At 36.6% G+C, this 72,089-nt stretch overlaps 1 protein-coding gene across 1 annotated transcript; it reads right to left on the bottom strand.

Annotated features, from left to right (window-relative positions):
• Positions 1-41,440: 41,440 nt before the first annotated feature.
• Positions 41,441-71,015, bottom strand: LOC128641670 (membrane primary amine oxidase-like). Its single transcript, XM_053694205.1, has 4 exons — positions 69,372-71,015; positions 44,572-44,857; positions 43,797-43,926; positions 41,441-41,903 (listed from the first exon to the last, which is right to left on the bottom strand). Exons 1-4 carry the CDS (start codon positions 70,951-70,953, stop codon positions 41,616-41,618), a joined length of 2,286 nt encoding a protein of 761 aa, XP_053550180.1. The 5' UTR covers positions 70,954-71,015; the 3' UTR covers positions 41,441-41,615.
• Between the last annotated feature and the right edge of the window lie 1,074 nt (positions 71,016-72,089).

Genomic DNA, 72,089 nt, shown 5'->3' with positions numbered 1-72,089 from the left:
CTGGATACGCTATCAGTAGGAGGCTATAAGGAAAAGCTTAAAAATTAAATAGCTTTCGCTATATTTAATTTTCCCCTCAGCTACAGTTAAAGAAATTAGGCTCAAAAACATAATTTATGTAAGAACTTACCTGATAAATTAATTTCTTTCATATTAGCAAGAGTTCATGAGCTAGTGACGTATGGGATATACATTACTACCAGGAGGGGCAAAGTTTCCCAAACCTTAAAAATGCCTATAAATACACCCCTCACCACACCCACAATTCAGTTTAACGAATAGCCAAGAAGTGGGGTGATAAGAAAAGAGCGAAAGCATCAAAAAAATAAGGAATTGGAATAATTGTGCTTTATACAAAAAAATCATAACCACCACAAAAAAGGGTGGGCCTCATGGACTCTTGCTAATATGAAAGAAATGAATTTATCAGGTAAGTTCTTACATAAATTATGTTTTCTTTCATGTAATTAGCAAGAGTCCATGAGCTAGTGACGTATGGGATATAAATACCCAAGATGTGGAACTTCCACGCAAGAGTCACTAGAGAGGGAGGGAAAAAATAAAGACAGCCAATTCCGCTGAAAAATTAATCCACTACCCAAATCAAAAGTTTCAATTTTAATAATGAAAAAAACTGAAATTATAAGCAGAAGAATCAAACTGAAACAGCTGCCTGAAGTACTATTCTACCAAAAACTGCTTCTAAAGAAGAGAGAACATCAAAATGGTAGAAATTAGTAAAAGTATGCAAAGAAGACCAAGGGGCCTAGTTATCAAGCCGTCAACCTCAAATACGCTGGAATTCCGCATCGTATTTGTGGCGAGGCTGATACGCCTTAGTTATCAAAGGCTCGAGACCGGCAAAAGTAGAATTTTGTGACGTAAGCATCGATCCGCCGGACTCAGTCCGACACAGATCGATTCTTACGTCACTCCAGATGTTCCGCACACAAGTGCGGCACATTCTCACTACTTTTGCTAGTTATCAAAAAACTAGCAGGTACGCTCGGCACTTTTACGGCCCAACGTACCTGGTTTTCAATCCGCCACCCCTGGAGCAGCGGATCCCATAGGAATCAATGGGAGTCTGACCATAGCGAAAGTACAAGTTCGCTGCTGACAGACATCCCATTGATTTCTATGGGAGCTGTCTACACCTAACACCCTAATATGTACCCCGAGTCTAAACACCACTAATCTGTCCCCCCTACACCGCCGCAACTAAATAAAGTTATTACCCCCTAAACCACCGCTCCCGGAGCCCACCGCAAGCTACTCTATACATATTAACCCCTAAACCGCCGCTCCCGGAGCCCACCGCAACTATAATAAATGTATTAACCCCTAAACCGCCGCTCCCTGAACCCGCCGCAACCTATATTAAATGTATTAACCCCTATCCTGCCCCCCTACACCGTCGACACCTATAATAAATTTATTAACCCCTAATCTGCCCCCCCCTACACCGTCGCCACCTATAATAAATTTATTAACCCCTATCCTGCCCCCCACTACGCCGCCGCCACTGTAATAAAATTATTAACCCCTAAACCTAAGTCTAACACTAACCCTAACGCCCCCCTAACTTAAATATTAATTAAATAAATCTAAATAAATTAACTCTTATTAACTAAATGAATCCTATTTAAAACTAAATACTTACCTTTAAAATAAACCCTAATATAGCTACAATATAAATAATAATTATATTCTAGCTATTTTAGGATTTATATTTATTTTACAGGTACCTTTCAATTTATTTTAACTAGGTACAATAGCTATTAAATAGTTATTAACTATTTAATAGCTTACCTAGCTAAAATAAAGAGAAATTTACCTGTAAAATAAATCCTAACCTAAGTTACAATTACACCTAACACTACACTATACTTTAATAAATTATTCCTATTTAAAAATAAATACTTACCTGTAAAATGAACCCGAAGATAGCTACAATATAATTAATAATTATATTCTAGCTATCTTAGGATTTATATTTATTTTACAGGTACCTTTCAATTTATTTTAACTAGGTACAATAGCTATTAAATAGTTATTAACTATTTAATAGCTTACCTAGCTAAAATAAAGAGAAATTTACCTGTAAAATAAATCCTAACCTAAGTTACAATTACACCTAACACTACACTATACTTTAATAAATTATTCCTATTTAAAAATAAATACTTACCTGTAAAATAAACCCGAAGATAGCTACAATATAATTAATAATTATATTATAGCTATCTTAGGATTTATATTTATTTTACAGGTAACTTTGAATTTATTTTAGCTAGTTAGAATAGTTATTAAATAGTTATTAACTATTTAATAACTACCTAGCTAAAAGAAATACAAAATTACCTGTAAAATAAATCCTAACTTAAGTTACAATTAAACCTAATACTACACTATCATTAAATTAATTAAATAAACAACCTACAAATAACTACAATTAAATACAATTACATAAACTAACTAAAGTACAAAAAATAAAAAAAGCTAAGTTACAAAAAATAAAGAATCCTATCAGCCAATCGGAATTGAGGGGACGCCATCTTGGATGACGTCCCTTAAAGGAGCCGTCATTCGTCGTAGTCCGTCGGTGAAGAAGGTGGTTCCGCGTCGGCGGAAGGAAGATTCAAGACCCGGCTTGGAAGATGACTTCGCCCGGATAGAAGACCTCTTCAGCGCCTCTTTGAAGATGACATCGGCCGGATCGAAGACTTTTCTTCAGCGCCGCCTGGATGATGACTTCATCGGATGGAAGATTTCTTCAGCGCCGCTTGGAGGATTAACTTCTTCCGCTCCGGATGTCCTCTTCAGTTCCATCGGTGGCTCGGCTGAGTGAAGACAACTAAAGGTAGGATGATCTTCAGGGGATTAGTGTTAGGTTTTTGTAAGGGGGGTTTGGGTTAGATTAGGGGTATGTGGGTGGTGGGTTTTAATGTTGGGGGGGGTTGTATTTTTCTTTTACAGGCAAAAGAGCTGTTTTCTTTGGGGCATGCCCCCACAAATGGCCCTTTTAAGGGCTGGTAAGGTAAAAGAGCTTTGAAATTTATTTAATTTAGAATAGGGTAGGGCATTTTTTTTATTTTGGGGGGGTTTGTTATTTTATTAGGGGGCTTAGATTAGGTGTAAGTAGCTTAAAATTGTTGTAATATTTTTAACATGTTTGTAACTTATTTTTTTATTTTTTGTAACTTAGCTTTTTTTATTTTTTGTACTTTAGTTAGTTTATGTAATTGTATTTAATTGTAGTTATTTGTAGGTAGTTTATTTAATTAATTTAATGATAGTGTAGTATTAGGTTTAATTGTAACTTAAGTTAGGATTTATTTTACAGGTAATTTTGTATTTCTTTTAGCTAGGTAGTTATTAAATAGTTAATAACTATTTAATAACTATTCTAACTAGCTAAAATAAATACAAAGTTACCTGTAAAATAAATATAAATCCTAAGATAGCTACAATATAATTATTACTTATATTGTAGCTATCTTCGGGTTTATTTTACAGGTAAGTATTTATTTTTAAATAGGAATAATTTATTAAAGTATAGTGTAGTGTTAGGTGTAATTGTAACTTAGGTTAGGATTTATTTAACAGGTAAATTTCTCTTTATTTTAGCTAGGTAAGCTATTAAATAGTTAATAACTATTTAATAGCTATTGTACCTGGTTAAAATAAATTGAAAGGTACCTGTAAAATAAAAATAAATCCTAAGATAGCTAGAATATAATTATTATTTATATTGTAGCTATATTAGGGTTTATTTTAAAGGTAAGTATTTAGTTTTAAATAGGATTCATTTAGTTAATAAGAGTTAATTTATTTAGATTTATTTAATTAACATTTAAGTTAGGGGGGCGTTAGGGTTAGGGTTAGACTTAGGTTTAGGGGTTAATAATTTTATTACAGTGGCGGCGGTGTAGTGGGGGGCATGTTAGGGGTTAATAAATTTATTATAGGTGGCGACGGTGTAGGGGGGCAGGATAGGGGTTAATAGGTTTAATATAGGTTGCGGCGGGTTCAGGGAGCGGCGGTTTAGGGGTTAAACTATTTATTTGGTTGGGGAGAGGTGCGGGATCAGCAGGATAGGGGTTAATAATTTTATAATAGAGGGCGACGGTGTAGGGGGGGCAGGATAGGGGTTACTAGGTATACTGTAGGTGGCAGCGGTGTCCGGGAGCGGCGGTTTAGGGGTTAATACATTTATAAGAGTTGCGGCAGGGTCTAGGAGCGGCGGTTTAGGGGTTAATACATTTATAAGAGTTGCGGCAGGGTCTAGGAGCGGCGGTTTAGGGGTTAGTAACTTTATTGAGTTGCGGGAGGCTCCGGGGGCGCCGGTATAGGGGGTAGAACAGTGTAGTTTAGTGTGAGTGCTTAGTGACAGGCTAGCAATAAAGCTGGGAAAAAGCAGAAGGGCAGCGATATCGGATGAGTGATAACTGTCACAGTCCGCTGCTCATCGCCCCGCGGCTTTTTGACAGCTTTATTTGATAACTTAGGCGTATTTTTTCAGGTCCGCGGCGGCGATGTGAGGCGAGCTTAGGCGGGCGTATTGGGCCGGCGAAGCCAGAAAAGTAGACGGCTTGATAACTACCCCCCCAAGTCATTGCTTTGCAAATTTGATCAACAGAAGCTTCATTCTTAAAAAACCCAGGAAGTAGAAACTGACCTAGTAGAATGAGCCTTAATCCTCTGAGACAGGGAATAATCCGACTCCAAATAAGCATAATGAATCAAAAGCTTAACCAAGATGCCAAAGAAATGGCAGAAGCCTTCTGACCTTCCTAAAACCAGAAAAGATAACAAATAGACTAGAAGTCTGTCTGAAATCTGAGTAGCTTCAACATAATATTTCAAAACTCTTACCACATCCTAAAGAATGTAAGAATCTTACCAAAGAATTCTTAGGATTAGGACACAAGGAAAAGACAATAATTCCTCCACTAATGTTGTTAGAATTCACAACTTAGGTGAAAATTGAAATGAGGACAGCAAAAAAACACCTTATCCTGATGAAAAATCAGAACAAGGAGATTCACAAGAAAAAACAGATAATTCAAAAACTGTTCTAGCTGAAGAGATGTCCAAAAAGAACAATACTTTCCATGAAAGTAATGAATGTCCAGAGCAAGCATATGCTCAAAATAGAAGAGCCTGAAAAACCTTCAGAATCCAATTAAGACTCCGAGGAGAAATTGGCTTAATGACAGGTTTGATACAAATCAAAACCTGAAAAAAATGATGAATATCAGGAAGTAACACTGCCTTATCCTGATGAAAAATCAGAAAAGGATATTCACAAAAAAGAGCAGATAACTCAAAAAACTCTTCTAGTAGAAGAAATAACCAAAAGGAACAATACTTTTCCAAGAAAGTAATTTAATCTTCAGAAAAAGCATAGTTTCAAACGGAGGAGCCTGTAAAGCCCTCAGCACCAAATTGAGACTCCAAAGAGGAGAGATTGAATTAATGACAGGCTTGATATGGACCAAAACCTGTACAACACAATGAATATCAGGATGATTAGCAATCTTTCTGTGAAAAAAGAACAGAAAGAGTAGAGATTTGTCCTAACAAAGAACTGAAGACAAAACCTTATCCAAACCAACCTGAAAAAATAATAAAATTCTATGAATTTTAAAAGAATGCCAAGAAAAGTAAGTCTTCCAGACTCAATATAAATCTTTCTAGAGACAGATTTATGAGCCTGAAACATAGTATTAATCAATGAGTCAGCAAAACCTCTATGACTAAAACCAAGCGTTCAATCTCCATCCCTTCAAATTTAATGATTTGAGATCCTGATGGAAAAAATGGCCTTGAGAAAGAAAAAGGTCTGGTTTAAACGGAGGTGTCCAACGTTGGCAACTGGCCATCTGAATGAGATTTGTATACCAAAACCTGAGAGGCCATGCTGGAGCTACCAGCATAACAAACAAATACTCCATAAGAATTTTGGAAGAAGAACTAGAGGCGGAAAGAAATAGGCAAAAAGATAATTCCAAAGAAATGTCAATGCATACACTCCTTCCGCCTGAAGATTCCCGGACCTTAATAGGCCCCTGGGAAGTTCTTTATTCAGATGAGATGAAAAACATATCTGGGTAAGAGAGACCATTCTCCAGAAGAAAAGCTTGATTAACAGAGATAATCCGCTTCCCAAATATCTATACCTGGGAGAAAAAAAACACAGAATTTAGATAGGAGCTGGATTTAGCCCAAGCTAATATCCGAGACACTTCTGTCACAACCTAAGGACTGATAGTCCTACTCTGATGATTGACATACACCATAGTAGAGATATTGTCTGAAAAACATTAAACGTCTCTTCTTCAAAAAGAAACTAACTGAAAAACTCTGAGAAAGCACGGAGTTCTAAAATATCAAATGGTAATCTCGCCTCCTGAGATTTCCAAATCCCTTGTGCTGACAGAGATTCTCAGACAGCCTCCCAACCAAAAAGACTCACATCTGTAGAGATCATGGTCCAGGTTGAAAGAAACGAAGAGACCTGTAGAACTAAATGATGGTGATCTTAACCACCAAAACAAGAGAGATAAATATTAGGATTCGAAGATTTAAAATGCGAAATCCTAGAATCCCTGCACCATAATTCAACATAAAAGACTGGAAAGGTTCTTTCTATTGAAAATGAGCAAAGGGAATTAAATCCAATGCTGTGGCCATAAGACCTAAAACTTCTATGCATAAATAGCAACTGAAGGAAATAATAGAGACTAAAGGTACCGACAAATGGAACACAATAAAATTGTCCCTTGTCTGATAGAGACAAAGACAGTGACACAAACTATCTGGAAACCTAAAAAAAAAGGTGACCCTTGTGTGAGGAATCAAGAGCTTTTTGAAAAAAAGATCCTCTTACTATGTCCTGAAGAGCAAAGTGAATCATATGAGATTCCGCATCCTCAGAAAATAATCTGAATGAAAACAGAAAAATGAAAATATGCATTTATTGTATCTAATGAAAACAAATAATGCTATCACTGACCAAAAAAAGGCAGAATAGTTTGAATAAAACTCCAGAATCCAGTTCCTAAAAATGGAACTGGAAGAAATACCCCAGAAGATTCCAGGTCTGAGCAGCGCTTGAACCCCACGGGTGATCAGCCATGCTTCAACAGTACCCAAAATATATAGGACCGAAACACACTTAAAGAAATTGTTAGCCTTACTGGAATAAAATCAAAGAAATTTGGACCGAATAGAACCAAATAAATTTCAAAGAAGTCTTAACCTGCCCCTTGCCAGCCAAGCTGGAATACGGCACGTACATCGCAATTTTAGGGAGCTGATTTCGAACTTAAAAATTTCCAATTAAAAACATGTTACTTGGGAAAGAATTCAGGAAATCGTTCCTTAATAAGAACAACCAAACTAGTATAAGCTTAAAGTTTTAGTCTTAGAACTCAATCTTGAAGCCCAGAGTAACAGTTAAAAATTGAATCCAATTATAAAACAAATAATTGATTATCTTAGAACAAAAGAAATATGGATTTTTAAAAATCACAAAATTCTTCTAGCTAAAATAGCTAAAGACATAGATTAACCCTCATTTGCGAAAATATTCAATAAAATGAAATTATTAGCATGATAGTCCAGTTAAAGGACCAATCAATACAGTGGACTTGCATAATCAATAAATGCAAAACAACAAGATAAATGCAATAGCATCTAGTCTAGTAAATGTTGTCCCTTAACAATGCTAAAATAAATCATAATCTGATACTTGATCTTAAAGTAAACAGAACAAAAATGAAGCAATTGCAACATCCAAATAAATCACAGGACCAAGAAAAGTACCTGAAACTAAATAATTTTCCATAAATAAAATACAACCATCTAAAGGAAAATAAATACTATTTTGCTATAGAAACAATAGTAGTAGTAGTAGTAGTAGGAGTAGAGATAGCCCCAATAAATTGGAGAACCCTCCAAATTGAATTTAATTGCTGGCAAAGAATATAGTTTAAAACCTTTGAAGAAGGAATAAAAGAAAATTCTCAGCCTATTCCATTCCCTATTATGAGGAATTGGAAAGAAAACCTCTGAAAACACAGAAGAATAAATAAGCAGAAATAGTGTCAGCTAGTCTTGAAAAAGAACTAGTTACCTTAATATCCAAAATAATCAACACCTTTTCAACAAAGAACAAATGTACTTTAATAAAAAAATAATAAAAAAAGTAGATTTGTTAGTGTCAATATCTGATGAAGAAAATTCTGAATGAGAAAAAACATCATCAGAGAAGGATAAAGTATGTTGTTGGTCATTTGAAACTTCAATAATTAAAAAAGAAATGAAAAAGACCTAAAAATTTTATTAGAAGGCACAATGTCAGACAAAGCCTTGAAAATAGAATCAGAAAAATATTTCTTATAAATCTTCTAAATATTTCTTATAAATCTTCTAAATATTTCTTGTACATAAGATGTAAAAAGAATGGCAATATATAAAGCATAAATACTAATGGATTCTGCATGTAAAAGTTTATCATAATAACTTATTACAAACCATAGCTAAAGATAAACATTCATAACATTTAAAATAAATGAACTTAGCTTTGGTAGGACTGAACTCAGTCAAGCGTTTTTCCAGAAGTAGCTTTTGATCCAGGGTCAATCTGAGACATTTTGCAATATGTAATAGAAAAAACAACATATAAAGCAAAATCTATCAAATTCCTTAAATGAAAGTTTCAGGAATGGGAAACAATGCCAATGAACAAGCTTCTAGCAACTAGAAGCAAATAAACAATGAGACTTAAATAATGTGGAGACAATAATGATGCCCATATTTTTTAGCGCCAAAAAAGACGCCTACACTATTTGGCGCCTAAATGCTTTGGCGCCAAAAATGACGCAGCATCCGGAAACGCTGACATCTTTGGTGCAAAAAAACGTCAAAAAAATGACGCACATACAAACAACTTCCGGTGACAAGTATGACGCCGGAAATGACTAAGAAATTTTTTGCGCCAAAAAAGTCTGCGCCAAAAATGACGCAATAAAATGAAGCATTTTCAGCCCCCGCGAGCCTAACAGCCCACAGGAAAAAAAGTCAAATTTTAAAGGTAAGAAAAATTTAATATTCAAATGCATTATCCCAAATAATGAAACTGACTGTCTGAAATAAGGAATATTGAACATCCTGAATCAAGGCAAATAAATGTTTAAACACATATATTTAGAACTTTATATAAAAGTGCCCAACCATAGCTTAGAGTGTCACAGAAAATAAGACTTACTTACCCCAGGACACTCATCTACATATAGTAGAAAGCCAAACCAGTATTGAAACGAGAATCAGTAGAGGTAATGGTATATAAAAGAGTATATTGTCAATCTGAAAAGGGAGGTAAGAGATAAATCTCTACGCCCGATAACAGAGAACCTATGAAATAGACCCCGTAGAAGGAGATCATTGAATTCAAATAGGCAATACTCTCTTTACATCTCTCTGACATTCACTGCACGCTGAGAGGAAAACCGGGCTCCAGCCTGCTGCGGAGCGCATATCAACGAAGAATCTAGCACAAACTTACTTCACCACCTCCACGGGAGGCAAAGTTTGTAAAACTGAATTGTGGGTGTGGTGAGGGGTGTATTTATAGGCATTTTTAAGGTTTGGGAAACTTTACCCCTCCTGGTAGGAATGTATATCCCATACGTCACTAGCTCATGGACTCTTGCTAATTACATGAAAGAAATGGCCTCTAAGAAATCTGCTAAACATGACAAAGGGGGTAAAACTAACACATCTCAAGCCCCAAAGGTAGATGCCTATTTTAAAGCGGCAGACTCCTCAATACTGAATCAATCATCAGATACCATGTCACCCAATAAACAAGTGTCAAACACCCTTGAACCCAAACTATCTCCATTACCTAAAGATGATTTAAAATCTCTACCTAGCAAAGCTGATATAGATTAAAAAAGAAATAGTGGAGATAGGGAATAGGGAATAGGGTGGCACAATTAGAAGAGGAAAAAGAAATAGCTACTATTTCCTTTGAATCCTTATCCCAACAAGTCTGTCAGCAAGGAGAGGCTTTAATAATCTTACAAAATCAAGTGGAAGATTTGGAGAATAGGCAGAGAAGGTCAAATTTAAGGATTAGAGGGAACCCAGAGAATATCTTATACACAAACCTGGAGCAGTACCTTTTACACTTTTTTGCCACATTGACAGGAGATGATACATATACCGCCAAGACACTAGAGCGCTGTCATAGAGCAATAAAACCTAGGCAAAAAAATGGAGATCCCCCTAGAGATGTAATTATTAAATTTGCTCACTTTAAAGATAAAGAAGCGATAATACAAGTTGCAAGAAAACAACAAAACATCAGGTATGAAGGCCATCTTATTCAGATATATACAGACCTTTGCCCAAGGACATTACAAAAAAGAAGAGAGCTCAGATTTCTTACACTACACCTAAGCCAACTGAATATCCCTTATAGGTGGGGCCTTTTGATCTAAAAGCCACACTGAATGGTAAGACGGCCACCTTATATACCCTGGAAGAACTTAAATCTTTCTGCAACACTCTAGGGATCAACCCTCCGGAAAGTGATACACTAAAGGGCCGAGAGAAGGAAAAGAAATAATCTCTCACAAAATAAAACTGCTCCATATGGGACAATGTACAAACATTGGACTAAAGTTTCTGGTGGTAAAAAACAACAAGAAAAGACATTGTCCCAAGATGAGATCAATTCTTCCTCAATATCTGAATAACCCCTCATTTAAATCATAAATACCATTTTTTTCTTCTCTCCCCCCCCACTTTTCTTTTTCTTTTTTTTGTTAATATCAATCAATCTATCAATAATGCATAGATGTATAATAATAGGGTAGAAATTGCAACTGATGACACATGGTTTATTTTTTATTTTTTTGTAGTTATTAATTTATAGGATATTATAAGGTATAGAAGTTTAAATATGGAAGTAGTATGATAATATAGGATTCACGGTCAGGTTTTTTTTTTGTCACAGTGGGTAATATAATTAATAGGACACAGAGGCAATTTATAGTATAATAATGGAGTTTATATTGAAATTTGCGACACTTGTTTTTTGTTTTTGTTTTTTTGTTTTTCACAGTGGGTAATATAATTAATAGGACACAGAGGTATAATAATGGAGTTTATACCCAAATTGGCGACACTTGGTTTACTTTTTTTTTTTTTCTTCACACTGGGTAATTTAATTAATAGGACACAGAGGTATAATTATGGAGTTTATACTGTAATTGATGACACGGTTATTTATTTTATAAATGTATTTTGCTAGTAATATTTATGACATCGTAAGGTGTAGAAGTTTAATGTTATAATAATGTAGTTTTTTGGCGACACTGGTTTTTTTTTGTTGGTTTTTTTTTCACAGTGGGTAATATAATTAAAGGGACACTCAGGTTAAATTAAATTTTCATGATTCAGATTCAGCATGTAATTTTAAACAACTTTCCAATTTACTTCCATTAAAAAAAATGTGCACAGTCTTTTATATTTACAATTTTTGAGTCACCAGATCCTACTGAGCATGTGCAAGAATTCACAGACTATACATATATGCATTTGCGATTGGCTGATTGCTATCACATGGTACAAGGGGAGTGGAAATATACATAACTTTGAAATTTGTTATAAAAAAATCTACTACTCATTTGAAGTTCAGACTAAGTGCTATTGCATTGTCTTGTTATCTTGCATTTGTTGATTATGCAAATCTAATGTGTTGACTGGTCCTTTGATAGGACACAGAGGTATAATACTGGAGTTTATACCAAAATTGGCGACATTTGATTTACTTTTTTTTTTTCTTCTTCACACTGGATAATATAATTAATAGAACACAGAGGTATAATTATGGAGTTCATACTGAAATTGGCGACACTTGGTTTACTTTTTTTTTTTTCTCTCACAGTGGGTAATATAATTAATAGGATACAGAGGTATAATAATGGAGTTTACATTGAAATCGGCGACACTTGTTTTTTTTTTTTCTCTTCACACTGGGTAATATAATTAATAGGACACAGAGGTATAATTATGGAGTTTATACTGTAATTGATGACACTTGGTTATTTATTTTATAAATGTATTTTGCTAGTAATATTTATGACATCGTAAGGTGTAGAAGTTTAATTTTATAATAATGTAGTTTTTACTGTAACTGAGGATACTTGGGTTTATTTTATTTTTATTTTTTTATTTTTTTCACACTGGGTAATATAATTAATAGGTCACAGAAGTATAATTATGGATTATATATTGTAATTGATGACACTTGTTAATTTTTTTTTTTTTAAATGAATGTATCTTGCTAGTAATATATACAATATCTAAAGGTGTAGAAGTTTAATGATGGAATTTGAATGTTACTATATTGTAGTTTTTAAGTAAATTTCATTAAAAGGGTTTTATATGGGAAGGGGAAGGAATTAGTAAAGTTGCATAAGGAAATCAATTATTAACATATAAGATATTCTTGGATATAGAGGCCTAATAAAGGAAATGGCACCGTAAATGGTGATAAATTGGCTTCTTGAGATTATCAGGAATTAACTTATAGTTATGGAGAGATAACACAGTTTCTTGGGTAACGGTTAAGGTATAATGAATTAGCTTTATTGTGTAATATTAAATAGCACTGGACATAGAGTTACACAGAAAGGGAAAGAAAAAAAAAAGTTGCCATAGGAGGAGATCCACCTTTTCGGATTAATTTCCCCTATTTATTGTTTATATGTGGTTTATATGTTGTGGGGTGTTCTGTGATGGAGTTTGTTTTTTTTTCTCCTGCCTCACTATCCATTCTTATTAAAATGTGCTCCTTATGTGCTATGTACTTCTGAAATAACAAAAGATGGCTAAAAGATAAATACGTTTGTTATCCCAAAATGTAAAGGGACTCAATATACCACAGAAGCGTAATTTCGCCTTAAATAGTTTCCATAAAGAGAAAAAGGACATCATATTTATTCAAGAATCCCATTTTTCCAGAAATAAGACACCTAATTTCACAAATAATTATTATCCGACCATATATCAGAGTACGAGTCATCTAAAGAAAAATAGGGTATGTATTCTGATACATAGGGATATACCCTTTCAACTCATTCAGGAAGAAAAGGATGACGAAGGGAGATTTATATGCTTAGTAGGCATGCTTTATAATAGACCAGTTACATTATTGAATATTTACGCACCGAACAGAGGCCAGAAGTTATTCTTTAAGAAAATGTATAACCTAATAATATATTTGCAAAAAGGTACTTTAATTATAGGGGGAGATTTTAATATACCATTAGAACCTAAAGAAGATTGTTCTAAATTTAAAAGTAACATCTCGAAATATATTATTAAATCGGTCAAAGCAAACCTTTTATCTCTATCTTTATTAGATGCCTGGAGGATCCTTCATCCATCTTCAAGAGATTTTACCTTTTACTCTGCACCTCAAAAATCATATTCGCGTATTGATTATTTTTTGATAGATCAAAATAGTGACATGTTAGTCCAAGACGCTAAAATCCATAATATCACATGGTCGGACCATTCATTGATATCATTGGTTTTGAGCTGTCCGGATAAACCAATAACATCATATCAATGGCAATTAGATGATAACCTTCTAAAGGATATACAAATAAGACAATCCATATTAAACTCTATTGAAACATACTTTAGGATGAATAGTAGTGAAGACACCTCGTGAAGTATATGGTGGGAAGCACATAAAGCAGTAATTAGGGGTGAATTTATTAAATATAAATCTAGAATAAATAAAAGATTAAGAGAACATTATAATAATCTTTTAGATTCACTTTCTAAAATAGAACATAAACATATAAAGACCCCTACAACAGACAATTAATTGAAAACCTTAAAGAGGCCAGAGAAAAGATAAATGATTACATGATCAGGGGTGCTCAACATAGAGCTCTACAACTTAAAAAAGTGTTTTTCAATGGAGGTAATAAAGCGGGGAGATTATTAGCAAGATCTATAAAAAAAAGGACATTACAAACATATCTCTCTAAAATAATAGATAAACAAGGTAAATACAAAGTAGGAAGTCAGGATATCGCGAAAGAATTTCAGAGATATTATCAACAGTTATATAATTTAGACAGTCAAAACAAATCAAAAAGTTTTTCAAAAGACAAAATCAATTATATTGAAGAGATAAAAATACCGGTTATCTCTGAATCTCAGAGGAAAATGTTAGAAGAGTCTTTTTCACTACAGGAGATAACGCAGACGATTCAAAACCTTGTTACAGGGAAAAGTCCAGGCCCAGACGGTTTTAGCTCAAATTATTAAAAAAATAAATTCTGAGATCTCGGCCCCTAAACGTTGTTTGTTTTTCAACTCCCTTAGCTCAGAATCTTCCTTTTCAAAAGATATGTTAGAAGCAAGGATTATAGTATTACCCAAACCAGACAAGGATCCTAGTGTGTTAGCAAATTACAGACCAATCTCGTTGTTAAATAATGATGTGAAAATATACGCTAATATCTAATAGAATAAATAAAATACTACCTGATATTGTAAATATTGACCAAGTAGGATTTGTTCCAAGAAGAGAAGCCAGAGATAATACCATCAAAGCATTGCACTTAATAAAATACGCTAAATTACAAAAATACCTTTAGTGATATTATCACTAGATGCCAAAAAGGCATTCGACCGGCTAGATTGGTCTTTTTACAGTTAACACTTAAAAAATTTGGTTTTGGGGAAAATATTAGACAATACATATCTTATTTATATAAGTCACCTTCTGCTAAAGTGAAAATTAATGGGGTAATATCGGAATCATTCGAAATCTAAAACGACACAAGACAAGGGTGCCCTTGTTATTTGTGTTAACTATGGAAATATTAGCGGCAAAGATACGCTTAGATAGAAATATCAAAGGTATAAAAATAGGGAATCAAGAATACAAAGTGTCCCTATATGCAGATGATGTATTATTAACAATAACTGAGGCGGTTAGGTCTATCCCAAATTTAGAACATTTACTCCAGGAATACGGGAAATATTAAAATTTCCTAATTAATAATAATAAATCAGAGGCAATCAAGATTTCGTTAACGATGAGGGAGTACAACTAACGGCAAGTGCTACCCAACTCTTTTCTGAAAATTACTCCAAATCTTCAAACGGATCTTAAAACATGGTCAACAAAAACTCTTTCATGGTTAGGACGTATACATACGGTAAAAATGAATATTCTCCCATGTATTTTGTATATATTTCAGAAAATACCTATAAATATCCCCCATACATATTGCACTAGCCTCCAGAAAACCATAAACTCATTAATTTGGAAACAAACAAAACCTAGAATTAAAGCCTCCATATTATATAAGGCTAGGAAACTAGGAGGCTTAGGAGTACCAAATATTAAGAATTATCATAGGGCAATAACATTGCAAAGAATATTAGACTGGCATATTAATGATAAGAATAAGCCATGGATAAGGTTAGAAAATAATCTAGTATCACAACAACCACTGAAAAAAATTATATGGACTTCAGCAGAAGGGAAAACATTAAGTATTAAGCAATTTCCAATGATTAATCATACTTTTAAAAACTGGGAAAAAATATTAAAAGACTCCTCAAATATATCGACTTCCCCATCCCCCTTACTTCCGATAACAACTAATGTGGAATTTCAAGGGGGTCATATTTCCAGGTTTTATAATCAACAAAAACAATATCATTCTATACCTCTAATTCAATTTATAGAAAATGGTAGGCTCAAACCTCAACAGGAACTAATGAACCTGGCCAAAGGAATTTATGGAAATTGGTTAAAATATTTACAAATTCAAAACTTTCTAGAATTTCATCCAGAAAGAGCAAAATTAACCCGGCAATTAACCAACTTCGAGAAAGTATGTTTTAAAGAGACCCCCATTAAAAGTACCATCTCATTCAGCTATAAACTTCTTAATGCATCAGAAGAGATTATAAAATATGGAAATATACAAAAATGGGAAACGGAGACAGGGATAAAATTAGAGGATTCAGAGTGGTTAAATATTTTTGTAAACACAGCTAGGTCATCCTCCTCTTCCAACATACAAGAATTAAATTATAAAATCCTTACTAGGTGGTATTTAACCCCGGCTAGATTGTATAGTATTTACCCAAATGCCTCTAATCAATGCTGGAGAGGTTGCGGAATGATAGGAAATATGCAACATATATGGTGGGATTGCCCCATGATTAAAAAAGTTTGGTGTGAAATTTCTGGATGTATTCAAAAGATAAGTGGGAAGGAAGAGTTCCAACTAGATATATATAACGCCTTGCTAAACAAACCTATCAAAGGTATATGTAAAATAAAATGTTTATTTTAAATGGAATAAAATCTACATTAGCTAGAAACTGGAAAAAAACATAAGTCCCTGATAAAGAAACAGTCTTTGCTAGAATTAATGAGCTCCTAATACTTGAAGAATATGCATACTTAAAATCAAAGAGGGAACATATATCCCAGATGATTCGTTTCTATTGGGAGGAATTCATAAATAGGGATGAGAAAGGGTAGTTAAATGAAGCCGAGATGTGGAAGTGAGAGAGGGTACCTTCCCCCACTTTTTTTTTTTTCTTCCTTGTTTTGATCTGTTTTGTTGTGGGTTGTTTTGTTTTACTTATTGATGTGTTAATGTTAAGAGGATTTATACAGTTCGAAAGATAGCCTATTAGGTACTATTTTACACTAAGGTGTATGTTTTAATCCCGCATAAAGTTATAAAAAAAAATAAAAAATCTTGTAATTTGTTTATTATTTTCTGTAATTTAGTGTTTGTTTGTTTTTGTACTTTAGATAATTTTATTTAATAGTATTTAATTGTATTTAATTTAGGGAATTAATTTAATTATAGTGTAGTTTTACATGTAATTGTAACTTAGGTTAGGTTTTATTTTACAGGTACTTTTGTATTTATTTTAACTAGGTAGTTTATTAAATAGTTAATAACTATTTAGTAACTATTCTACCTAGTTAAAATAAATACAAACTTGCCTGTAAAATAAAAATAAACCCTTAACTAGCTACAATGTAACTATTAGTTATATTGTAGCTAGCTTAGGGTTTATTTTATAGGTAAGCATTTAGTTTTAAAAAGGAATAATTTAGTTAATGATAGTTATATTTATTTAGATTTATTTTAATTATATTTAAGTTAGGGGGTGTTAGGGTTAGAGTTAGACTTAGATTTAGGGGTTAATATGTTTATTATAGTTGCGGCGACGTTGGTGCGGCAGATTAGGGGTTAATAAATGTAGGTAGGTGTCGGCGATGTTAGGGAAGGCAGATTATGGGTTAATTTTTAACTAATGTTTGTGAGGCGGGAGTGCAGCGGTTTAGGGGTTAATATGTTTATTATAGTGGCGGCGGTGTCCGAGGCGGCAGATTATTGGTAAATAATATAATGTAGGAGTTAGCAATGTCGGGGGCGGCAGATTAGGGGTTAATAAGTGTAAGATTAGGGGTGTTTAGACTCGGGGTTCATGTTAGGGTGTTAGGTGTAGACATAATTTTTTATTTCCCCATAGGAATCAATGAGGCTGCGTTAAGAGCTAAACGCTGCTTTTTTGCAGCCAGCTCTCCCCCATTGATTCCTATGGGGAAATCGTGCATGAGCACGTTCAGCCAGCTCACCGCTAACGTAAGCAACGCTGGTATTGAGGTGAGATGTGGAGCAAAATTATGTCTGTAAGTGAGCGGTGAGCATAAACTGCTCGTTAGCACCGCACCCCTGTTAACGCAAAACTCGCAATCTAGCCGTATATTTTTTAACAAATTAAAATTTGTATTGAAATTCGGCAGGAAACAAACAATTTAAGGTTCACAGTAGAAATTGTAATAAAACTACATTGCACAAGCAAAAATTCTATGAAATTTGTATTTATAATTTGAAATAATTTGAAAGTGTATTGTTTTGCTTATTGTAAAAGTAGTTTCCCTGCCTCTCCTAGTGCGCTGAACAGGAACGTTTAATGTAGTAGCTGAAATTTCTCCTCCAGGTCTGGCGTATTCTCTTATATTTTTCCCCTGAAAGTTGTCAAGATTGTGTTAAAAACACTTATTGCCCTTAGAGAAAAACATATGTATAGGAAAAACATAATTTATGCTTACCTGATAAATTTATTTATTTCTTGACATGGTGAGTCCACGGATCATCATAATTACTATTGGGAATATCACTCCTGACCAGCAGGAGGAGGCAAAGAGCACCACAGCCAATCTGTTAAATACCACTCCCTTACCCACAACCCCCAGTCATTCGACCAAAGGGAAAGGAGAAAGGAAGTAATATAAGGTGCAGAGGTGCCTGAGGTTTAAAGAAAAAAACAAACTGTCTGAAAAATACAGGGCTGGCCTTGTACTCACCATGTCAAGAAAGAAAGAAATTTATCAGGTAAGCATAAATTATGTTTTCTTTCTAATGACACAGTGAATCCACGGATCATCATAATTACTATTGGGAATCAATACCCAAGCTAGAGGACACGGATGATAAGGGAGGGACAAGACGGTTAACCTAAACAGAAGGCACCACTGCTTGAAGAATCTTTTTCCAAAAAACAGTCTCAGCTGAAGCAAAAGTATCAAATTTGTAAAATTTAGAAAAAGAGTGTAAATATGACCAAGTGGCAGCCTTGCAAAACTGATCTACAGAAGCGCAACTTTTAAAGGCCCAAGAAAAAGAAACATCCCTCGTGGAATAAGCCGTGATTTTCTCAGGAGGCTGCTAACCAGCAGTCTCATACGCCAAACGAATAACACTCCTCAAAAGAAAAGAGAAGTAGCCGTAGCCTTCTGACCCTTGCGCTTCCCAGAAAAAAAAAAACAAATAAAGAAGACTGGCAAAAATCCTTTATCGCCTGTAAATAAAACTTAAAATAAAACGCACGCACCACGTCCAGGACACAAGGAAGGAAAAACAACAATATCTTGATTAACATTCCTATCCGAAACCACCTTGGGAAGGAAACCTAAGACAGTACTAAGTACCACCTCATCAGAATGAAAAATAAGAAAAGGAGATTCATACTGCAATGCTGAAAGCTCCGAAACTCTTCAAGCAGAAGAAATAGCAACCAAAAACAAAACTTTCCAGGATAACATATTAATATACAAAGAAAGCATATGCTCAAACAGAGCCTACTAAAAAACCTTAAGAACAAGGTTGAGACTCCATAGAGAAGTAAAAGGCTTAAACACAGGCCTGATTCTGACAAAGGCCTGACAAAAAGATTGCATGGCTGGCACTTCCCCCAGGCACCTATGCAACAAAATAGACAGAGCAGAAATCTGACCCTTCAGAGTACTAGCCACCAAAACTTTTCTCCAGACCCTCCTGGAGAAAGGACAAAAAAACTAGGAATCCTGACTCTACTCCAAGAGAAGCTTCTGGATTCACACCAGTAAAGATATAAACACCATATCTTAAGAAAAATTCTCCTAGTAATAGGCTTACGAGCCTGTATTAAGATCTCAACGACAGACTCAGAAAAAACATGCTTAGAAAAATTAAGCGTTCAATCTCCAAACTATCAGCTTCAGAGAAACAAGATTTGAATGAGGAAAGAGACCCTGAATCAGGAGGCCCTTCCTCAGAGATAGTGTCCACAGAGACAGAGAAGACATTCCTACTAGGTCTGCATACAAGATCCTGCGAGGCCATGCCGGAGCTAAGAGAATAACCAACATCCTCTCCTGCTTGATCTGAGCAATGACTCTTAGCAGGAGAACAAACAGAGAAAAACAGTAATGTTAGATTAAAATCCCAAGGGACCGCCAGAACTTCTAACAGGAAGGCCTGTGGGTCCCTTGACCTTGAGCCGTAACATGGGAGCTTAGCATTCTGCCAAGAAGCCCTGAGATACAGATCTGGCTACCCCCAATTAAGGATAAAAAATGGAATACACCTCTGGGCGGAGTTCCCACTCCCCCGGATGAAAAATCTGTCAGCTCAGAAAATACACTTCCTAATTGTCCACTCCTTGAAAAGTGAATCGCAGATAGACAACAGTTGTGGGCCCTCGCCCACTGAATACATTGGGCCACCTCTGAAATGGCCAAGGAACTTCGAGTTCACCCCTTGAGGAACCAAAAACTGATAAACCAGACTAAAGCTAACTGAAGCCAAGACAGAAAAGCATGGAAAATTGCTCTCAGCTCTAGAATGCTTATGAGGAGAACTGACTCCTGCTGAGTCCATAAACCCTGAACCTTCAACATGCCACAGACTGCTCCCCAACCTAGAAGGCTGGTGTCCATGGTTACAAACAACCAGGAGGGCCTGCAAAAGCAAGTTCCCTCTGAGAAGGGATCCTGAAAAAAACAGCACAGAAGAGAGTCCTTAGACTCCTAAATCAGATCTATTCGCAGAGATAGATCCACCTAGTCCCCGTTCCATTGCCTGAGCATGCATAACTGCAGAGACCTGAGATTGAACAGAGCAAACGGAATGCTGTCTAAGGAAGCCACCATAAGACCAATTACCTCCATACATTTTGGCTGTATCAGGCATCTGTAGATGAAGACGTAAGGCGATCTGATGACGTATTTTGACGGTGTCATCATCATCCACTTTGCCGGAAACTTTTTAATACTGTTTCCAGACGGACGCCTTCCCTTTGTCGTTGCCATCCACTTGCTTTGGTGAAGTCATTCACTTTTGTGCTGTATTTTGCTGTTTTATTACTAATATCTAGTGAGTTCATTACTAGCGTGTGTGTCACTGTGCAATAAATATACCTCTACCTTGAATCGGATGTGCGCTGTCTCCTTCTTCTCTGTTGCAATTGAGCTACAGATGGCTGAGGAGAGGACTGAAGAGTAAGACAAGAATCGAAGAACTTTGTTTATCTGACCTCTGTCAAAGAAAAAAACAAAACAAACTTCCTGAACAGGAAATCTATTAAGGACCTCAAGAACACTGCCCTTGTAGCTGGAAACAGAGAACTTTTTCCCAGATTCACCTTCCATCCATGGTAGTGAAGAAAAGACAACAATATCCCTGTATGAGATTTTGCTTGTTGAAAAGACGGCACCTGAACCAGAAAATTGCTCAGAAAATGCGCCCCAAGATCAAATCACTACCAATAGAGCTTCCAGAACCCTTGAAAAATCTGGGAGCCATGGCAAGGCTGAATGGAAGAGCCACAAAAAGAAAAAGATTGTCCAAAAAGGCAAATCTCAGGATCTCAGGAAGGATGGAACGAATAGATTCCATCTTGAAAACAATACTCAGAGGAACTATTTAAATAATTCAGCTCTAAATTAGAAAAAAAAGTTCCCTCTGAAATAAACAGATTGGAAAATAAACAACCCCCTGTTCCAGAACCAGAACTGGACAAACACTCCCAGGAAATAAGATCCTGAACACATTACAAGAACTCATCTTGACTTATCTGACTACAGATAATCCTGAGAGGAGAAGCCTACTCCCGGGAGGAAGGAGTTGAACTCCAAATCAAAAACCTGGAATACTCTATCAACCGCCCTTTAGAGAACTAGGACCTTTTGTATCCAGGCAAGACAAGAACTGAAAAAGATTCAATCCTGGCTAGAGGTAAACCCTACATGCTGAATGAAAATCAGCTGAGAGCTTCTTTCAACGAAAGACAACATTAGCGACAGAAAGAAAAAAATTATCCTCTCTGGAATCAGATCAGACTTCGCACAAATGGATGCCGCATATGTCCATAAAGGTGATATGGGAAAAAACATAATTTATGTAAGAACTTACCTGATAAATTCATTTCTTTCATATTAGCAAGAGTCCATGAGCTAGTAACGTATGGGATATACATTCCTACCAGGAGGGGCAAAGTTTCCCAAACCTCAAAATGCCTATAAATACACCCCTCACCACACCCACAAATCAGTTTAACGCATAGCCAAGAAGTGGGGTGATAAGACAAAAGTGCGAAAGCATAAAAAATAAGGAATTGGAAAAATTGTGCTTTATACAAAAAATCATAACCACCACAAAAAGGGTGGGCCTCATGGACTCTTGCTAATATGAAAGAAATGAATTTATCAGGTAAGTTCTTACATAAATTATGTTTTCTTTCATGTAATTAGCAAGAGTCCATGAGCTAGTGACGTATGGGATAATGAATACCCAAGATGTGGATCTTCCACGCAAGAGTCACTAGAGAGGGAGGGATAAAATAAAGACAGCCAATTCCGCTGAAAATAATCCACACCCAAAATAAAGTTTAAATCTTATAATGAAAAAAACTGAAATTATAAGCAGAAGAATCAAACTGAAACAGCTGCCTGAAGAACTTTTCTACCAAAAACTGCTTCAGAAGAAGAAAACACATCAAAATGGTAGAATTAAGTAAAAGTATGCAAAGAAGACCAAGTTGCTGCTTTGCAAATCTGATCAACCGAAGCTTCATTCCTAAACGCCCAGGAAGTAGAAACTGACCTAGTAGAATGAGCTGTAATCCTTTGAGGCGGAGTTTTACCCGACTCGACATAAGCATGATGAATTAAAGATTTCAACCAAGACGCCAAAGAAATGGCAGAGGCCTTCTGACCTTTCCTAGAACCGGAAAAGATAACAAAAAGACTAGAAGTCTTTCGGAAATTCTTAGTAGCTTCAACATAATATTTCAAAGCTCTAACTACATCCAAAGAATGCAATGATCTCTCCTTAGAATTCTTAGGATTAGGACACAATGAAGGAACCACAATTTCTCTACTAATGTTGTTAGAATTCACAAAGAGGACATAGTTTTCAAAAACTTTCCTGCGCTGCCTAGTGGTTAGCCTTGACTCCTGGAATATCAACCCCAAATGATATTAAATACGTTTGTGAGAGAGAGAGAGTTTAGGAGTATGGGGCGCAAATAAATGCTATAACCTTTAAAAACGTATTTTAATATGTTACTATATGGTTAGAGAGAAAATAATAAAATCAAAAGAAACTTTTTCTTATAATATAAAATTATCTTTATTGGTGCAAAAAGCAATTTAACAAATATGTGTGTTCTTTTCAATTGATGTGCGATTATACAATCCTGTATTATCTGAGGGTCTGTCTATAGAAAGTCTACGAAAAAAACTTTCTTTAAAAAATTCTTCGGGTAAATTCTTTGTATAAAAAATTCTTTATATTAAAAAATTAAAACAATACATAAAGATCATATGGGAGAGTATTAAATTGCATGTAGACTTTAAAAGATTGGAAGAAATAGGAGAAATGTTCTGGATATTCTGGATATATCTTGTCTAGGTGAGGGAGGACTCTGACTACGCAAAGTGAATATGTTTTTGGAAGAAAAAAATTCCCTTGTGATCTTAAAAGTGTGTGATTCGATATATATGCAATACACCTAGTACATAAAAACCTAGTGTAGTGTAGATAAACAATTCCACTTTTAATTTTATAATAGGTCAATTGAAATTATTTTCCTTGATGGTTCTTTTAAAAACAATATAGTAAAGGCGTCTATTGTCACCTTTAGTTTAGACAATATATATGCTTGTGGGATGTAAATTGATAAAATTGATAAAATATTGAAAAACCGTAAATCTATTAGATTTGGAGCAATGTCAATCGCAATTAATGCAAGTGGAATGCGATTCACATTCACTGAATATGTGGTGAATAAATTGTTTATTTTGCTGTGAAACACAGTCGGCCGACTGATAGGTAAAGGATTATGGTTTTTCTTCAAGTGGTCATCTCTATAATAGTTATGAGTCTATTCCTTTTTGCTAGTTATAATTAATAGCTGTATGCTGGGAATGTTCTTCACGTTGCCCGGGTTATTTTTAACGTTGCCAAGGCTCTACGGTCTAGGAGCAGATACTGTATAGTAAGGAGCGGGGGTTTACTTACTTGCTTCCTAGCCGATTCTGGAGCCTGGATGTGGGTACAGGTGTTCCTTCTTTAGTCGTCCGCTCAGTTGATGTTGCCGGAGATCGTTTTTTTCTTTGATGTCCTTGGTATGGTTATTCCTTGCACACAGGTTTTACGTGCGGCAGCACGGTTGTAATAGTATCCAAAGAGTCCTCTCATACGCTAACAGATAGCGGCTACTTTGTAGCATAGATGTGAGGGCTTGGTTATCAGATTGTTTATCCGATCGCGGTTCCTTTTGTGAAAACAAGTTCAATCAATTTATAAACACCAGTTATAGAAGTGGTGGTGTAGTAGTCCTTGGAGACACAATAGTGGTGTTCTTTTTTGACAGTAGTTTGCTACGCGTTTCGGCCGTGGAACTTGGCCTTTTTCAAGCTTTACTACTGCAGTGTTTCTTGGCGGGCTTTTTATACCCTATTTTGTTATTTCAAATGTTCATGTAATTGATTAATAGTCTCATTTGTGTTTCCAAACATCCTGGAGTTAGATAATTGTTTAATAGGTATTAAATTAGTTGCGTTTGTTTTTAGTGGTAATTGAAAAGTATTATACAGGAAATTTTATATCCACTGTTTTCGTATCCTTTAGAGTAACAATTTTGAAGTAGTATTGAGGGTGTTTATTTAGTGTTTCTTAAATGTTAAAACAGATGATCTTTTTGTATCATTTTAGGTTGTTTTTTTTTTGTTTTTTTTTGCATTTTTATTTTTCATTTCCTCTCGTTTGTTGAAGGACATTACAAATTTACTATTTGATAAAAATATATATCAAAAATGTTTTGTAAAGGACTTGTTGGAATTGGGGGGCACCAGTAAAAATTGGGGAGCACCAATAATGGTTGGAGCTTGGGAGAATCAATAAAAAGCAATGAAAATGGGTACAAAGTTGGATAAAAATTGAATAGACACTTGCAAATAATTTAATGATGTTTAGGTTTTAATCTAAATATTTTAACTCTTTTTTATTATAGAAAGATATGGCTCCTAGGTATTATTTTTGGTTGGATAGTTTTTGTGACACATTTAGCTTGTCTTAGTTGTGGGAGTAATATTAACGCCTTTCTTCTATTCTTTTAGGAAGCTGTTCAGATTAAAGTCTATATTTAGACCTTTTGGTTGTAATGTCTGCAGTTGGAAGATCCATTTAGCTTCTGCTTGCATTAGTTTATTAGAGTGATTCCCTCCCCTACAGTTATGGCTTATTTTTTCTATAACTGTGAAAGTAAAATATTTTAGATTACTGTTATTACATAGTCTAAAATGTTTCGGGACTGGAAGCTCTAAATTTCTTTTTTCTTCTGAATTTTCTATAGATAATATGTGCTCTCTTAGTCTTTCACGTACTGTTCGCTCAGTTTCTCCAGTGTATTGGATATTACATTTTTTACATTCTATCAGGTAGATAATGAAATCATTATAAAGCCAGCTGATAAAGGGGGGGGGCATTGTGATATTAGACAAATCCCAATATGATGAGATGATATTTAAACTACTAAACGACACTGATACATACAAAAAGATGATAACAAATCCAGCAAGAGTCTATCAAATATTCTTAAAAAATCATCTAGAAAAGGCAAAAACAATGGGAATAATCACAGAGAAAGAGTACGATTTTCTATACCCTAATTACCCCAGAATTCCTATTATATATGCACTTCCAAAAATACATAAAAATAGCCAAAACCCACCAGGCCGCCCAATCATATCGGGTATTAACTCCCTCACATCAAATCTCTCAGCCTATATAGACAGGTTTCTCCAACAACATGTAAAAAATTTAGATTCCTATCTGAAAGATTCATCTAGCCTATTAAGAATCCTGGAGACCATACATTGGAAACCAAATTATCTACTAGTTACTTGTGATGTCTCATCACTATACACAAGCATACAACACTTAGACGGAATATGTGCAGTAAAATATTTTCTCACTAAGGAGGGCATTATGCCACAAGATCAAATTGAATTTATTTTAGATGGCATAAATTTTATTCTAACACATAACTATTTTTTATATGATGGTAGTTTCTATGAACAGGTTTGCGGAACTGCGATGGGCACCAAATTTGCCCCCAGCTACGCAAACCTGTTCATGGGTCTATGGGAAAATAATTTTATCAATAATAGTAATTTTAAGAAATATTTTTTAATGTATAAGAGATACATAGACGATCTCTTTTTTATATGGACAGGGGACGAAAAAGACCTGATACAGTGTATCCAAAATATGAACAATAATGAAAAGGACCTAACATTCACCTTTAATTACAGCAAAATAAAAATAAACTATTTAGATTTAGAAATCTCATCAAATGGAGACAAATTAAACACAAAGACATACTTTAAGGAAGTTGATGCAAACAACTATATTCTTCGGGAAAGTTGTCATTTGAAAAAATGGAAACAAAATATTCCCAAGGGACAGTTTTTAAGATTAAAAAGAAATTGTAATGACCCTGAGACATTTGAACAACAAAGCATAGTGTTCAAACAGAAATTTACAGACAGGGGATATGATACACAAAAAATAGAAAGAGATATAGAAGAGGTCCGAAATATCGAAAGAACAGATATTTTAAATAATACTAACAAGGGAAATAAATTTAACAGTAATAGTGATAAAATAAACATCCCATTTATCACCCAGTATGCTGAAGATAAACACATAATAGAAAAAATCATTCGAAAACATTGGTACATTTTAAGCTATGATCCTGATATAGGTCCACACCTACCCCCAAAACCAAAATTTGTATACAGAAAAGCAAATACTTTAAAAAATAGACTAGCTCCTTCAATGAAGAACAGTAAAAGAAAAGCAATTGAAAAAGGGGTTTTAGGATCTGATTTAAAAGGATTCTACCCCTGTCACATATGTAAAGCATGCAGACACTCTAAGAAAACCCACACATTTACATCTAATATTACTAAAAAAGAATATAAAATCAAAAGCACCATTAGGTGTATGGATAAAAATGTCATCTACCTGATAGAATGTAAAAAATGTAATATCCAATACACTGGAGAAACTGAGCGAACAGTACGTGAAAGACTAAGAGAGCACATATTATCTATAGAAAATTCAGAAGAAAAAAGAAATTTAGAGCTTCCAGTCCCGAAACATTTTAGACTATGTAATAACAGTAATCTAAAATATTTTACTTTCACAGTTATAGAAAAAATAAGCCATAACTGTAGGGGAGGGAATCACTCTAATAAACTAATGCAAGCAAAAGCTAAATGGATCTTCCAACTGCAGACATTACAACCAAAAGGTCTAAATATAGACTTTAATCTGAACAGCTTCCTAAAAGAATAGAAGAAAGGCGTTAATATTACTCCCACAACTAAGACAAGCTAAATGTGTCACAAAAACTATCCAACCAAAAATAATACCTATGAGCCATATCTTTCTATAATAAAAAAGAGTTAAAATATTTAGATTAAAACCTAAACATCATTAAATTATTTCCAAGTGTCTATTCAATTTTTATCCAACTTTGTACCCATTTTCATTGCTTTTTATTGATTCTCCCAAGCTCCAACCTTTATTGGTGCTCCCCAATTTTTACTGGTGCCCCCCAATTCCAACAAGTCCTTTACAAAACATTTTTGATATATATTTTTATCAAATAGTACATTTGTAATGTCCTTCAACAAACGAGAGGAAATGAAAAATAAAAATGCAAAAAAAAAAAAAAAAAAACCTAAAATGATACAAAAAGATCATCTGTTTTAACATTTAAGAAACACTAAATAAACACCCTCAATACTACTTCAAAATTGTTACTCTAAAGGATACGAAAACAGTGGATATAAAATTTCCTGTATAATACTTTTCAATTACCACTAAAAACAAACGCAACTAATTTAATACCTATTAAACAATTATCTAACTCCAGGATGTTTGGAAACACAAATGAGACTATTAATCAATTACATGAACATTTGAAAAAACAAAATAGGGTATAAAAAGCCCGCCAAGAAACACTGCAGTAGTAAAGCTTGAAAAAGGCCAAGTTCCACGGCCGAAACGCGTAGCAAACTACTGTCAAAAAAGAACACCACTATTGTGTCTCCAAGGACTACTACACCACCACTTCTATAACTGGTGTTTATAAATTGATTGAACTTGTTTTCACAAAAGGAACCGCGATCGGATAAACAATCTGATAACCAAGCCCTCACATCTATGCTACAAAGTAGCCGCTATCTGTTAGCGTATGAGAGGACTCTTTGGATACTATTACAACCGTGCTGCCGCACGTAAAACCTGTGTGCAAGGAATAACCATACCAAGGACATCAAAGAAAAAAACGATCTCCGGCAACATCAACTGAGCGGACGACTAAAGAAGGAACACCTGTACCCACATCCAGGCTCCAGAATCGGCTAGGAAGCAAGTAAGTAAACCCCCGCTCCTTACTATACAGTATCTGCTCCTAGACCGTAGAGCCTTGGCAACGTTAAAAATAACCCGGGCAACGTGAAAAACATTCCCAGCATACAGCTATTAATTATAACTAGCAAAAAGGAATAGACTCATAACTATTATAGAGATGACCACTTGAAGAAAAACCATAATCCTTTACCTATCAGTCGGCCGACTGTGTTTCACAGCAAAATAAACAATTTATTCACCACATATTCAGTGAATGTGAATCGCATTCTACTTGCATTAATTGCGATTGACATTGCTCCAAATCTAATAGATTTACAGTTTTTCAATATTTTATCAATTTTATCAATTTACATCCCACAAGCATATATATTGTCTAAACTAAAGGTGACAATAGACGCCTTTACTATATTGTTTTTAAAAGAACCATCAAGGAAAGTAATTTCAATTGACCTATTATAAAATTAAAAGTGGAATTGTTTATCTACACTACACTAGGTTTTTATGTACTAGGTGTATTGCATATATATCGAATCACACACTTTTAAGATCACAAGGGAATTTTTTTCTTCCAAAAACATATTCACTTTGCGTAGTCAGAGTCCTCCCTCACCTAGACAAGATATATCCAGAATATCCAGAACATTTCTCCTATTTCTTCCAATCTTTTAAAGTCTACATGCAATTTAATACTCTCCCATATGATCTTTATGTATTGTTTTAATTTTTTAATATAAAGAATTTTTTATACAAAGAATTTACCCGAAGAATTTTTTAAAGAAAGTTTTTTTCGTAGACTTTCTATAGACAGACCCACAGATAATACAGGATTGTATAATCGCACATCAATTGAAAAGAACACACATATTTGTTAAATTGCTTTTTGCACCAATAAAGATAATTTTATATTATAAGAAAAAGTTTCTTTTGATTTTATTATTTTCTCTCTAACCATATAGTAACATATTAAAATACGTTTTTAAAGGTTATAGCATTTATTTGCGCCCCACACTCCTAAACTCTCTCTCTCTCACAAACGTGTTAGAATTCACAACCTTAGGTAAAAATTTAAAAGAAGTTCGCAACACCGCCTTATTCTGATGAAAAATCAGAAAAGGAGACTCACAAGAAAGAGCAGATAATTCAGAAACTCTTCTAGCCGAAGAGATAGCCAAAAGAAACAAAACTTTCCAAGAAAGTAATTTAATGTCCAGTGAATGCATAGGTTCAAACGGAGGAGCTTGAAGAGCCCCCAGAACCAAATTCAAACTCCAAGGAGGAGAAATTGACTTAATAACAGGTTTTATATGAACCAAAGCTCGTACAAAACAATGAATATCAGGAAGATTAGCAATCTTTCTGTGAAAAAGAACAGAAAGAGCAGAGATTTGTCCTTTCAAGGAACTTGCAGACAAACCTTAATCCAAACCATCCTGAAGAAACTGTAAAATTCTCGGAATTCTAAAAGAATGCCAGGAAAAATGATCAGAAAGACACCAAGAAATGTAAATCTTCCAGACTCGATAATATATCTTCCTAGATACAGATTTACGAGCCTGTAACATAGTATTAATCACAGAGTCAGAGAAACCTCTTTGACTGAGAATCAAGCGTTCAATCTCCATACCTTTAAATTTAAGGATTTGAGATCCTGATGGAAAAAAGCATACCAAAACCTGTGAGGCCATGCTGGAGCCACCAGCAGAACAAACGAGCATTCCTTCAGAATCTTGGAAATTACTCTTGGAAGAAGAACTAGAGGTGGAAAGATATAGGCAGGATGATACTTCCAAGGAAGCGACAATGCATCCACTGCTTCCGCCTGAGGATCCCTGGATCTGGACAGATACCTGGGAAGCTTCTTGTTTAGATGAGAAGCCATCAGATCTATTTCTGGAAGACCCCACATTTGAACAATCTGAAGAAATACCTCTGGGTGAAGAGACCATTCTCCCGGATGTAACGTTTGGCGACTGAGATAATCCGCTTCCCAATTGTCTATACCTGGGATATGAACCGCAGAAATTAGACAGGAGCTGGATTCCGCCCATGCCAGTATTCGAGATACTTCTTTCATAGCCAGAGGACTGTGAGTCCCTCCTTGATGATTGATATATGAGACAGTTGTGACAATGTCAGTCTGAAAACAAATGAACGACTCTCTCTTTAGAAGAGGCCACGACTGAAGAGCTCTGAAAATTGCACAGAGTTCCAAAATATTGATTGGTAATCTCACCTCCTGAGATTCCCAAACCCCTTGTGCTGTCAGAGACCCCCAAACAGCTCCCCAACCTGTCAGACTTGCATCTGTTGAAATCACAGTCCAGGTTGGAAGAACAAAAGAAGCCCCCTGAACTAAACGATGGTGATCTGTCCACCACGTCAGAGAGTGTCGTATAATCGGTTTTAAAGATATCAATTGCGATATCTTTGTATAATCCCTGCACCACTGGTTCAGCATACAAAGCTGAAGAGGTCGCATGTGAAAACGAGCAAAGGGGATCGCGTCCGATGCAGCAGTCATAAGACCTAGAATTTCCATGCATATGGCTACCGAAGGGAATGATTGAGACTGAAGGTTTCGACAAGCTGAAACCAATTTTAGACGTCTCTTGTCTGTCAGAGACAGAGTCATGGACACTGAATCTATCTGGAAACCTAAAAAGGTTACCCTTGTCTGAGGAATCAATTAACTTTTCGGTAAATTGATCCTCCAACCATGATCTTGAAGAAACAATACAAGTCGATTCGTATGAGATTCTGCTAAATGTGAGCAAGTACCAAGATATCGTCCAAATAAGGAAATACCACAATACCCTGTTCTCTGATTACAGACAGAAGGGCACCGAGAACCTTTGTAAAAATCCTTGGAGCTGTTGCTATGCCAAACAGCAGAGCCACAAACTGGTAATGCTTGTCTAGGAAAGAGAATCTCAGAAACTGATAGTGATCTGGATGAATCGGAATATGCAGATATGCATCCTGTAAATCTATTGTGGACATATAATGCCCTTGCTGAACAAAAGGCAGAATAGTCCTTATAGTTACCATTTTGAATGTTGGTATCCTTACATAATGATTCAATATTTTTAAATCCAGAACTGGTCTGAAGGAATTCTCCTTCTTTGGTACAATGAAGAGATTTGAGTAAAACCCCAGCCCCTGTTCCAGAACTGGAACTGGCATAATTACTCCAGCCAACTCTAGATCTGAAGCACATTTCAGAAATGCTTGAGCCTTCACTGGATTTACTGGGACACGGGAAAGAAAAATCTTCTTGCAGGAGGCCTTATCTTGAAGCCTATTCTGTACCCTTCTGAAACAATGTTCTGAATCCAAAGATTGTGAATTGAATTGATCCAAATTTCTTTGAAAAATCGTAATCTGCCCCCTACCAGCTGGGCTGGAATGAGGGCCGCACCTTCATATGGACTTGGGAGCTGGCTTTGGCTTTCTAAAAGGCTTGGATTTATTCCAGACTGGAGATGGTTTCCAAACTGATACCGCTCCTGTAGGGGAACGATCAGGCTTTTGTTCCTTATTGTGATGAAAGGAACGAAAACGATTATTAGACCTAAATTTACCTTTAGATTTTTTATCCTGTGGTAAAAAAGTTCCTTTCCCTCCAGTAACAGTTGAAATAATAGAATCCAACTGTGAACCAAATAATTTATTACCCTGGAAAGAAAGGGAAAGCAAAGTTGACTTAGAAGACATATCAGCATTCCAAGTTTTAAGCCATAAAGCTCTTCTAGCTAAAATAGCTAGAGACATATACCTGACATCAACCCTAATGATATCAAAGATGGCATCACAAATAAAATTATTAGCATGTTGAAGAAGATTAACAATGCTATGAGAATTATGGTCTGTTACTTGTTGCGCTAAAGCTTCTAACCAAAAAGTTGAAGCTGCAGCAACATCCGCTAAAGATATAGCAGGTCTAAGAAGATTACCTGAACATAAGTAAGCTTTTCTCAGAAAGGATTCAATTTTCCTATCTAAAGGATCCTTAAAGGAAGTACTATCTGCCATAGGAATAGTAGTACGCTTAGCAAGAGTAGAGATAGCCCCATCAACCTTAGGGATTTTGTCCCAAAACTCTAATCTGTCAGATGGCACAGGATATAATTGCTTAAAACGTTTAGAAGGAGTAAATGAATTACCCAAATTATTCCATTCCCTGGAGATTACTTCAGAAATAGCATCAGGGACAGGAACAACTTCTGGAATAACTACAGGAGATTTAAAAACCTTATTTAAACGTTTAGATTTAGTATCAAGAGGACCAGAATCCTCTATTTCTAATGCAATTAAGACTTATTTAAGTAAAGAATGAATAAATTCCATTTTGAACAAATATGAAGATTTATCAGCATCAACCTCTGAAACAGAAACCTCTGAACCAGAGGAATCATTATCAGAATCAGAATGATGATGTTCATTTAAAAATTCATCTGAAAAATGAGAAGTTTTAAAAGACCTTTTACGTTTACTAGAAGGAGGAATAACAGACAAAGCCTTCTTAATGGATTTAGAAACAAAATCTCTTATGTTAACAGGAACACTGAGTATTAGATGTTGATGGAACAACAACAGGTAATGTAACATTACTAAAGGAAATATTATCTGCATTAACAAGTTTGTCATGGCATTCATTACAAACAACAGCTGGAGGAACAGATACCATAAGTTTACAGCAAATACACTTAACTTTGGTAGATCCAGCATCAGGCAGCGATTTTCCAGAAGTATCTTCTGATTCAGGGTCAATCTGGGACATCTTGCAATATGTAATAGAAAAAACAACATATAAAGCAAAATTGATCAAATTCCTTAAATGACAGTTTCAGGAATGGGAAAAAATGCCAGTGAACAAGCTTCTAGCAACCAGAAGCAATAAACAATGAGACTTAAATAATGTGGAGACAATAATGACGCCCATATTTTTTAGCGCCAAAAAAGACGCCCACATTATTTGGCGCCTAAATGCTTTTGGCGCCAAAAATGACGCCACATCCGATAACGCCGACACTTTTGGCGCAAAAAAACGTCAAAAATTACGCAACTTCCGGTGACAAGTATGACGCTGGAAATAACAAAGAAATTTTTTGCGCCAAAAAAGTCCGCGCCAAGAATGATGCAATAAAATGAAGCATTTTCAGCCCCCGCGAGCCTAACAGCCCACAGGGGAAAAAAGTAAAATTTTAAGGTAAGAAAAAAATTGATTATTCAAATGCATTATCCCAAATAATGAAACTGACTGTCTGAAATAAGGAATATTGAACATCCTGAATCAAGGCAAATAAATGTTTAAGCACAAATATTTAGAACTTTATATAAAAGTTCCCAACCATAGCTTAGAGTGTCACAAAAATAAGACTTACTTACCCCAGGACACTCATCTACATGTAGTAGAAAGCCAAACCAGTACTGAAACGAGAATCAGTAGAGGTAATGGTATATATAAGAGTATATCGTCGATCTGAAAAGGGAGGTAAGAGATGAATCTCTACGACCGATAACAGAGAACCTATGAAATAGACCCCGTAGAAGGAGATCATTGAATTCAAATAGGCAATACTCTCTTCACATCCCTCTGACATTCACTGCACGCTGAGAGGAAAACCGGGCTCCAACCTGCTGCGGAGCACATATCAACGTAGAATCTAGCACAAACTTACTTCACCACCTCCACAGGAGGCAAAGTTTGTAAAACTGATTTGTGGGTGTGGTGAGGGGTGTATTTATAGGCATTTTGAGGTTTGGGAAACTTTGCCCCTCCTGGTAGGAATGTATATCCCATACCTCACTAGCTCATGGACTCTTGCTAATTACCTGAAAGAAAAGAAATCCTTGACTTCTCCCATACCTGAAAAATTCTCCTAGCATAATAAAACAAGATAATCTATACCAATGAAACCTAGTGTATAAAAAACTACTAGATTCTTGAGGAATGACACCGACCAAAGAGTCGAAGTTTACCAGAAAGCCAACCCCTCCTAAAAAATACTAACGGGTGAACAGGCTTGACTCTGAAGAAAACTACTTCATTAGAGGAGAAACTGTGGTATTAACCTAAACAGCATCATCCATGGAGACGTGAGGCTAAACTAATTTGGGAGTGATTTTTTTTATTTTTATTTAAAACGACTGTCACTTTAAAAATTAAAAAATATACAATAAAATAATTCTTATATATTTGCTTATGAGAAGCAACTCTAGCATAAAAAAGGAAAAAACATGTTTCCACTTAATAAAAAACAACTCTTTTCCCTGAATCCTGAATTAAAAGAGTTGAGTAAGGGAGACAATTTTCCAACGCTTTTATTTAGATAAATAAAACATAAATGAGTAATCACTCAGCAAAAACATGTCTTACTGAGCTATAACAAGTTGCTTAGTTCTAAAGATAAAAAATCAATAGACCGCAACTCGATACAAGCTCCGCCTGTATAAATACTCACGGGAGCCTGAATCTGGAAACTAAGACCGCAAAAATCAGCAAGACACTGTCTCATAACCTACACTCAGGGCAGAAGAAAATACAACAGCCGCTCCGCTCCCGATAATAGAAAAAGACGGGGACAACAAAAAATGCAGCCAATATGGCGCTTCTCCTATCCGAGACGAAGGAGGCGGGTCCACTACAACGGCATAGAGATGAAGCGTGCGAACATTGTGCTCCATTACCTTACAGCCTAATTACATACAGCCTTATTAAAGTATGTAACACATTTCAAAAGCATAGATAAACACAGCGTTTAACCTGTGCAGGGTACAGACATAGCATCCCACCGTGTCCTAAAACACAGAAAAAGGAAACCCCAACACAGCGACATTGCTATCCATAAAACAATGTGAGTTCCCAAAAAAACAGTTCCTTAGAAAAGGCACCCTATGCGCTCTCTTCTCATACACACCTACCCTGAGGGCAGCCCCTGTGAATGTTGGCGTTGAAAACCATGTCTGATACAGCAAAGATTTAGAGTGGGAGTTTTCCTATTAGCCAGTAAGAAACTGATCCCTGTGAATCATCTTAGATACGCATTTACCTTTAGTTTTGATATGAATTTATCAACTATTTACTTCTATTATCTAATTTGCTTCATTCTCTTGATATTCTTTGTTGAAAAACACAATTAGATAGGCGCAGCTGCTAATTGGTGGCTGCTCATATACTGTATGCCTCATGTTATTGGCTCACCAATGTGCATCGCTATTTCTTCAACAAAGGATACTAAGTGAATGAAGCAAATTAGATAATAGAAGTAAATTTGAAAATGGTATTCTCTGTCTGAATCATGAAAGAAACATTTTGGGTTTCATGTCCATTTAAGCAACTTTAAATTTAACATATAATAAACAATTTGTGCTTAAAAGTTGAATTCTTATCTTTCATATGCATTTTAAAATTTCTTATTAGTTTATTGGCCCTGTGCATATAATCACAGATACAAGTCTACAACAACTTATGCATCTCTGCCACTCTCTCTCTCTCCATCCATTTTCACTTAAAGGGACAGTCTACAACAGAATTTGTATTTATTTAAAAAGATAGATAATCCCTTTATTACCCATTCCCTAGTTTTGCACAAGAAACACAGTTATATAAATACACTTTTTACCTCTGTATTTACCTTGTATCTAAGCCTCTGCAAACTGCCCCCTTATTTCAGTTCTTTTGACAGACATCCATTTTAGCCAATCAGAGCTGGCTCACCAGAACTCCACGTGTGTGAGCACAGTGTTATCTATATGACACATGAACTAACACCCTCTAGTAGTGAAAAACTGTCAAAATGCCCTGAGAGAAGAGGTGGCCTTCAAGGGAAATTAGCATATGAACCTCTAGGTTTAGCTTTCAACTAAGAATACCAAATGAACAAAGCAAAATTGGTGATAAAAGTAAATAGGAAAATTGTTTAAAATTACATTCTCTATCTGATTCATGAAAGTTTATTTTGGACTAGACTGTCCCTTTAACTGTATGCACTCAATTTCAGTTTTTACTAAAAAAAAAAACCTTTAATAATTTGTGCGCCTATCTGCAAAATAGAACAGAATAATGAAACAGGATAAAAATATTCGCCTAGATTTAGAGTTCTGCGTCAGCCATCCAAACCAGCATTAGGGGGTCCTAACGCTGGTTTTGGCCGCACGCTGGTATTTAGAGTCAGTCAGGAAAGGGTCTAACGCTCACTTTCCAGCCGCGACTTTTCCATACCGCAGATCCCCTTACGTCAATTGCGTATCCTATCTTTTCAATGGGATCTTTCTAACGCTGGTATTTAGAGTCTTGGCTGAAGTGAGCGTTAGAACTCTAACGACAAAACTCCAGAAAAAAGTCAGGAGTTAAGAGCTTTATGGGCTAACGCCGGTTCATAAAACTCTTAACTACTGTGCTCTAAAGTACACTAACACCCATAAACTACCTATGTACCCCTAAATCGAGGTCCCCCCACATCATTGCCACTATAATTAAATTTTTTAACCCCTAATCTGCCGACCACACACCGCCGCAACCTACATTATCCCTATGTACCCCTAATCTGCTGACCCTAACATCGCCAACACCTACATAATAGTTATTAACCCCTAATCTGCCCCCCCCAACGTCGCTGCTACCTACCTACACTTATTAACCCCTAATCTGCCAAACGGACCTTGCCGCCACTATAATAAATGTATTAACCCCTAAACCACCTCACTCCCGTCTCAAAAACCCTATAATAAATAGTATTAACCCCTAATCTGCCCTCCCTAACATCGCTGACACCTAACTTCAATTATTAACCACTAATCTGCCGACCGGACCTCACCGCTACTATAATAAATGTATTAACCCCTAAAGATAAGTCTAACCCTAACCCTAACACCCCCCTAAATTAAATATAATTTAAATCTAACGAAATAAAATAAATCTTATTAAATAAATTATTATTATTTAAAGCTAAATACATACCTGTAAAATAAACCCTAATATAGCTACAATATAAATAATAATTATATTGTAGCTATTTTAGGATTAATATTTATTTTACAGGCAACTTTGTATTTATTTTAACCAGGTACAATAGCTATTAAATAATAGCTGCCTAGTTAAAATAATGACAAAATTACCAGTAAAATAAATCCTAACTAAGTTACAATTAAACCTAACACTACACTATCAATAAATAAATTAAATAAACTACCTACAATTATCTACAATTAAATCAACTAAACTAAATTACAAAAAAACAAAAACTAAATTACAAAAAAAAACAAACACTAAATTACAAAAAAAAAAGATTACAAGAATTTTAAACTAATTACACCTACTCTAAGCCCCCTAAAAAAATAACAAAGCCCCCCAAAATAAAAAAAATGCCCTACCCTATTCTAAAATAAAAAGTTTAAGCTCTTTTACCTTACCGGCCCTTAAAAGGGCCTTTTGCAGGGCATGCCCCAAAGAAAACAGCTCTTTTGCCTGTAAAAAAACATACAATACCCCCCCAACATTACAACCCACATACCCCTAATCTATCCCAAACCCCCCTTAAAAAACCTAACACTAAGCCCCTGAAGATCTCCCTACCTTATCTTCACCACGCCGGGTATCACTGATCCGTCCAGAAGAGGCTCCGAAGTCTTCATCCTATCTGGCAAGAAGAGGTCCAGAAGAGGGTCCGAAGTCTTCATCCTATCCGGCAAGAAGAGGACATCCGGACCGGCAAACATCTTCATCCAAGCGGCATCTTCTATCTTCATCCATCCGACGAGGAGCGGCTCCATCTTCAAGACCTCCGGCGCGAAACATCCTCTTCTCCCGACGACTAGACGACGAATGAAGGTTCCTTTAAGGGACGTCATCCAAGATGGCGTGCCTCGAATTCAGATTGGCTGATAGGATTCTATCAGCCAATCTGAATTAAGGTAGGAAAAATCTGATTGGCTGGTTGAATCAGCCAATCAGATTCAAGTTCAATCCGATTGGCTGATTGGATCAGCCAATCAGATTGAGCTTGCATTCCATTGGCTGATCGGAACAGCCAATAGAATGCGAGCTCAATCTGATTGGCTGATTGGATCAGCCAATCGGATTGAACTTGAATCTGATTGGCTGATTCAATCAGCCATCAGATTTTTCCTACCTTAATTTAGATTGGCTGAATCCTATCAGCCAATCGGAATTCGAGGGATGCCATCTTGGATGACGTCCCTTAAAGGAACCTTCATTTGTCGTCTAGTCGTCAGGAGAAGAGGATCTTCCGCGCCGGAGGTCTTGAAGATGGAGCCGCTCCTCGTCGGATGGATGAAGATAGAAGATGCCGCTTAGATGAAGATGTTTGCCGGTCCGGATGTCCTCTTCTTGCCGGATAGGATGAAAACTTTGGAGACTCTTCTGGACCTCTTCTTGCCGGATAAGATGAAGACTTCGGAGCCTCTTCTGGACGGATCGGTAATACCCGGCGTGGTGAAGATAAGGTAGGGAGATCTTCAGGGGCTTAGTGTTAGGTTTTTTAAGGGGGGTTTGGGTTAGATTAGGGGTATGTGGGTGGTGGGTTGTAATGTTGGGGGGGGTATTGTATGTTTTTTTACAGGCAAGAGAGCTGTTTTCTTTGGGGCATGCCCCGCAAAAGGCCCTTTTAAGGGCTGGTAAGGTAAAAGAGCTGTAAACTTTTTATTTTAGAATAGGGTAGGGCATTTTTTTATTTTGGGGGGCTTTGTTATTTTTTTAGGGGGCTTAGAGTAGGTGTAATTAGTTTAAAATTCTTGTAATCTTTTTTTATTTTTTGTAATTTAGTGTTTGTTTTTTTGTAATTTAGTGTTTGTTTGTTTTTGTAATTTAGTTTAGTTGATTTAATTGTAGATAATTGTAGGTAGTTTATTTAATTAATTTATTGATAGTGTAGTGTTAGGTTTAATTGTAACTTAGGTTAGGATTTATTTTACTGGTAATTTTGTAATTATTTTAACTAGGTAGATATTAAATAGTTATTAACTATTTAATAGCTATTGTACCTGGTAAAAATAAATACAAAGTTGCCTGTAAAATAAATATAAATCCTAAAATAGCTACAATATAATTATTATTTATAATGTAGCTATATTAGGGTTTATTTTACAGGTAAGTATTTAGCTTTAAATAGGAATAATTTATTTAATAAGATTTATTTTATTTCGTTAGATTTATATTATATTTAACTTAGGGTGGTGTTAGGATTAGGGTTAGACTTAGTTTTAGGGGTTAATACATTTATTATAGTAGCGATGAGGTCTGGTCGGCAGATTAGGGGTTAATACTTGAAGTTAGGTGTCAGCGATGTTAGGGAGGGCAGATTAGGGGTTAATACTATTTATTATAGGGTTTTTGAGTCGGGAGTGAGGCGGTTTAGGGGTTAATACATTTATTATAGTGGCGGCGAGGTCCGGTCAGCAGATTAGGGGTTAATAAGTGTAGGTAGGTAGCGGCAACGTTGGGGGGGGGCAGATTAGGGGTTAATAAATATAATGTAGGTGTCGGCGATGTTAGGGGCAGCAGATTAGGGGTACATAGGGATAATGTAGGTTGCGGCGGTGTACGGAGCGGCAGATTAGGGGTTAAAAGTGTAATGCAGGGGTCAATGATAGCGGGGGCGGCAGATTAGGGGTTAATAAGTGTAAGGTTAGGATTGTTTAGACTCGGGGTACATGTTAGGGTGTTAGGTGCAGACTTAGGAAGTGTTTCCCCATAGGAAACAATGGGGCTGCGTTAGGAGCTGAACGCTGCTTTTTTGCAGTTGTTAGGTTTTTTTCCAGCTCAAACTGCCCCATTGTTTCCTATGGGGATATCGTGCACGAGCACGTTTTTTAAGCTGGCCGCGTCCGTAAGCAACGCTGGTATTGAGAGTTGAAGTGGCGGTAAATATGCCTGTACGCTCCCTTTTTGGAGCCTAACGCAGCCCTTCAGAGAGTACCAGCGTTGTTTAAAAGGAGCGGGGGGAAAAAAAACCACGCGTAGCTAACGCACCCCTTCTAACGCAAAACTCTAAATCTAGGCGATTGTTTTTTTAATGCACAATGAATCAAGATGTAGATTCTTAACATTACCATATTATTTTAAAAGCATTAGTCAAAGGCAGCCCTAATTTGAGGTGTAGCATAGATGACAATCTTTTTAGCAATACAGAAGTTAAGCAGAAATAAAATGTGTGTAAAACAGAATAAATGGTAACTTTTAAAATATATTTTACTTTACCACCCTGTATACAGTGCATAGGTTTTTTTTTGTTTGTTCAATTCCTCTTAAACAAAACATTTAGATAAAAGAAATGTCTCTCAATATACTTTGTAATTACGAGGTAGTGCAGTTCGACCATAAAGTAATATGAAACCCATTGTTTTATTATTTAAATACAGCACACAATTTTAAACAACTTTTCAATTTACTTCTATGATCAAATTTGCTTTGTTCTCTGGGCATCCAATGTTAAAGGAATAGCAATGTACTACTGGGAACTAGTTAAACACATTGGGTGAGTCAATGACAAGAGGCATATATGTGCAGCCATCAATCACCAGCTAGCTCCCAGTAGTCCAGTGCTGTTCCTGAGTCTATCCAGGTATGCTTTGTAACAAAATGTGCCATGAGCATTAAAGGGACAGTAAACCTTAAAAATAATGTTATATAATTCTGCACATAGTGCAGAATTATATAACATTATATTAGCGCAATCTTTATAAAACAAAATTTCCCCTTTGAATTTAAAAAAAAACCTGCTGTTTTACAGACCCGCTCTCTGTGATCTGCTGAGCGAGTCTGTTTTTTTTTTCAAACAGCGCATCGGGCCAGCTGTATAGTCACAGCCCGGCCCGACCGCGAGATAGCACTAAGTGCAGCTCGCTCCTGCTGTCTGACAGAGCAGAAGCGAGCTGCACTTAGTGCTATGGCGCGGTCGGGCCGGGCTGTGACTATACAGCTGGCCGATGCGCTGTTTGAAAAAAACAGACTCGCTCAGCAGATCACAGAGAGCGGGTCTGTAAAACAGCAGGGTTTTTTTTAAATTCAAAGGGGAAATTTTGTTTTATAAAGATTGCGCTAATATAATGTTATATAATTCTGCACTATGTGCAGGATTATATAACATTATTTTTAATGTTTACTGACACTTTAAGCACATTAGATAATAGGAAAGTTGTTAAAAACTGCATGTTCTATCTGAAAGATTACATTTGACTTTACTGTCCCTTTAGAAAGTGCACAATTCATATTGCAGAGAAGAGTCAAATCTATCAAATATCTATAAGATGGTTGTCAAATCCATTATAGGTAAATGGAGGTATATCGGGGGAACATGAGGCAGTGTTAGCCAGGCATGCCAATGGGTTAACACTACATGAGTTGTATTTATCGTGGGGCTGGAAATAAACAGCATCATGAGAGTGAACTGAAGGGTCTTCATTGAAGTAATTATAGGGTCTAAGGTAAAAGCCCACTCCATTTCCTGCAGTAACCGTGTTGGGAATATCTTCTGAATGGGGGATGTGCAGGAACCCAGCTGTTATCCAGGCTACCAGATCCTAGAAACACAAAGGGTAAGACAACATAATGAGCAGACTCCTGACATTAGAGATGGTGCTTTTTTCCTCAAAACACAATATGAAGGTCAAATTTACATTGTTAGCTTGTCCAAGACATTTTAAATATCATCACATACAGGGAGTGCAGAATTATTAGGCAAATGAGTATTTTGACCACATCATCCTCTTTATGCATGTTGTCTTACTCCAAGCTGTATAGGCTCAAAAGCCTACTACCAATTAAGCATATTAGGTGATGTGCATCTCTGTAATGAGAAGGGGTGTGGTCTAATGACATCAACACCCTATATCAGGTGTGCATAATTATTAGGCAACTTCCTTTCCTTTGGCAAAATGGGTCAAAAGAAGGACTTGACAGGCTCAGAAAAGTAAAAAATAGTGAGATATCTTGCAGAGGGATGCAGCACTCTTAAAATTGCAAAGCTCCTGAAGCGTGATCATCGAACAATCAAGCGTTTCATTCAAAATAGTCAACAGGGTAGCAAGAAGCGTGTGGAAAAACCAAGGCGCAAAATAACTGCCCATGAACTGAGAAAAGTCAAGCGTGCAGCTGCCAAGATGCCACTTGCCACTAGTTTGGCCATATTTCAGAGCTGCAACATCACTGGAGTGCCCAAAAGCACAAGGTGTGCAATACTCAGAGACATGGCCAAGGTAAAAAAGGCTGAAAGACGACCACCACTGAACAAGACACACAAGCTGAAACGTCAAGACTGGGCCAACAAATGTCTCAAGACTGATTTTTCTAAGGTTTTATGGACTGATGAAATGAGAGTGAGTCTTGATGGGCCAGATGGATGGGCCCGTGGCTGGATTGGTAAAGGGCAGAGAGCTCCAGTCCGACTCAGACACCAGCAAGGTGGAGGTGGAGTACTGGTTTGGGCTGGTATCATCAAAGATGAGCTTGTGGGGCCTTTTCGGGTTGAGGATGGAGTCAAGCTCAACTCCCAGTCCTACTGCCAGTTTCTGGAAGACACCTTCTTCAAGCAGTGGTACAGGAAGAAGTCTGCATCCTTCAAGAAAAGCATGATTTTCATGCAGGACAAGTACTCCACAGCGTGGCTGGCAAGAAAGGGTATAAAAGAAGAAAATCTAATGACATGGCCTCCTTGTTCACCTGATCTGAACCCCATTGAGAACCTGTGGTCCATCATCAAATGTGAGATTTACAAGGAGGGAAAACAGTACACCTCTCTGAACAGTGTCTGGGAGGCTGTGGTTGCTGCTGCACGCAATGTTGATGGTGAACAGATCAAAACACTGACAGAATCCATGGATGGCAGGCTTTTGAGTGTCCTTGCAAAGAAAGGTGGCTATATTGGTCACTGATTTGTTTTTGTTTTGTTTTTGAATGTCAGAAATGTATATTTGTGAATGTTGAGATGTTATATTGGTTTCACTGGTAAAAATAAATAATTGAAATGGGTATATATTTGTTTTTTGTTAAGTTGCCTAATAATTATGCACAGTAATAGTCACCTGCACACACAGATATCCCCCTAAAATAGCTATAACTAAAAACAAACTAAAAACTACTTCCAAAACTATTCAGCTTTGATATTAATGAGTTTTTTTGGGTTCATTGAGAACATGGTTGTTGTTCAATAATAAAATTAATCCTCAAAAATACAACTTGCCTAATAATTCTGCACTCCCTGTATGGGGGGGGGTGACGGACTGGAAGATCCCTGGGTGAGATGTAATGGACGGATTGTGTGAAAATGGCACCTAAGAATGGGGTATAAGGGGGATTATGGCTGATATGGAGATGATTTAGCTAGCTCCGTATAGGACAAAAGAGGATGAACCTGCCCATGCTGGTGTATGTAAGAACCGGAGACTTCAGGGTGCAGTAAATACCCACATACTAACCTGATCTTTGATACTTTCATTATCGATGAAGCTAGAAAATTTGACAGTTGGGGACCAGGGGTCATTTTGGTTGTAGATGCTGCTACTTTGAGGCTCCTCATCTTTGCGCTTTGTGACTGCCAGCTTGTACCTGCAAGTACACAAACTGAACGTTGAGAAAGAGCATTAATCTGTGCACAGGTCTTTACACTGTTACGGCACCCAATGGAAAGTATAACTATCACAGTGATATGTTAAATCACCACCAGGTGTTTATTAAAGGGGCAGATCTCTGAGTTAAAAGCCAATGAATTCTTAATTGCATTTGTATATGGGAAACTGAGAGCTTTACAACCCTAGCATATTTTACACTATTTTGTACCTTAAAGTATTATGTTCCCATCAGTATTGCAATATATTAATAGGGGACTTATAATAAATCAGTTTAAATGTATGCATTGCCTAAATTTTCCCAAACATTATAATTTGACCTAATTTGAGAGATAATCTGCTGTACTTGCAGAGAATAAGGCAGTAACATGTTTGTTATCATAAGCTCAAATGAAGTGTATGGTAATACCAAATGCCTTAGTTGAGTCAACATAGCTACAATTTGCTATTTTTATTACCCACTCATCAGTCATTACTGGTGTTGATGCCTTGTGAATAAACAGCCATAATCAACACTCACATGCAAATTAAATAAGTAGCTCCTTTAAAAAAAATGCCAAGCTAGAAGAATAGGTAAACAAGAAGTCATAGAAGCATGGAAGGAACCGTAGCAACAGTCACTCACTTGGCCCAGTTCATTGAGTTGTGAACTGAACTGGCCTCTGGCAGAAAGTCCCCAGCAAAGCTGACCATCTGGATTCTGTAGGACCTCTCATGGCCCCATTTGTTCTTCTTATTGCTAGCAAATTGCATGTATCGAGGCATGCTGGAATGTAACTCAAAAGCTGCCTCATTTTCAGAGTCCAACGTTTTCCTGGTGAGCTTTGTCCTTTGTATTTGCATTTCTGGATTCCATGGAACAGTAAAGGGCTCAAACTCCATATCATGAGCAACCAGTGAGTTATTGGTTCCTGCAAATTAAAAAACAAGAAATAAAACATTAATGACAATGAAATCAGGGTGAAACTGTTACAAATGTATAACCATTATATGATTACAAATAGATAACTATACACATATTATATGATAAAATTATATACAGGTGGCCCTCGGTTTACGCCGGTTCAATTTGCGCCGTTTCAGAATAACAACCTTTTTTTCAGTCATGTGACTGCTATTGAAAAGCTTTAGAAAGCAGTACACTAATTAAAATATCTAGTAGGTGGAGCTGTCCGCTTTTTTTGCAGCACATTTATGCAACTTAAAGGGACATGAAACCCATAAAGTTTATTTCATGATTCAGATAGAGAATACAATTTTAAACAACTTTCCAATTTACTTCTATTATTTAATTTGCTTCCTTCTCTTGTTATCATTTGCTGTAAGGTTTTTTCTAGGCAAGCTCAGGGGCAGCAGAGAACATAGGTTCTAGCTGCTGATTGGTGGCTGCATATATATACTGATTGTGTTGTAATACCCCAGGTGAACAGTGGCACTATTTGGGCTTTTCCTCTTATAGTCTTATTGTCAGGAAATGTATAGTTCTAGAATTTTCACAATGTCTGGAGGAAATGGTGCTCTTGTATAAATATAAATATAAACACAAAGGAAGATTGATATAGAGAATATCAAAAATTCCCAAAGTATGCAATTAAAGCACTCTAGGCCCTAACTAAGGAACAGAAATTCCAAACAGGATTTTAAAATATAACCTTTATTAATTTTAAAGTATAAAAAAACAAAATTGTTTGGTTAATTAACACACAATTAAAATACACTCCAGTACCTGGATCAATGTAATGGGTTGTATACTAGATCACAAAATATAATAATTTGGCCTGTATAGATTAACAGTTACTGTGATCTAAATTATAACCAATTTAGGTTGCTTTCTAATGCTAAACTATAGTGATGTGTAGTGCTTAAGAGCTAGAATCCTGACTCAATTCTCAGTAACAAAGTAAACCAAATATCAGCTCAAATATGCTCATGGAAAATATAATGGTTGAGTATAATGTTAAATTTAGTTGAAATTGGTTTTGAACACACATGTGTATTCAAGAAAGATGTTCATGTGGTATATATGTATATAACCCCCTGTTGTATATATATATATTAATACCATCAAGATTATATACAGAATGGTAGTACTTAAATTAAATTTAGCACATAGTATACACTTATTATATGTATATATTCTCCTTTCCACAATAATGATACATCTAAATTCATCAGTAGTTGGTATACCAACGGTCGTGTAAGATCTAATATCAAACCATAATGCAGGGGCGTATTAAGGCATAGGCCAACAAGGCCGGTGCCTAGGACAGCAGATTTTTAAGGGGCAGCAGAATTTTGAGTCCCTAGGGCCACTCTACTGAACTCAGGGCTGGGTGGCTAAATCAACCAATTACTAATGACTTAAATGGCTGGCCCAGCTATTGCTATCCTATGGGATTGTATGTGGGTGCGCATGACGTGGTGACAGTGGAGGCGGAGCTCACTTGCACAGCCTGGCCTGGACTGAGAGGGAATGCGGTATTCTTCCTGGCTCCACCGCGTGATTGAGACTCACACAGACTACACAGTGCAGTGTGCACTACAATGTGACCACTGTGAAACAGCATATGCCTTTCTCCCTTCAATACATCTTCATTAGGCATTAACCCTTTAAGGACACAGCTTTCAGTTTGCTCAACTGTTTTATGACGGAAAAATTCCGTCATATGTCCTTAAGAGGTTAAAATACTTAAACGGATTAGTCACTAAATACTTGTACATTTACTGTTTGTCTATCTGTCATACATGCAAAGAATATGTATTTATTGCTGAATCTATACAACTATGTGACTTAAAACACAACTGAAAATATGATGTATGCATTTAATACATTCAGAAACACTACAAGTATATACTTTATTATGATTGTATCATGTGACTTTATCCCCTAGGATACAATTCCTAAACCTATCATAACTACTGTTGTATTTTTTAAGTACTTTTAAAGGCCAGTTTGTATATTCATTACATATTTATCCAAGCAGATATTTTGCTTAAATAACTGTCAATCACCAAAAAAGATGTTTAAGGTTAAACAACTACCTACTGACAAACTATCATACAGTGAAGGATATTTTTTTCTGATATAAACACTTTAATCATCTGACTTGCAAAATATTGTCTTAATATATATGTGTGTGTGTGTGTGTGTGTGTGTGTGTGTGACCAGAGTGAATGCAAGCCCTGGTGAAAATCTACTTAAAAAGACATTTTATTTTTTATTTTTTACACCCTGCCCCAAAAATATTATGTCTAAAAAAAGGCCTTAAACCTGGGGTGGGGTGGGGGGGCAGCAGAATTTTGAGTGCCTAGGGCAGCACAAAACCTAAATACGCCCCTGCCATAATGTTTATATGTGTGAATATGTCCATAAACATATTTACTAAGTGTAATGTCCATTCCAGTTATGGGTTAATAAAATCAGACACCTTGTTATTTTATAAGCTTTAATAATCTTAATTTCAGCATACGTGGTGGTCAATTCCCTCCTTGTGATTAATGTTAAACCAGGGATAGGCACAGACAAAGGCTGTGGCGAACATTTTCCATAGTACAGACCTTAATGAAGGACACCAAGGTACATTTGAAATTAAAAACATTATTTTATAGTACTTGGTGTTATTATATTGATACAGATACCACTGATTCTATAACCAGCCCTCCTCTGGCTACTACTGTGTCATTATATAGCGCTAGGTGTTATTATACTGATGCAGATACTGTATACTGTCATCCAGATCTTGATGACATCATCATTACAACATCAATGAGACCCATATATTCTGGTTACCTAATTACAGTTTACCGTAAATACCGCGGCTATAATATGACTTGTGCTGCATATGATTAATTGATGTGACTTATGATATGGTCAGATATTTATATACCTTCAGTGTATCACTGTATAACATATCTTTGCAGTCTAAGTTCTGGATAGCCGCTGGTGATGAGTGAATTGTCACAAAGTTAGAGTATCTTATATATTGAACTATAGTATCATCACAGTAAGAGTATCTATATATTTTTTGTATAATAAGCGGTTAGTATTAATGTGCTTTCTGCGAATAGCTCGCATATAATAGGGAGTTAGTACTGATGTGCTTACTGCGAATAGCTTGTATTCCCTAAATGAATACTACAGCCACGTCACGAGCAATGTAAATTATGCTCAAATAAAAGAGCTGATGCCAAGTGACAATACTAAGTATAATTACCACAATAACTACGTTACTGTAAATATTTCAACTGGTCTTATTGATTTAACATCAGAACAGTTGGTATTAGCATGGCGTTTCTACTGCTAGTGATATAGTGCAGCCAACGCTGCAATGATAAAGTGGTCAGACTATCAGTCACTATCCACAAATTAGGTTTAGGCCGCAATTGTGCAGGTAATTGTAGCGGTTAGACTAAGTCTGGCACAACCCAGACTATATACATAATCTATTATAATTAGTTAGTATCCTAATAGTTCCATTGTACTCAATATCTTGGCCGCTATATTAAATTAGTTGTCTGAACAATTGACATGAGTATAGCGTTTCCACTGCTAGTGCTAGTGCAGCCTGTGCTGCAATAATAAAGTGGTCAAAACAGTGGCCTTTGATAAAGCCCAATAGGGCGAAACGCGTCAGGGGAGAGTGGTGAACTAGTTCACACTCTATTTTTGTGTATTTTTAAATTGCCCGGTAGCTTGAATCCATGAGTTGCTCTTGCTACTAATGCATTATAGTTAATTACTTGCTCTGTCTGGGTTGGGCCAGACCTACCTTAACTGCTTGTATTACCTGAAAAATAATATCAGCTGTAAAAGTTACATCAATGTAGCTATTATGTTGCTAACTTATTATAATTAATTATGTTCACAGTCTGGGTTGTGCCAGACTTAGTCTAGTTGCTAAAATTATCTGAATGATTGTGGTCCTTACCAAACCGAAAGATAAAGATCACTGTTTTGACCACTTTATTATTGCAGCACAGGCTGCACTAGCACTAGCAGTGGAAACGCTATACTCATGTCAATTGTTCAGACAACTAATTTAATATAGCGGCCAAGATATTGAGTACAATGGAACTATTAGGCTACTAACTAATTATAATAGATTAAGTATATAGTCTGGGTTGTGCCAGACTTAGTCTAACCGCTAGAATTACCTGCACGATTGCGGTCTAAACCAAATTTGTGGATAGTGACTGCTAGTCTGACCACTTTATCATTGCAGCGTTGGCTGCACTATATCACTAGCAGTAGAAACGCCGTGCTAATACCAACTGTTCTGATGTTAAATCAATAAGACCAGTTGAAATATTTACAGTAACGTAGTTATTGTGGTAATTATACTTAGTATTGTCACTTGACATCAGCTCTTTTAATTGAGCATAATTTACATTGCTCGTGACGTGGCTGTAGTATTCATTTAGGGAATACGAGCTATTCTCAGTAAGCACATCAGTACTAACTCCCTATTATATGCGAGCTATTCGCAGAAAGCACATTAATACTAACCGCTTATTATACAAAAAATATATAGATACTCTTACTGTGATGTTACTATAGTTCAATATATAAGATACTCTAACTTTGTGACAATTCACTCATCACCAGCGGCTATCCAGAACTTAGACTGCAAAGATATGTTATACAGTGATACACTGAAGGTATATAAATATCTGACCATATCATAAGTCACATCAATTAATCATATGCAGCCCAAGTCATATTATATGAATATAGCCGCGGTATTTACGGTAAACTGTAATTAGGTAACCAGAATATATGGGTCTCATTGATGTTGTAATGATGATGTCATAAAGATCTGGATGACATTATACAGTGTTTAACCAGGGATAGGCAAGGTGTCCGTACACTGACACTGGTGTTCGTGAGTAGCCCTTGCAGTGTCCGCCACAACCTTATGTTTTGATTGAATAATAGGAATAAAAAAAAATATCTAGTGTGAATGAAGTTAGTGGTTTGTCAAGAGACTGCTAGCGATATTGAGTTATAAGTTATGGAATAACTAAAGCCTGAGTGAAATACTGGATGTGCATCTGCATCTGTATAATAACACCCAGCTCTATAGAAAGACACAGTAGTGACACTGGCACATGCGTATAGCCAGACAAGCGTTGGTTATAGGGTCAGTACTATCTGCATCAGTATAATAACACCCAGTGCTATATAATGACACAGTAGTGACACTGGTACATGGGTATAGCCAGAGGAGGGTTGGTTATAGGGTCAGTGGTATCTGCATCAGTATAATAACACCCAGCGCTATATAATGACACAGTAGTGACACTGGCACATGAGTATAGACAGAGGAGGGCTGGTTATAAAATCAGTGGTATCTGCATCAGTATAATAACACCCAGCACTATATAATGACACAGTAGTGACACTGGCACATGCATATAGCCAGACAAGGGTAGGTTATAGGGTCAGTGGTATCTGCATCAGTATAATAACACCTAGCGCTATATAATGACACAGTAGGGACACTGGCACATGGGTATAGCCAGAGGAGGGCTGGTTATAGAATCAGTGGTATCTGTATCAATATAATAACACCAAGCACTATAAAATAATGTTTTTAATTTCAAATGTACCTTGGTGTCCTTCATTAAGGTCTGTACTATGGAAAATGTTCGCCACAGCCTTTGTCTGTGCCTATCCCTGGTTTAACATTAATCACAAGGAGGGAATTGACCACCACGTATGCTGAAATTAAGATTATTAAAGCTTATAAAATAACAAGGTGTCTGATTTTATTAACCCAGAACTGGAATGGACATTACACTTAGTAAATATGTTTATGGACATATTCACACATATAAACATTATGGTTTGATATTAGATCTAACACGACCGTTGGTATACCAACTACTGATGAATTTAGATGTATCATTATTGTGGAAAGGAGAATATATACATATAATAAGTGTATACTATGTGCTAAATTTAATTTAAGTACTACCATTCTGTATATAATCTTGATGGTATTAATATATATACAACAGGGGGTTATATACATATATACCACATGAACATCTTTCTTGAATACACATGTGTGTTCAAAACCGATTTCAACTAATTTTAACATTATACTCAACCATTATATTTTCCGTGAGCATATTTGAGCTGATATTTGGTTTACTTTGTTACTGAGAATTGAGTCAGGATTCTAGCTCTTAAGCACTACACATCACTATAGTTTAGCATTAGAAAGCAACCTAAATTGGTTATAATTTAGATCACAGTAACTGTTAATCTATACAGGCCGAATTATTATATTTTGTGATCTAGTATACAACCCATTACATTGATCCAGGTACTGGAGTGTATTTTAATTGTGTGTTAATTAACCAAACAATTTTGTTTTTTTATACTTTAAAATTAATAAAGGTTATATTTTAAAATCCTGTTGGGAATTTCTGTTCCTTAGGGCCTAGAGTGCTTTAATTGCATACTTTGGGAATTTTTTATATTCTCTATATCAATCTTCCTTTGTGTTTATATACTGATTGTGATTGGCTCCCCCCATGTGTTCAGTTAGAAACCATTTGTGCATTGTTGCTCCTTCAACAAATGATACCAAGATAATGAACCAGATTAGGTAATAGAAGTAAATTAGAAAGTTGTTTAAAATTATATTCTCTATCTGAATCATGAAATAATTTTTTTGGGTTTCATGTCCCTTTAAGAGCCTGAAATTGATCTGCGTACACAGAGCAGACATTAGCTATCGAGCAACAAGTTTTATCAGCCACTTCCCTATTATCTTCCTGTCCAGCTGCTTAAGGTGAGGGTGCCTAACTGCTTATTAATCACTGCAGATTGAAATGCATAGAATAAGTGCAGACCCAATATTATCTAACTAACATGCTAACAATGCAGAGAACTGATTAAGTAAAGTAAAAAAACGTTTTTGTTCATTAAACTTAGTTTGATGATGATGCAGTCTGTTGTGTGATTATTTAATTAGGTGCTGTTAGCAAATATTTTTATTCATTAAACTTAGTTTGATGATGATACAATCTATATTATTAGGTTTATAATGCTGTTTTGAATTTAAAGTCTTCATTTCAAAGCTTTAAAAATAATGTATTAGGTGTTACTTATGACAATTTTTGAGAGGGGCCTGGAACCTAACTCCCTCACTTCCCATTGACTTACATTATGAACTGGGTTTCAATTTACAACGGTTTTGATTTACAAACATTCCTCCTGGAAATTAACCCCGGAGTAAACTGAGGGCTACCTGTACTTACAAAATATTATAATAGACCTAAAAATACATAAGAAAACGTGTCAGAACTACAGCAATATCTAAAAAATGTGACATAGATAGATAGAGATACTGTAAATGGTATTTAAAGGGACAGTCTAGGCCAAAATAAACTTTCATGATTCAGATAGAGCATGTAATTTTAAACAATTTTCCAATTTACTTTTATCACCAATTTTGCTTTGTTCTCTTGGTATTCTTAGTTAAAAGCTTAACCTAGGAGGTTCATATGCTAATTTCTTAGACCTTGAAGGCCACCTCTTTTCAGAATGCATTTTAACAGTTTTTCACCACTAAAGGGTGTTAGTTCACGTGTTTCATATAGATAACACTGTGCTCGTACACGTGAAGTTATCTGGGAGCAGGCACTGATTGGCTAAACTGCAAGTCTGTCAAAAGAACTGAAATAAAGGGGCAGTTTGCAGAGGCTTAGATACAAGATAATCACAGAGGTTAAAAGTATATTAATATAACTGTGTTGGTTATGCAAAACTGGGGAATGGGTAATAAAGGGATAATCTATCTTTTAAAAAAAAAAAATTCTGGGCCGCGATCCGATATAAATCGTTGCCCGCAAAAGCCGGCAATGCCAAATTTTGCGCTGGTTTGGTATCACATATACGGCATAACATAGAAGTTACGCTCGTATATTTCTGCCTTCGGCCGTAGTTTTTTGGCCCATAGACAGGTATACCAAACCAGCGCAGTTTGGTATCCAATATGCAGCGTAAGGACTTACGTGGCGAAAATTGAGAAATCTTACTCCATTTTCACCTCGCCACAAATTGCAGGCGTAGTAAGCCTTACGCTGAGTATTGGAGCCCCGTAGCTCCCTAAACTGGCTGCAAAATAAAACCTAACACCTAACGCATGAGCAATGTCTATCTACCTGTCAACCGCGATCCCCCGCCGCAATCCCTAATAAAGTGTTTAACCCCTAAACCGCGGCTCCCAGACCCCGCCGCCACCTACATTAAATGTCTAACCCCCTAATGTGATCCCCCTACACCGTCGCCACCTACATTAAAATTATTTACCCCTAATGTAATCCCCCTACACCGCCGCCATCTATATTAAAATTATTACCACCTAATGTGAGCCCCTACCCCACCGCCACCTATTTTAACTATATTACCCCCTAATCTAATCCCCCTACATCGCCGCCACCTATATTAAATGTATTAACCCCTAACCTAATCCCCCTACACCACCGCCACCTATATTAAATGTATTAACCCCTAATCTAATCCCCCTACACCGCCGCCACCTATAACAAATGTATTACCCCCTAAAATACTAAAATGTTCCTACCCTAAACTAAATTACAAATAGCCCTGAAAAGGGCTTTTTGCGTAGCATTGCCCCAAAGTAACCAGCTCTATTACCAGCCCTTAAAAGGGCCTTTTGCGGGGCATTGCCCCAAAGTAACCAGCTCTATTACCAGCCCTTAAAAGGGCTTTTTGCGGGGCATTGTCACAAAGTAATCAGCTCTTTTACCTGTAATCTGACCCCCCTACACCGCCGCCACCTATAATAAATGTATTACCCCCTAATCTAATCCCCCTACACTGCCGCCACCTATATTAAAATTATTAGCCCCTAATCTAATCCCCCTATACTGCCGCCACCTATATTAAATTTATTAACCCCTAAAATGCAAAAATTTCCCTACCACTAAATATAAGTCTAACCCTACTAATAGCCCTGAAAAGGGCCTTTAGCGTGGCATTGCCCCAAAGTAACCAGCTCTATTACCAGCCCTTAAAAGGGCCTTTTGCGGGCCATTGTCACAAAGTAATCAGCTCTTTTACCTGTAATCTAATCCCCCTACACCGCCGCCATCTATATTAAATGTATTACCCCCTAATCTAATCCCCCTACACGCCGCCACCTATATTAAATATATTAACCCTAATTATATTAGGGTTAATATAGTTAATATATATTATATATATTAACTATATTAACCCTATCTAACTCTAACACCCCTAACTTAATTATTATTGAAATAAATCTAAATAATATTAATAATATTAACTAAATTATTCCTATTTAAAACTAAATACTTACCTATAAAATAAACCCTAAGATAGTTACAATATAATTAATAATTACATTGTAGCTATTTTAGGGTTTATATTTATTTTACAGGTAACTTGGTATTTATTTTAACTAGGTACAATAGCTATTAAATAGTTAATAACTATTTAATAGCTACCTAGTTAAAATAATTACCAATTTACCTGTAAAATAAATCCTAACCTAAGTTACAAATACACCTACACTATCAATAAATTAATTAAACTACAAATATCTAAACTATAATACAATTAAATACACTAAACTAAATTACAAAAAAAAAAGACACTAAATTACAAAAAATAAAAAAAGATTACAAGAATTTTAAGCTAATTACACCTATTCTAAGCCCCCTAATAAAATAACAAAGCTCCCCAAAATAAACATTTTTGCCTACCCTAATCTAAATTCCAAAAGTAATCAGCTCTATTACCAGCCCTTAAAAGGGCCTTTTGTGGGGCATTGCCCCAAAGTAATCAGCTCTTTTACCTGTAAAAAAAAAACAACCCCCCCATTACAACCCACCACCCACATACCCCTACTCTAACCCACCCAATCCCCCCTTTAAAAAACCTAAGTCTAACCCCCAAGTGCTCCTTACCTGTCCTGAAGACCGGCGGAGAAGGTCCTGTTCCAGGCGGAGAAGTCTTCTTCCAGGCGGCGACCTCTTCTTCTTCCAGGATCCAGCCGGCACGGAGCGGAGGTGTTGAAGACCAATGACTGCGCAGCTGAAGACCGTCCACCTGGAACTGAAGACCGGCGATGCTGGAACTGAAGATCGGCGATGCTGGAACTGAAGACCGGAGCCGGAGCGTGGAAGATCCTCTTCATACGATCGCCGCCGTACACTGAATCACCGGTCTTCAGTTCCCCATGGACGGTCTTCAGCTCCGCGGTCATCGGTCTTCAACTCCTCCGCTCCGTGCCGGCTGGATCCTGGAAGAAGAAGAGGTCGCCGCCGGGAAGAAGACTTCTCCGCCTGGAACAGGACCTTCTCCGCCGGTCTTTAGGACAGGTAAGGAGCACTTGGGGGTTAGACTTAGGTTTTTTTAAGGGGGGATTGGTGGGTTAGAGTAGGGGTATGTGGTTGGTGGGTTGTAATGGGGGGGTGTTCTTTTTTTTTACAGGTAAAAGAGCCGATTACTTTGGCGCAATGCCCCACAAAATGCCCTTTTAAGGGCTGGTAATAGAGCTGATTACTTTTGTAATTTAGATTAGGGTAGGGAAATTTTTTTATTTTGAGGGGCTTTGTTATTTTATTAGGGGGCTTAGAATAGGTGTAATTATCTTAAAATTCTTGTAATCTTTTTTTATTTTTTGTAATTTAGTGTTTGTTTGTTTTTTGTAATTTAGTTTAGTGTATTTAATTGTATTTTAGTTTAGATATTTGTAGTTTATTTAATTAATTTATTGATAGTGTAGGTGTATTTGTAACTTAGGTTAGGATTTATTTCACAGGTAAATTGGTAATTATTTTAACTAAGTAGCTATTAAATAGTTATTAACTATGTAATAGCTATTGTAACCTAGTTAAAATAAATACCAAGTTACCTGTAAAATAAATATAAACCCTAAAATAGCTACAATGTATTTATTAATTATATTGTAGCTATCTTAGGGTTTATTTTATAGGTAAGTATTTAGTTTTAAATAGGAATAATTTAGTTAATATTATTAATATTATTTAGATTTATTTCAATAATAATTTAGTTAGGGGTGTTAGAGTTAGATAGGGTTAATATAGTTAATATATATAATATAATAACTATATTAACTATATTAACCCTAATATAATTAGGGTTAATATAGTTAATATATATAATATAATAACTATCGCCAAGATTTAGAGTTTTGTCGGTAAAGACCCGCGTAGCTAACACAGATTTTTTTCCCAACGCACCCTTAAAACAACGCTGTTATTGAGAGTTGTCTGAGGGGCTGCGTTAGGCTCCAAAAAGGGTGCGCTGAGCCGAATTTACCGCCACTTCAACCCTCAATACCAGCGTTGCTTACGGTAGCGGTAAAATGGCAAAACGTGCTTGTGCACGATTCCCCCATAGGAAACAATGGGGCAGTTTTGGATGAAAAAAACCTAACACCTGCAAAAAAGCAGCGTTAAGCTCCCAACGCAGCCCCATTGTTTCCTACGGGGAAAGAGTTTCTAATTCTGCACCTAACACCCTAACATGAACCCCGAGTCTAAACACCCCTAACCTTACACTTATTAACCCCAATCTGCCGCCCCCGCTATCGCTGACACCTGCATTATATTATTAACCCCTAATCTGCCGCTCCGTACACCGCAGCAATCTACATTATACCTATGTACCCCTAATCTGCTACCCCTAACATCGCCGACACCTACATTATATTTATTAACCCCTAATCTGCCCCACCCCAACATCGCCACTACCTACCTACACTTATTAACCCCTAATCTGCCGACCGGACCGTGCCGCTACTCTAATAAAGTTATTAACCCCTAAACCGCCGCACTCCCGCCTCACAAACCCTATAATAAATAGTATTAACCCCTAATCTGCCCACCCCCAACGTTGCTGCCACCTAACTTCAAGTATTAACCCCTAATCTGCCGACCGGACCTCGCCGCTACTCTAATAAATATACAGGGAGTGCAGAATTATTAGGCAAGTTGTATTTTTGAGGATTAATTTTATTATTGAACAACAACCATGTTCTCAATGAACCTAAAAAACTCATTAATATCAAAGCTGAATAGTTTTGGAAGTAGTTTTTAGTTTGTTTTTAGTTATAGCTATTTTAGGGGGATATCTGTGTGTGCAGGTGACTATTACTGTGCATAATTATTAGGCAACTTAACAAAAAACAAATATATACCCATTTCAATTATTTATTTTTACCAGTGAAACCAATATAACATCTCAACATTCACAAATATACATTTCTGACATTCAAAAACAAAACAAAAACAAATCAGTGACCAATATAGCCACCTTTCTTTGCAAGGACACTCAAAAGCCTGCCATCCATGGATTCTGTCAGTGTTTTGATCTGTTCACCATCAACATTGCGTGCAGCAGCAACCACAGCCTCCCAGACACTGTTCAGAGAGGTGTACTGTTTTCCCTCCTTGTAAATCTCACATTTGATGATGGACCACAGGTTCTCAATGGGGTTCAGATCAGGTGAACAAGGAGGCCATGTCATTAGATTTTCTTCTTTTATACCCTTTCTTGCCAGCCACGCTGTGGAGTACTTGGACGCGTGTGATGGAGCATTGTCCTGCATGAAAATCATGTTTTTCTTGAAGGATGCAGACTTCTTCCTGTACCACTGCTTGAAGAAGGTGTCTTCCAGAAACTGGCAGTAGGACTGGGAGTTGAGCTTGACTCCATCCTCAACCCGAAAAGGCCCCACAAGCTCATCTTTGATGATACCAGCCCAAACCAGTACTCCACCTCCACCTTGCTGACGTCTGAGTCGGACTGGAGCTCTCTGCCCTTTACCAATCCAGCCACGGGCCTATCCATCTGGCCCATCAAGACTCACTCTCATTTCATCAGTCCATAAAACCTTAGAAAAATCAGTCTTGAGATATTTCTTGGCCCAGTCTTGAAGTTTCAGCTTGTGTGTCTTGTTCAGTGGTGGTCGTCTTTCAGCCTTTCTTACCTTGGCCATGTCTCTGAGTATTGCACACCTTGTGCTTTTGGGCACTCCAGTGATGTTGCAGCTCTGAAATATGGCCAAACTGGTGGCAAGTGGCATCTTGGCAGGTGCACGCTTGACTTTTCTCAGTTCATGGGCAGTTATTTTGCGCCTTGGTTTTTCCACACACTTCTTGCGACCCTGTTGACTATTTTGAATGAAACGCTTGATTGTTCGATGATCACGCTTCAGAAGCTTTGCAATTTTAAGAGTGCTGCATCCCTCTGCAAGATATCTCACTATTTTTGACTTTTCTGAGCCTGTCAAGTCCTACTTTTGACCCATTTTGCCAAAGGAAAGGAAGTTGCCTAATAATTATGCACACCTGATATAGGGTGTTGATGTCATTAGACCACACCCCTTCTCATTACAGAGATGCACATCACCTAATATGCTTAATTGGTAGTAGGCTTTCGAGCCTATACAGCTTGGAGTAAGACAACATGCATAAAGAGGATGATGTGGTCAAAATACTAATTTGCCTAATAATTCTGCACTCCCTGTATTAACCCCTAAAGCTAAGTCTAACCCTAACCCTAACACCCTCCTAAATTAAATATAATTTTAATCTAATGAAATAAATTAAATCTTATTAACTAATGTATTCCTATTTAAAACTAAATACTTACCTGTAAAATAAACCCTAATATAGCTACAATATAACGAATAATTATATTGTAGCTATTTTAGGATTTATATTTATTTTACAGGCAACTTTGTATTTATTTTAGCTAGGTACAATAGCTATTAAATAGTTATTAACTATTTAATAGATACCTAGTTGAAATAATTACAAAATTACCTGTAAAATAAATCCTAAACTAAATTACAATTAAACCTAACACTACACTATCAATAAATGAATTAAATAAATTACCTACAATTACATATAATTAAATAAACTAAACTAAATTACAAAAAAAAAAAAACACTAAATTACAAAAAATAAAAAAAGATTACAAGAATATTAGGCTAATTACACCTACTCTAAGCCCCCTAATAAAATAAAAAATCTCCCCAAAATAATAAAGGTCCCTACCCTATTCTAAATTAAAAAGTAACCAGCTCTTTTAAAAGCCCTTAAAAGGGCTTTTTGAGGGGCATGCCAAAGTAATCAGCACTTTTGCCTGTAAAAAAAAAATACAACCCCCCCCCAACATTAAAACCCCCCACCCACATACCCATACTCTAACCCAAACCCCCCTTAAATAAACCTAACACTACCCCCCTGAAGATCTCCCTACCTTGAGTCGTCTTCACCCAGCCGGGACGAAGTCTTCATCCGATGGGGCAGAAGAGGACATCCAGACCGGCAGAAATCTTCATCCTATCCGGGCAGAAGAGGACATCCAGACAGGCAGACATCTTCATCCAAGCGGCATCTTCTATCTTTTTAATTTAGAATAGGGTAGGGACCTTTATTATTTTGGGGGCTTTTTTATTTTATTAGGGGGCTTAGAGTAGGTGTAATTAGCCTAATATTCTTGTAATCGTTTTTTATTTTTTGTAATTTAGTGTTTGTTTGTTTTTGTAATTTAGTTTAGTTTGTTTAATTGTATGTAATTGTAGGTAATTTATTTAATTAATTTATTGATAGTGTAGTTTTAGGTTTAATTGTAACTTAGGTTAGGATTTATTTTACAGGTAATTTTGTAATTATTTTAACTAGGTATCTATTAAATAGTTAATAACTATTTAATAGCTATTGTACCTAGTTAAAATAAATACAAAGTTGCCTGTAAAATAAATATAAATCCTAAAATAGCTACAAATATAATTATTAGTTATATTGTAGCTATATTAGGGTTTATTTTACAGGTAAGTATTTAGTTTTAAATAGGAATAATTTAGTTAATAAGATTTAATTTATTTTGTTAGATTAAAATTATATTTAATTTAGGGGGGTGTTAGGGTTAGGGTTAGACTTAGCTTTAGGGGTTAATACATTTATTATAGTAGCAGCGATATCCGGTCGGCAGATTAGGGGTTAATACTTGAAGTTAGGTGGCGGCGATGTTAGGGAGGGCAGATTAGGGGTTAATACTATTTATTATAGGGTTTGCGAGGCAGGAGTGCGGCGGTTTAGGGGTTAATACATTTATTATAGTAGCGGCGAGGTCCGGTCGGCAGATTAGGGGTTAATAAGTGTAGGTAGGTAGCGGCGACGTTGGGGGGCAGATTAGGGGTTAATAAATATTATGTAGGTGTCGGCGATGTTAGGGGCAGCAGATTAGGGGTTCATAGGCATAATGTAGGTGGCGGTGATGTGCGGTCGGCAGATTAGGGGTTAAAAATATTTATTATAGTGGCAGCGATGTGGGGGACCTCGGTTTAGGGGTACATAGGTAGTTTATGGGTGTTAGTGTACTTTAGAGCACAGTAGTTAAGAGCTTTATAAACCGGCGTTAGCCCATAAAACTCTTAACTACTGACTTTTTTTGGCGGTAGGAGTCTTGTCGGTAGAGGCTCTAATGCTCACTTCAGCCAAGACTCTAAATACCAGCGTTAGATAGATCCCATTGAAAGATAGGATACGCAATTGGCGTAAGGGGATCTGCGGTATGGAAAAGTCAAGGCTTGAAAGTGAGTGTTAGACCCTTTCCTGCCTGACTCTAAATACCAGCGGGCGGCCAAAAGCTGCGTTAGGACCCCTTAACGCTGCTTTTGACGGCTAACGCAGAACTCTAAATCTAGGTGTATATTAACTATATTAACTCTAATATAATTAGGGTTAATATAGTTAATATAGGTGGTGGCGGTGTAGGGGGGTCAGATTAGGGGTTAATATATTTAATATAGGTGGCAGCGGTGTAGGGGGATTATATTAGGGGTTAATATATTTAATATAGGTGGTGGTGGTGTAGGGGGATTAGATTACAGGTAAAAGAGCTGATTACTTTGCGACAATGCCCCGCAAAAAGCCCTTTTAAGGGCTGGTAATAGAGCTGGTTACTTTGGGGCAATGCCCCGCAAAAGGCCCTTTTAAGGGCTGGTAATAGAGCTGGTTACTTTGGGGCAATGCCACGCAAAAAGCCCTTTTCAGGGCTATTTGTAGGGTTAGACTTAGGTTTAGTGGTAGGGAAATTTTAGTATTTTAGGGGTTAATAAATTTAATATAGGTGGCGGCGGTATAGGGGGATTAGATTAGGGGTTAATAAATTTAATATAAGTGGCGGCGGTGTAAGGGGGGTCAGATTAGGGGGTAGTACATATAATATAGGTGGCGGAGGTGTAGGGGGCTCACATTAGGGGTTAATATAGTTTAAATAGGTGGCGGCGGTGTAGGGGGATCATATTAGGGGGTAAAACATTTAATGTAGCTGGCGACGGTGTAGGGGGGTCAGATTAGGGGGTAATACATATAATTAGTGATGTCGAGAACCTAAAATTTTGCGTTCGCGAGCGGCGAACGCAAACTTCCGCAAATGTCCGCGAACCGGCGAACCGGGCGAACCGCCATTGACTTCAATGGGCAGGCGAATTTTAAAACCCACAGGGACTCTTTCTGGCCACAATAGTGATGGAAAAGTTGTATCAAGGGGACTAACACCTGGACTGTGGCATGCCGGAGGGGGATCCATGGCAAAACTCCTATGGAAAATTAAATAGTTGATGCAGAGTCTGGTTTTAAGCCATAAAGGGCCTAAATCACCTAACATTCCTAGTGGCACGCTGGCCTGGCAACTAAAATTAAATAACAATAGCAGACTGATGTAAAAGTTTTTTTTTTAAATTTACACTAATGTTTCCTTAGGCCCTTACACAGGCTGGCACTAGTGGCATGCTGGCCTGGCAACTAAAATTAAATAACAATAGCAGACTGATGTAAAAGTTTTTTTTTTTTAATTTACACTAATGTTTCCTTAGGCCCTTACACAGGCTGGCACTAGTGGCACGCTGTCCTGGCAACTAAAATTAAATAACAATAGCAGACTGATGTAAAATGTTTTTTTAAAAAACATTTACACTAATGTTACACCAGATATAAGTGGTGGAAAACAGAGCTATTAATCATAGTATATGATGTGGGCCTGACACACAGGCCTGATGGAAAATTTACACTAATGTTAACCAGATATCAGTGGTGGCACAGAAGAATTAATCACAGTATATGCTGTGAGCCTCACACACAGGCTGACAGGCAGGCAAATGCAAATAAAATTACAAAAAAAAACAAAAAAAAAACGACTGAAGTTCTAGCCCTACAAAGGGGCTTTTTGGGCTGAAGTTCTAGCCCTAAAAAGGGCTTTTTGGGGTGCTGTCCTTACAGCAGAGATTAGATGAGTCCTTCAGGACTGTAGTGGACACTGAATACACTAGCCTAGCTATCTATTTCCCTATAAAATCACCAGCAGCACCACTAAACCTCCTCTCACTAAGAATGCAGGATCTTAATGAATCTAAAATGGCTGCTGCCCAGGAGCTGGGAGGGTCTGGGAGGGAGTGTCTGCTGCTGATTGGCTGAAATGTGTCTGCAGACTGTGAGATACAGGGTCAAAGTTTCCTCAATGATGACGAATAGGGGGCAGATCGAACATCGCATATGTTCGCCCGCTGCGGTGAACGCGAACAAGCTAAGATCGCCGGGAACTGTTCTCCGGCGAACAGTTTGCGACATCACTACATATAATATAGGTGGCGGCGGGGTCCGGGAGTGGCTGTTTAGGGGTTAAATCATTTATTGTTAGGAGTGAGAGGGGGGATTGCGGATAGAGGGGTATTAGTGTCGGGCAATGTTTGGGAGGCATGTTAGACAGTTACGGGTGATTTTATAACATAGTCAGTTTTTGTAGGTGACGGCAGTTTCTAAAGTGCCGTAAGTCACTGGCGACTCCAGAAATTTGTACTTACGCAGATTTCTGGACATCGCTAGTTTGTCAGACTTACGGCACTTTAGCATCTGACGGCGCTGTATATAAGATAGCTCGAGTTGCGAGCTGAAACTACAGGCGGTGCAGGTTTTCCTGCTCCGTATATCGGATCGCGCCCCAGGTGTAGACTGTCACTTTAATACATTTTAATGCCTTAAAGGCTAGGGGTTTGAGAAATTTTGCAACCGCTGGAGGCCAGACAGTTTTTCTTAAAGTGATTGTAAAGTTTAATGAATAAGTGCCCAGTATCTAAAAATACTCTTAAAAACATGGGCACTTTTATTCATTAACCCCTTAAGGACCGGGCATTTCAGAGTAAAACTTCCCCAAAAGACCAGAGCATTTTTAGAATTTTTGCCATCACTCCATTTAAACATAAATAGAGCCTTGATTTTTTTTTATTTACAGCTCAAAACTATGTATTTTTTTTTTTTTTTTAGTAGACAACCCAAAGTATTAATCTAGGCCCAAAAAAGATAATTAAAAATCATTAACTTTTCACAAACTTTAGGTTTCTCACTGAAATTATTTACAAACAGCTTGTGCAATCATGGCACACATGGTTGTAAATGCTTCTCTGGGATCCCCTTTGTTCAGAAATAGTAGACATATATTGCTTTGCATTGCTTTTTGCTAATTAGAAGGCCGCTAATTGCAGCTGCACACCTTACTTTTAATATTCCCAGCAGTGAATGGGTTAAATAGGTAGCTTGTAAGGTTAATTTTAGCTTTAGTGTAGAGCTTAGCCTCCCACCTGACACTTTGCAATCCCCTGATACCTCCCTCATCCCTCTCAAACAGCTCTCCCCCCCCTCATTGGTCACCCCATCTTAAAGGGACACTATACCCAAACATTTTCTTTCATGATTAAGGTAGAGAATATAATTTTAAACAACATTCCAATTTACTTCTATTACCTAGTTTGCTTCATTCTTTAGATATACTTTAATGAAGAAATAGCGATGCACACGGTGAACCAATCACAGGAGGCATCTATGTGCAGCTACCAATCAGCAGCTACTAAGCATATCCAGATATGCTTTTCAGCAAAGAATATCAAGCGAATGAAGCAAAATAGATAATATAAGTAAATTAGAAAGTTGTTTATAATTGTATGCTCTTTCTAAATCATGAAAGAAAAAAATTGGGTTTCATGTCCCTTTAAGTACTGGCAAACAGTCTGCCAGTATGCAGTTTCAAGTGTTTTTTATTATTATTATTATTATTTTTTCTTATTAATATTTTCTTAAGTGTAGGATTACCCCCTTACCTTTCCACCTCCCTGATCCCTCCCAAAAAGCTCTCTAACTCTTTCCCCCTCTAAATAGATCTGCCATCTTAGGTACTGGCAGCTGTCTGCCAGTACCCAGTTTTCCAAAATTTGGCAATTTTATTAAGTTAAAAAAAAAAACTACAATTTTTTTCTGTAGTGTTGTTGCCCCTTAACTTATTTACACCCCTCTCATATCGCTTTCCCACCCTCTAATCCCACCTCCACTGTATATTTCCCCTCCTCCCTCCTTCCCTGCTGCTCTGAAGGATTATTTTTTTCTGTAGCGTTGGGCATGCAGAAATAGCACAATCTTGCTATTTTTAGCGAGATCATGGCAGAGAGAGGCCCAGGACAGCAGCATCGTACCCTGTACAGGGTACGGCACTGGTCGTTAAGGGCTTCAACTTTACAATGAAGCTTTTTTTTAAAAAAATACTTGCCTTTCTTTATGGAAAACAGACCTGCGATCCTCTGCCTGCTGCTCATGCTGTAGTTAGCAGATCGAAGACGAATCCGGCTTCTCCAATCTTTGCGTGGCCCCACTGGCTGGATGCCAAAGGGGGCACGCAATGATTGGAGGAGGCCGCATTCGTCAACACTGTGCTAACTACAGCAGGATCGCCGGTCTGTTTCCATAAAGAAAGCTAAGTATTTTTTTAAAAAAAGCTTCATTGTAAAGTTTAATGAATAAAAGCATCACTGTTTTTAAAAGTATTTTTAGATACTGAGCAGATATTCATTAAACTTTACAATCACTTAGTAACATGAAACCCAAGATTTTAATTTTATGATTCAGATACAATTTTAAAAAAGTTTTCAGTTTACTTCTAACATGAAATTGTCTTCATTCTCTTGATATCATTTGCTGAAGGAGCATTAATGAACCACTGGGAGATACCAGGAGATCAAAGCAAATTAGACAACACTAGGCTATAAGCCTGCCCAGACGCAGTCTATATATAAAAAAAAACTACAACCCAAAAAGCTAAAATTACAAAAAATAAAAAATGGAAAATTACAGAAAAAAATAAACAAAGCTATCCAAAATAAAAAATGTATACCTAAACTAATACCCCTATAAAAATAAAAAATCCCCCCAAAATAAAAACACCCCCTGATCTAATACTAAACTACAAATAGTCCTTAAAATGGTTTTTGTAGGGCATTGCCCTAAGTTAAACAGCTCTTTTACCTAAACAAATGACCAATTACCCCCTAACAGTAAACCCCATCCACCAAACCCCCCCAAAATAAAAAAAACTATCACAAAAAACCTAAAGGGGCATTTGTATGGGCATTGCCCTTAAAAGGGCATTCAGCTCTTTTACTGCTCTTAAAAGGGCAATCACTCATGGACTTTAATGGATCATACAGATTGATGACCCCTAATAATAATCATTGGACCTTTCCCCACATACCACATATGATACCTATGGCTGAGTTAACCATAAATGTATACCATGATTTTCCATTTCCATTGTCCCTTACTCTTTCCCTTTTTTTCCCTTCTTCCTTCCCCTTCCCCTTTCTCACAGTTTTCATGTTACCAAAAGATATTGATATTAGTGTAACGCTTGTATTTTTTTAAAACAATAAACACTATTGTTAAAAAAAAGGGCAATCAGCTCTTTTCCAGCCCATTAAATCCCTACTCTTAAAAATAAAAAACAATCTTAACACTAAGCTTCAAATAGGTACTCACCGTTCCTGAAGTCTAGCAGAGAAGGTCTTCTTCCAGGCGGATCCATCATCTTCTATCTTCATCCGGGTTTAAGACGGTGCAGAGCGGAGGTGCGGAGCGGAGGTGCGGAGCTGTGGATCCTCAGCAGCAGCACAGAGCTGTCCTCCCCGATGCGTGGATCCTCAGCTGCGGTTCTCGGCGGCATGGAGGCTCCTCTTAATCCGATGTCCGTCCTACACTAAAGATTAAATGCAAGGTACCAAAATCAATTTGGGGTACCTTGCATTCCTATTGGTTGAAATTTTGAAATCAGCCAATAGGATTAGAGCTACTGAAATCCTATTGGCTGTTCAAATCAGCCAATAAGATTTCAGTAGCTCTCATCCTATTGGAATGCAAGGTACCTCAATCTTCAGTGTGCGACGGACGATCGCATGGAGAGGAGCCTCCACGCCGCTGAGGACCGCCGCCACCGAGGACCGCCGCTGAGGATCAACGCATCAGGGAAGCCAGCTACACGCCGCCTTCACTCCGGATGAAGATAGAAGATGATGGAGCCTCCTAGAAGACCTTCACCGGACTTCAGGAACAGCGAGTACCTATTTGAGGCTTAGTGTTTGGATTTTTTTTTATTTAGGTTTTTTTTTATTTTTAAGATTAGGGATTTAATGGGCTGGAAAAGAGCTGAATGCCTTTTTAAGGGCAGCAAAAGAGCTGAATGCCCTTTTAAGGGCAATGCCCATATAAATGCTCATTTAGGGGCAATGTGTTAGGTTTTTTTAGTGTTAGTTTTTATTTATTTTGGGGGGTTTGGTGGGTGGGGATTTTACTGTTAGGGGAGATTTAGTAATTTTAAATGTAAAAGAGCTGTTTAACTTAGGGCAATGTCCTACAAAAGGCTCTTTTAAGGGCTATTGGTAGTTTAGTTTAGGGGGTGTTTTTATTTTGGGGGGGTTATTTTCATAGGGATTAGGTTTAATTTGTTTATTTTTGATAATTTTGTTTATTTTTTTCTGTAATTTTAGAGTTTTTTATTTTTTGTAATTTTAGAATTTTTTTGTAATTTAATTTTAGGTTTTATTTAAAGGGACACTGAACCCAAATTTTTTCTTTCATGGTTCAGATAGAGCATGACATTTTAAGCAATGTTCTAATTTACTCCTATTATCAAATTTTCTTAATTCTCTTGGTATCTTTATCTGAAATGCAAGAATGTACGTTTAGATGCTGGCCCATTTTTGGTGAACAACATGGGTTGTTCTTGCTGATTGGTGGATAAATTCATCCACCCATAAAAAAGTGCTGTCCAGAGTATTGAACCAAAAAAACCCTGCTTAGATGCCTTCTTTTTCAAATAAAGATAGCAAGAGAACGAAGAAAAATTGATAATAGGAGTAAATTAGAAAGTTGCTTAAAAGTGCATGCTCTATCTGAATCACAAAGAAAAAAATTTGGCTTCAGCGTCCCTTTAAGTGTAAATTAGTATTGCGTCCCTTTAAGTGTAACTTAGTATTGGGGTTAATTTAGGGGGTGTTAGGTTAGGGGGCTTAGTAATTAAATTAGTTATTTGCGTTGTGAGGGGTTTGTGGTTTAGGGGTTAATGGGTTAATTAGGTTTATTGCAATGTGGGGGTTTGTCGGTTTAGGGGTTAATAGGTTAATTAGGTTTATTGCGATGTGAGGGGTTGGCGGTTAAGGGGTTAATATTTTAATTATGTTCTTTGCGGATTAGGGGTTAATTATTTTATTCTTTTGCAATGTGGGGGTTTGCGGTTTAGGTGTTTGTTAATACTTTATGCGGGATATTCTGTCTGAATAATGAATATTTAGTTTTGACTTTACTGTCCCTTTAAGTTTGCTATGTATCCATTTGGACCTGAATACAGATATATATGTATACAGCAAAACTAAATTTGTTTTCAGCACTAATTCAGCTTTCTTTTAACTCCTTGCCTTAAATGTATTTTTATTTTTGGATAAACATGCAATTAATTTATTTATTGTTTATGCATTTTCCCCCTATATCACACAATCTATTTTCTAAGAAATGCAATCTTTTCACCAAAATACACATTCTTTAAAAAAATACTAGTCCCTCTGCATATAACATCAGCACCAATTACTGTATTGGTAGGTATTTATCGTTTTAGGGACAATATTGACACAAAATTTCTAAGAGGGATTTCCCTTCTTGTTAAACTCAAAGTCAAATTGCTCCATATATCTTATTTAACATAAAAAGTTTGCTAGAACTGCACACATTAAGCAATATAAAAATCCAGACTAGATCTTTATCTATTTATGTTATTGAGTAAATAGTAGTAAAGAGAAATTAAAAATGGTCATTCAGAATTTTCCCAGTCTCTTAAGCTCACAGACAGCAAACATATGTATTTTCTTAATCCCATAGCAAATACAGGCGATATTTCATGGGTCTGTACAATACTGGTACACACCTTAGACAATATAACATTCCACAAGAGGCCTTCATTAATTAAAGGGACACGAAACCCAACATTTCCCTTGCATGATTCAGATAGAGATTACAATTTTAAACAACTTTCCCTTTACTTCTATTATATAATTTGCTTAATTATCTTAGTATTCTTTGTTGACGAAGAGAAAGTGCACTACTGGGAGCTATCTGAACACTAAATAGCACACCACTTGTAATCTAGCCCATATAGTGCTTTTACTCAGTGACTATATCATTTTAGCAGCACAAAATAGAACACTCTGTCCAATCCTTTTATCCTCATTGTTTTCTTTTTCCATTGATACAATGAGAAGCAAATTAAACTTTACTTTTTTTTGCTGGTTAAGAAAAAGTGGGGCACATACTCTTCCAGTTTACTTATCTGCTATAAAGCCTTGCATTGTAGTCAACATATATAAAGTCCCACCTCTGCAGGGCGTTTTAACTGTGTTTCTACAACATTTTAAATTAATAATTTTTATTACTACTAACCTTTTTTTTTTTTTTGCAACTATGTTTGTTTTTGGGGGGTTTTGTACATCCTTTCTCTTCGTTCTCCCACAATGTACATAGTATCCTCTTTAAGATTTATCTGATTTATATTTTACTGTAGGATTTAAATAGGATTAATTTAGTAGAACTACTTTAATGGTTTTATTTAAAATATGTAAAAACAACATGATCAAACACCAGGATTCTTTAAATTCCAGTTCTCAGGCAGCTAGTTTCAATAAGCATTTCAAAAACTTTCCACTTTACCTCACACTTTGGTGAATCAGCTTTATGGGGTACCATAAATTTACTAATAATTTAATTAACCTCAGGCAGAACAATTTAAAGAATAGCATTAACATTACTTGAGCAAATTCAGTTTAATCAATAAAACAAATATGTCACTAAAATCTGCACAATTATTGATTCCTTTATATTTTAATATGCTGAAGTATCTAAGGAGCAGGTTTGAGAAGTGTTGTACAACAGCAAATGTCGGAGCTTTTTTGACTATATATGAGCTCCTGCAAGACAATAAATGTATTATTTTGTAGTTTGGCAAATGTGCTAATGACTTACCTCCAACATCCAGGTCCACTTTGTAATTGATAAAGTGGGTATGGATGGTCCCCAACGTATGTGGTCCCACTCTATTTCCATAATCTGTTCCCCCTTCCATATAGAAAGATGAGCTGATATAGCCTGTTGCATGGACTTTGGTCTCAATAGCACCATTTTGATAAAATATGAAATCAAACACATAATCATAGTTTCCTAGAGTAGAAATGGCTCTTATAACCAGAACAGTGTTGGCCAAGCCCCCATAATAAAATGATTCTAAGCTTGAGAAATGACGCCTCAAAGGAAGGCCAGAGTTGAGTTCAAAGACGCAAATGGAGTCTTTGTTTTGTACCCAGGTATCCGAGTCAAGCATGTGATAGGTGTCTATATAGGTAGCAAAGTATGGACAGTCAATGCCACGCACAAGCTGAAAGACAAAGCGGCCGATCCCAAAGTTGCTATCCATGTATCTTGTTAACATCCCTGCTGGGGAATTGGAACCATATATTGAAATGGCTTCTTGGATACTCAGTTCATACACTATTCTCTCTCCCTTGAATTTAATATCAAATAACCTAAGACCTGAATTTACATTGACTCCAAAAGCTAAACTCCAGTGCTGGTATAAAACCTGGTTGTTTTTTACACTGTAACGTGGACCTTTAGGCTCATATTGCATGGGTATATCAGTCACAGTACTTTTCGGGGGTTTTAGAGAAGCAATATTTTCTTCAGGGCCAGGCTTTCTCATTTTTACAATTTTTACTTCACCTTTTAAGTATTTGCCCTCTAATTCAGCAAAGTTTTTAAAGAATTGCCCATTATAAAAAATTTGCTCTACACTCCATTTACTGACATTAAGGTTTTTATGATTCATCAAAACTTCCAATCCTATTGGATGCACATAGTAACCACTGCCTGGTATGTTAAAGAAAAGACCATACCAGGTACTTCTGTCTCCAGATTTATATCCTCGAGGGGCTGAAGTCAAAGCAGATAAAAATTTAGCATCTGAGTAATCATAATTTAAAATGTCCTTTAGGAACGTTGGTGCATTTGGAAACTCCTTTTTCAACATATAGGTGTGCACCTGACCATACTCATTGCCTATTACTGGCCGACGGTAATAAGGAAGTTTGTTTTTGTATTTCTCTTGAGTAACATCTTTAAAGTTAGTTGGGTTGGGGAGAGGTCCCACCACAAATTCTTTAATTTCAGGATCCTTATTGTTTCCAAAATAAACAACCACTAAAGCCTCTCTTGGAGGTTTTGGTTTGCCGTGATCTAAATATAGCAAAACATCTTGTTTCTTGGGAAGTTGCAATTGCACTGAATATATGCTGTTGGAATCAGGATTAGCTTTGGAGATGCTCACTAAATTCACCTTGAGGTTCCTATTCAGGTAATCTACCACTTCTGTAATTTCATGAGGTGTCAAATCTGCAAATACCAAGCTCTGGTCATCGTGTTTCATTAGAGGAGGATTCAGACTTTCAAAGTTACAAGTCTTTGTTTTAGAACCTAGCAGCAGCACACACACCAAGGCTACAATTACTGCAAAAGCTACCACCATAATTACAGTAAAACATTTTGTATACATCTTTGGCTGTCGATGTCTCTTCTCCTCTTTTCTGAAAATGTTTGAAGTCCCAGATCTTGGCACAGAAATAATTTCTCAACCTACTTGTAGCCTATTTAACTTGTTGAAAAGGAAATATGAAACATCCTAAGAGGGGGAGGGATGTGTTTGGATGTTGTAGGAAAGCACTATATGCTGTTCTATTTTGTTGAATAGTTAACTCCTAAACTTCCAGGATTTTTAGTCACATAATGAGAAGTTCTCTGCATGTCAATAACATAATGTAAATACATCTTGCTTCCATTTAATTTGTATTATCACTATATTCCTAATAGACCGCAGGCTTTATTAATTACTGCTACTGTATGTTAAACAAATAATAATAATAAAAAGAAGTTAAAAATAGTCTTAAAAGCAAACATTCCATACACATTATGCATACATTTCATTTGATTATTTCCTATTTAATGCTGTAGTGGTATAGAGAGGGGATCCTTGTAAAGTAATATATCTATACATATGACATTCTTAAGGCTATGATATCCCTTTATGTTGCATCTAAAGAGGATATTTTAAACTGTGTGTAGATTTTTTTCATTTTGGAAAATAGATGTTTCTGTTCCAAGGAAAAATAAATAGTTTTATGCTTGAGAGGCACAAAAGGGGGACCTGCATAATTGCTGGCACCCGTTGTGCCCCCCAACAGGGGATACATAGAACATTCCATTATAAACAACCTTCCAGTTTACGTCTATTATAAATTTTGCTGTATTCTTTTAGCATCCTTTGTTGAAGGAGCAGCAGTGTAATACAGGGTGCTAGCATCAGGAGTTCCAATGACAAGAGGCATATAGGTGCAGTTACCAGTAAATACATAGGGGCCGATTTATCACGGCCTGAATGGGGCCGTATACCCCTGTTTCTGCGAGAGCCTTCGGGAGTTAAGACCGCTGCTCATTAACTCGTATGCCTCCTCTGAGGCGGCGGACATCAATCGTATACGATCAGGTTGATTGGCACCCCCTGCTAGCGGCTGATTGGCCGCGAATCTGCAGGGGCGGCATTGCACAAGCAGTTCACCAGAATGTTAAATACCGACAGCGTATGCCGGACGGCAAATGATAGTGCACTCTGCTCCTGAGCCTACCTAGGTATGC

Source organism: Bombina bombina, chromosome 1 (assembly GCF_027579735.1).
Source record: "Bombina bombina isolate aBomBom1 chromosome 1, aBomBom1.pri, whole genome shotgun sequence".
NCBI lineage: Eukaryota > Metazoa > Chordata > Amphibia > Anura > Bombinatoridae > Bombina > Bombina bombina.
This window is presented reverse-complemented; position numbering and strand designations above follow the sequence as displayed.

Coding starts and splice junctions, on each gene's coding strand:
- LOC128641670 (XM_053694205.1), bottom strand. CDS start 70,953: ATGTATACAAAATGTTTTACTGTAATTATGGTGGTAGCTTTTGCAGTA. Junction 43,927..44,571: donor AACTCAATGAACTGGGCCAA/GTGAGTGACTGT, acceptor GTGTACTTGCAG/GTACAAGCTGGCAGTCACAA. Junction 41,904..43,796: donor ATGAAAGTATCAAAGATCAG/GTTAGTATGTGG, acceptor TTGTGTTTCTAG/GATCTGGTAGCCTGGATAAC.